Source organism: Triticum aestivum, chromosome 5B, assembly GCF_018294505.1.
Source record: "Triticum aestivum cultivar Chinese Spring chromosome 5B, IWGSC CS RefSeq v2.1, whole genome shotgun sequence".
Classification (NCBI taxonomy): domain Eukaryota; kingdom Viridiplantae; phylum Streptophyta; class Magnoliopsida; order Poales; family Poaceae; genus Triticum; species Triticum aestivum.
This window is the reverse complement of record NC_057807.1, coordinates 543,939,974-544,012,062: the sequence shown is the minus strand read 5'-3', so window position 1 is coordinate 544,012,062 and position 72,089 is coordinate 543,939,974. Positions and strand designations below refer to the sequence as shown.

The window sequence follows — 72,089 nt, the reverse complement described above, 5'->3', positions numbered from 1 at the left end:
CTTCTCCCGCCGAGTGATTTAAAAACATTATGCCATCACTTTTATTTGCCTCGAAATGCCGAGTGGATTTGTAACCATTAAAACTCCTTCGGGCTTGGTGCCCGAGCACTTTATTCTGCGGTTAAGAAACTTTGGATTTATCACCTCATATATTGTGTCTGTCTTCGAATGAAATTCGCTTTTCTCTCGAATTGTTGTCCGTTTGCTTGATGCAGCTTCTGGAGAAGAATGGCCAGTCGCCTGATCGAGCGATCTTCGAGTAGCATTGATCAGCTCATTAGCAAGGTACTCAGCAATGGTCTTGACGTTCCAGTCGACCGTTCGGGTGATCCTTGAGTAGCATAGATCAGCTCATCAGCAAGGCACTCAATAATGGTCTTGACATTCCAGTTGACCGATCCGGTGATCCTTGCGTAGCATTGATCAGCTCATCAGCAAAGCACTCAGCAATGGCCTTGACGTTCCAGTCGACCGATCGGGTGATCCTTGAGTAGCATTGATCAGCTCATCAGCAAGGCACTCATCAATGGTCTTGACATTCCAGTCGACCAATCCGGTGATCCTTGCGTAGCATTGATCAGCTCAGCAGCAAGGTACTTAGCAATGGCCTTGACATTCCAGTCGACTGATCGGGTGATCCTTGAGTAGCATTGATCAGCTCATCAGCAAGGCACTCAACAATGGTCTTGACGTTTCAGTCGACCGATCAGGTAAGGTTTTTCAAAACTTAGGCGAGTACGAGACTGCGGCTAAGCCCCCAAGCGGGAGGTTCGCTCACCACTCGGTAGGAATTTTTCAAACTTAGATGAGCACTGGGCTGCAGCTAAGCCCCCCGAGTGAGAGGTCTACTCACCACTCGGTAGGGTTTTTCAAAACTTAGGCGAGCACTGGGCTGCAGCTAAGCCTCCGAATGGGAGGATTGCTCTTCGCTCGGTAGGATTTTTTCAAACTTAGGCGAGTACGGGACTGCAGCTAAGCCTCCGAGTGGGAGGATTGCTCTCCACTCGGTAGGATTTTTTCAAACTTAGGCGAGTACGAGACTGCAGCTAAGCCCCCGAGTGGGAGGATCGCTCTCCACTCGGTAGGATTTTTTCAAACTTAGGCGAGTACAAGACTGCGGCTAAGCCCCCGAGTGGGAGGATCGCTCTCCACTCTGTAGGATTTTTTATCACTTAGGCGAGCACTGGGCTGCAGCTAAGCCCCCGAGTGAGAGGATTGCTCTTCACTCAGTAGAATTTTTTCAAACTTAGGCGAGTACGGGACTGCAGCTAAGCCTCCGAGTGGGAGGATTGCTCTCCACTCGGTAGGATTTTTTATCACATAGGCGAGCACTGGGCTGCAGCTAAGCCCTCGAGTGAGAGGCAAACTCGTCACTCGGTAGGATTTCTATCACTTAGGCGAGCACTGGGCTGCAGCTAAGCCCCCGAGTGGGAGGATCGCTCTCCACTTGGTAGGATTTTTTATCACTTAGGCGAGCGCTGGGCTGCAGCTAAGCCTCCGAGTGAGAGGCAGACTCGTCACTCGGTAGGATTTTTATCATTTAGGTGAGCACTGGGCTGCAGCTAAGCCCCCGAGTGAGAGGCAGACTCATCACTCGGTAGGATTTTTATCACTTAGGCGAGCACTGGGCTACAGCTAAGCCCCCGAGTGAGAGGCAGACTCGTCACTCGGTAGGATTTTTATCACTTAGGCGAGCACTGGGCTGCAACTAAGCCCCCGAGTGAGAGGCAGACTTGTCACTCAGTAGGAATTTTATCACTTAGGCGAGCACTGGGCTGCAACTAAGCCCCCGAGTGAGAGGCAGACTCATCACTCGGTAGGATTTTTATCACTTAGGCGAGCACTAGGCTGCAGCTAAGCCCCCGAGTGAGAGACAGACTCGTCACTCGGTAGGATTTCTATCACTTAGGCGAGCACTGGGCTGCAGCTAAGCCCTCGAGTGAGAGGCAGACTCATCACTCGGTAGGATTTTTATCACTTAGGCGAGCACTGGGCTGCAGCTAAGCCCCCGAGTGAGATCCAGACTCATCACTCGGTAGGATTTTTATCACTTAGGCGAGCACTGGGCTGCAGCTAAGCCCCCGAGTGAGAGGCAGACTCGTCACTTGGTAGGATTTTTATCACTTCGTCTTAGGCGAAGTAGATTCGTGGCTAAGGTAATGTACACAAAAGAAATAAACAACAATCATCCGGAAGAAGTAAATTATGTCTTTTGATAGCCAAACTAAAAGGTATTTCTTATTACATCTGATCAGTCTAAATATTTAAGAATAGAAAAGGTGGAGCAGATCCGCATTCCAGGCACGCGGCTCATCTTTGTTGTGTTCGACGTTGAAGAGACGGTATGCTCCGTTGTGGAGCACCTTGGTGATGACGAAAGGGCCTTCCCAAGCGGGGGCGAGCTTGTGTGGCTTCTGTTGATCCACTCGGAGGACCAAGTCCCCTTCCTAGAATGCACGACCCTTTACGTTCTTGGCATGGAATCGACGTAAGTCTTGCTGATAAATGGTCGAACGGATCAAGGCCATCTCTCTTTCCTCCTCCAAGAGGTCGACTGCATCTTGTCAAGCTCGCTCTACTTCTTCTTCTGAGAAGAGTTTGACTTGGGGAGCGTTGTGGAGCAAATCGCTCGGCAAAATGGCTTCGGCTCCGTAGACTAAAAAGAATGGAGTTCATCCAGTCGACCGATTGGGGGTTGTCCTCAGCCCCCAAAGCACCGACAGGAGCTCGTCGACCCAAGCCCCTGTCACGTGCTTGAGGTCGTGCATTAACCGAGGCTTCAGCCCTTTGAGAATCAATCCATTCGCTCGCTCAGCCTGTCCATTCGACTGGGGATGGGCGACCGAAGCGTAATCGACCCTCGTGCCTTGGGAGGAACAAAAGGCTTTGAATTCGTCAGAATCGAAGTTCGAACCGTTATCCATGATGATGCTGTGTGGAACGCCATATCTGAATATAAGTTCTCTAATGAAACTCACGGTTGTGCTTGCTTCAAGGCTTTTGATGGTCTTGGCTTCGATCCATTTGGTGAACTTGTCGACTACTACCAGCACATGAGTAAATCCACTCCTGCCTGTCCTCAGAGGTCCAAGCATGTCCAGTCCCCAAACAGTAAAATACCAGAAGAGTGGAATAGTCTTCAGAGCTGACGCAGGTTTGTGGGACATGTTGGAATAAAACTGACAACCTTCACACTTGTCCACTATTTCCTTTGCCATCTCGTTAGCGTGCGGCCAGTAAAATCCGGCTCGGTATGCTTTGGCTACGATGGTCCGAGAGGACGCATGGTGACCACAGGTCCCCGAGTGAATATCGTTGAGGATCATTCGGCCTTCTTCTGGCGTGATGCACTTCTGGTAGGCCCCAGTTACACTTTCTCTGAACAACTGTCCTTTTATCACCGTAAAGGCTTTAGACCGTCGGACGATCTGCCGAGCCTCTTCTTCATCCTCCGGGAGTTCCTTCCTAAGAATGTAAGCAACGTATGGCACCGTCCAGTCGGGAGTGATGACCAAAACCTCCATGACTAAGTCAACCACGACTGGGATTTCAACTTCAGTCGGATTTGTGGCACTCTTAGGCTGCGGTGCCTCTTCGGTGAAAGGATCTTCCTGAACTGAAGGTGAATGAATATGTTCCAGAAACACATTTCGCGGAATGGCCTCTCTCTTTGAACCTATCTTGGCCAACTCATCTGCAGCTTGATATTTCAGTCGGGGTATATGGTGGAGCTCTAAACCTTCAAACCTCTTCTCCAGCTTTCTCACTGCATTGCAATAACCAGTCATGGCTGGGCTCCTGACATCCCATTCCTTCATCACTTGGTTAACCACCAAATCTGAGTCATCGTAGACCATAAGGCAACGGACGCCAAGTGAAATGGCCATACGCAACCCGTATAGAAGTGCTTCATATTCGGCTTTGTTATTAGAGGAATCAAAATGAATCTGGAGAACATAACTAAGCTTGTCTCCGCGGGGGGATACCAAAACTACTCCAGCGCCTGAACCATTCAGCATCTTGGAGCCATCAAAGAACATAGTCCTATGCTCCGAGTGAACTTGAGTCGGCAACTGCTGCTCAATCCACTCGGCAAGGAAATCTTTAATTGCTTGGGACTTGATGGCATTCTTTGCCTCGAACTTGATATCTAGTGGAAGGAGTTCAATCGCCCATTTTGCCACTCGACCAGTTGCGTCTCTGTTATTCAGAATTTTGGATAGTGGCGCATCGCTGACAACTGTAATGGAGTGGTCAGAGAAGTAATGCGCAACCTTCTTCATGGTCATGTATATTCCATAGACAAGCTTCTGATAATGTGGGTATCGTTGCTTGGATGGAGTCAAAACTTCAGAGAGATAATAGACTTGGCGTTGAACCTTGTAAGCTTTTCCTTCTTCTTCTCGCTCGATCGTGAGTACTATGCTGACAACTTGTCGAGTGGCTGCAATGTAAAGCAGTAAAGGCTCTTTGTTGATTGGTACAGCGAGCACTGGCTGGGTGGAAAGCAGGGTTTTGAGCTCTGCAAACACTGCATCAGCTTCATCAGTCCACTCGAACTTATCAGACTTCTTCATCAGTCGGTAAAGAGGCAAGGCCTTTTCACAGAGACGAGAAATGAATTGACTCAGGGCGGCCAGACAACCAGTCAGCTTCTGAACGTCATGCACTCGCACGGGGCATTTCATTCGGAGGATGGTATCAACTTTTTCTGCATTGGCATCAATCCCTCGTTCAGAAACGAGAAAACTGAGTAACTTTCCTCCTGGAACTCCGAACGTGCATTTTGACGGATTAAGCTTGATATCGTACCTCCTCAGGTTGGCAAAGGTTTCTGCAAGGTCGGTCAATAGGTCGGAACCTTTGCAAGACTTGACCACAATGTCATCCATGTACGCTTCCACATTCCGACTGATTTGAGTGAGCAGGCACTTCTGAATCATTCTCATGAATGTGGCTCCGGCATTTTTCAAACCAAAAGGCATGGTGACATAGCAAAAGCACCCGAACAGGGTGATGAAGGCTGTTTTTATTTCATCGGGACCATACAGTCGGATCTGATGGTATCCGGAATACGCATCTAAGAAAGACAAGCGCTCACACCCCACAGTCGAGTCAACAATCTGATCGATGCGAGGGAGAGGGAAGTGATCTTTCGGGCAGGCCCGATTGATATGCTTGAAATCAATGCACATACAAAGTGAATCATCCTTCTTAGGAACCATGACTACATTGGCTAACCACTCGGAGTGGTAGATTTCACGGATGAACTCTGCTGCCAACAGTCAAGCCACTTCTTCGCCAATTGCTTTCCTCTTCTGCACGGCGGACCGCCGAAGGTGCTCTTTGACAGGTTTTACTTTGGGGTCGACATGCAAACGGTGCTCGGCCAGTCCCCTGGGCACACCTGGCATGTCAGAAGGTTTCCATGCAAAGATGTCCTAGTTCTCACGGAGGAACTGAATGAGCGCTTCTTCCTATTTGCTGTCGAGCGTCGTTGATATATGAGTCGGTGCAGCATTGGGATCCATCGCGTGAATATGAACTGGATTCGTCTCACCAGTCGACTAGAATGCAGAATCTGTGGCAGGCTTCTTGGCTCTAAGCAAATCACTCGGATCTGCATTCTTCTGATATTCTTGGAATTCAACTGCTGCCATCTGTTCGTTGGCGATCTTGGAACCTTTCTGGAAACATTCCTCAGCCTTCTGCCGATTGCCTGTAACTGTGACCACACCTTTGGGGCCAGACATCTTCAGTTTAAGATACACATAACATGGTCGAGCCATAAAGCGTGCATAGGCTGGCCTGCCCAAAATGGCATGATAGGCACTCTGAAAATCCACGACTTCAAATGTCAACTTCTCCTTACGGTAATGCTTCGAGTCACCGAAAACCACGTCGAGGGCGATCTGGCCGAGTGATTCGGCTTTCTTTCTAGGAATAACACCATGAAAACTCATATTGCTCTCGCTAAGCTTGGATATCGGAATGCCCATACCTTTCAAGGTCTTAGCGTAGAGGATGTTCAGACTACTGCCACCGTCCATCAGTACTTTGGTCAGTCGAGTGCTGTCGGTGTCAAAACCGGCGGATCTCGGGTAGGGGGTCCCGAACTGTGCGTCTAGGCGGATGGTAACAGGAGACAAGGGACACGATGTTTTTACCCAGGTTCGGGCCCTCTCGATGGAGGTAAAACCCTACTCCTGCTTGATTAATATTGATGATATGGGTAGTACAAGAGTGGATCTACCACGAGATCAGAGAGGCTAAACCCTAGAAGCTAGCCTATGGTATGATTGTTGTTCGTCCTACGGACTAAAACTCTCCGGTTTATATAGACACCGGAGAGGGCTAGGGTTACACAGAGTCGGTTACAATGGGAGGAGATCTTCATATCGTATCGCCAAGCTTGCCTTCCACGCCAAGGAAAGTCCCATCCGGACACGGGATGGAGTCTTCAATCTTGCATCTTCATAGTCCGGGAGTCCGGCCAAAGGTCATAGTCCGGCCATCCGGACACCCCCTAATCCAGGACTACCTCAGTAGCCCCCGAACCAGGCTTCAATGACGATAAGTCCGGCGCGCAAGTTGTCTTCGGCATTGCAAGGCGGGTTCTCCTTCAAATTCCCTGTACCCGTCGAATAGTATCCGGCTTCTAGTGCGTGCTGCCCTCCTTGGCTTCTGTGCCCCATAATGACCATCTTCCACGTGTCAAACTAATGCGAAAAGCCATGGGATTTTTTCATTTACCCCCCGGTTGCGTTAATGAACCGCCCATAAAAGAGACGGGGATTTAGATCCAATTCACACCATCTTCCCTCCGCGAGCTTTCATCAGAGTGCCTTCGACAGAGATCCATTCCACCATGGCCGGTCGGTGCAGCTCCTCCTCTCGCCTCTCCAGCCCTCGGCCCGGAGATTGGGGGCGGTGTTCCGTCCCGCATAGCGAGCTAGTAGTGCTTCAGTCCAAGGGCCTTCTCCCCCCAGCATATATGGTCCCAGTTCGAGCCGGGATTGCTACCTATAGTGGCGGAGAGCAGGCGGAGAGTGTCCCCAATCCCTCTCAAGGAGAGAGGGTATGCCTAGTCCCTTATTTGACGAGAGGACTCGGATTTCCAATTCATCCGTTTCTCCGAGGGTTGCTGGAGTTCTACGGCCTCCAGCTACACAACCTCACGCCCGCCTCCATTCTGCACATTGCGGGCTTCGTGGCCCTCTGCGAACTGTTCTTGGGCGTTGAGGCCCATTTCATGCTGTGGAAGAGGTTGTTTTGCCTCGTGCCCTATTCTCAGGAGGGGTCTATTTATCAAGTGGGCGGAGCCAAACTATGGCGCATCGCCGGTACCGGATATCTATCCGGTACCCCAAAGAGGACGTCCAAGGACTGGCCCTCGGAGTGGTTCTATATAGATGATGTCCCCCTGCCGGACCCTGTACGGATCGGCCTTCCTAAGTTCAATAATGCTCCGTTGATGAAGCGCCTGAGCTGGCGCCCGCGGAACCCTCAGAGGGAAACTGACAGGGACGTCCTTTACCTGATGAGCCGGATAAGGTTGTTGGCTCATTCCGGACTGACCATGATCAAGGTCATGGCCATATGCATTATGCGAGGGGTGCAGCCGCTTCAATACAGAGGCCACCCCATGTGGGATTTCAACGGGGAGGATGATGCCACCCGGTGCAGTCGTAAGGGGCCAGATTTGGCCGCCACTTTAACGAGAATCTTATCCGCTTTGTACAAGGGAGAAGAAGAGGAATTCCTCCGTGCCAACCCGGAGGGCGGATTCTCCATGTACAATCCTCCCAGTTGGGTGAGCGAACATTTACACCTGCCAACCCGCTTTCGAAATTCCCGTAATTGAGTACTTAGTCTAACAATGTTAACGCAGGAGCTGCGCCAGACTGTGAAGGAGATAAATAGCCCTCCTCCACAACCCGAGGACCCGGAACGGTCCCTCGATCCGGACTCCCAAGAGGATCCGGACTTATGTGTGGAGTTAATTGACGGGGTGTTTCATCAATTGAGTAGGGATAACACCCTAGTGGCCATTACAGCCGACTATCCCAGACTACTTCCAGCCTCAAAGGTAACCGAGACCGAAGTCCCAGTATTTTTAAGGAGATCCACCCATGCTTTATCTTGAATGCCGTGAACTAATAGCATTTTGTTTCGTAGGGTAAATCCTTGAGGCGGAAGGCCGAGCCCACGGTGGGCAGCCAACAAGGGCCGCTGAAGCCAGGCGGGTCAAAAAGAAGTGTGGACCAGATCGATATTCTGGCGCAACGGTACGGCATGCAAATTTAACGCCTAGGGTTTACGCCCTTGAGTCTTACTAACGCTCATGATTTTCTTAGAAAGAAGAGAGCCCGCCGGACTATATCCGCCGGCCAAGGTTCAAGGCCGGGTCCGGAAGCGGAGATGGGCACGGGGCGCACCTCGAGCGTTCCTCCGACAGAGGACGCAGACGGGCTATCTGCCACCAATTCAGAGGTGGAGAGTGCCCTGAACCACAGGCGTCGCCAGAATGTTCTTCGTGACACATGTTTTTCCCCAGAGGCGTTGGACGCCTTTAATACAGGAGATGTGTATCTCCGTGCCGCTCAAAATGGTCTAGCCAGAGCCACAGAGCAGTATGTAAAAGACATACAGGTGAGTAAAATTGAAGGTTATATATGCCAGTAGCCCCCGAGACTTGAAACAGTGAAGATAACTATTTTAAGGATCATGTGCTATGCAGTGTCTTACAAACAAGAATACGCAACTGTCCCAGGAGCTTGAAGAGTGCAAGGCCCAACTCAAGGCCGCACTGGCCACTTCAGAAAATGCCAAGAAGACGCCCTCAGGTAATATATGCTTCGAAAGATAATTCCGTTATGAAGTGCATCAGGTGTGCAACTCTGACTATAATAGTGCAGATGGGGCCGGAGTAAATCTAGACAAGCAACAACTCCTACGCTAACTAAAGCCTGGCGAGAGCGTGCTGACGAGGGTGAGGCAAGAGAAGAACAAACTTCAAGACGCCAATACCCAGCTGGGCGAGGAACTAAAGGATGTTCGTATTCAGCTGTCTGCTTCCGTAAAGGAGAATCGGCGACTTCGACGCGGCATTTTTAGTAAGTGCTTGAATGAATCTTCGAAAAAAGAATTCGGTGAGGAAGTTGATTAACAGAGCTATGTTTGTAGGTCTGCTGATAGGTCGTCCTGCGGAGGAAATGCCCGGTTCAATGGGAGACCTTCTTCCCGAGCTGTTGCAACTGCACGAACGAGTTCAGCAGGCAATGCAGAGCGTCATTCAGGCTATGTGGCCATCCCCTCTCCATGCCCGAAGGCCTTGGGGAGCTTACAAAGAAGCTGGAGGGAGTGCAGCAGCGCTTCCGGTTGTGGAAGATATCGGCCTGCCATCAAGGTGCCAGGGAGGCCTGGGCCATGGTGAAGACTCGGTACACGAAGGCTGACCCAAACCACATGGCCGAGGTCGGCCCTATGGGTCCTGACGGAAAGGAGATCCCTGTCAGCTTAGTATATGGCCAGGTAGAGTTGGCTGCAAAGTATTCCCAACAGGACTGTAAATTAGACCGCCTATTGGATGGTATTGAAGAAGAATATACCGAGTCAGATTCACTCTGTAAGTTAAAGTGACATGAAAAATGCCTTCTAGCCGGATTGTAGATCGTTTGTCATTGCGGACCTTTTCGCTTCGACCTCTGGACCCTATAGTCCGGAGTGTGTCTGAATACCCTCTCGATTATGTAAGAACCGGGGCATGCAGGGAGACAAGGCGTAGGGGTCATAATTGCTTTAGCAGACAAGTGCCCAACTAGTTATGTTATATTACATGGTTAGTAAGAAACATCTTCCAGGGAGAATAGTTCCGTTAGGGGTTCCTTTCCCTGGGAGGCATGCCCTAAAGTGCATGTCCGAACTGCTAAAAAGAGCAGAAAAGCATCTGGGGGCAGATAAATAAACACGAAAGATCATCTTTTAGTTCACCGACCGAATATTCCCTTAAGAACGCTAGCTTTCGGCTTCACCCAGTCTGAGGTACACATCCGGCTGACCCAGCAGTAACAATCGTAGAGGTGCTCCCTTTACCACCTAGCCGAACGAACGGGAACATAGGGGTAAGCACAGGAGCCAGGCAACCCAGCTTGGCCAAAACTTAAGTCATATCAATGCATATAATGGTGTATAAAAGGTTCATGCGGAAGTGTCACACATGTTTTGGGCATGAGGCCCGTTCTATATAAACTTCTGATAAAGAAGCCCCCACGCATGATGAGCGCGGGTGGCGCGTGAAGTATGTGCGAACAACACACATGCAAGCCCCTAAGGGCTTGGGAGAAAAAAGGTAGGGAGAGGGAGCGAAATCCCGGACAGCTAATGTGAAAAAATAAAAATAAAAATAAACAGGGGACAGAGGAAGGAGACGAACACGGAGTCCGGCGCTAGGCGTAGAATCTTCGTAGGCGTGCTGCATTCCATGGGTTCGGCTCGAGTTGGTTGTTCGATGCGTTTCGCAGACGGTACGCTCCACCAGTCAGTACTTGGTAGATTATGAAGGGACCCTCCCATTTGGGCTTTAGTTTGTCCTTCTTCTTGTCCGGCAGGCGTAGAACTAGTTCGCCAACGTTATAAGTTTTGGCCCGTACTTTTCTGCTATGATATCTTCGAGCCTGCTGTTGATAGAATGTGGAACGAGCTTTTGCCACGTCGCGCTCCTCCTCCGATGCGTCCAAGCTGTCCTGCCAATCGAGCTCGGCTTCTCTTTCTTCGTACATGCGCACTCGAGGTGAGTCATGAATTATGTCGCATGGCAGTACTGCCTCTGCGCCGTATACCATAAAAAATGGTGTGAATCCGGTAGTGCGATTCGGCATGGTCCGCAGCCCCCAGAGTACGGAGTCAAGCTCCTCTACCCAGTGCGTGTTGGATTCCTTGAGGGATCGCACTAGTCTGGGTTTGATGCCGCTCATAATGAGACCGTTGGCTCGCTCGACTTGACCATTGGTTTGAGGGTGATAGACTGAAGCGTAGTCGAGCTTAATGCCCATGTTTTTGCACCAGGCTTTGACTTTATCGGCCGTGAAGTTTGTGCCATTGTCAGTTATGATGCTGTGGGGGACGCCGTAACGGTGTACGACCCCGGATATGAAGTCTATCACCGGTCCAGATTCGGCCGTCTTTACAGGCTTGGTCTCTATCCATTTGGTGAATTTGTCCACCATGACCAGTAGATATTTTTGCTTGTGGGTTCCTCCTTTAAGGGGTCCGACCATGTCAAGCCCCCAGACCGCAAAAGGCCAGGTAATGGGTATAGTTTGTAGGGCAGTAGGCGGCATATGGCTTTGGTTGGCGAATAACTGGCAACCGACGCATTGCTGCACTAAGTCCCGAGCGTCTGCCCGGGCCGTTGGCCAATAAAATCCGGTACGGAAGGCCTTTCTTACAAGGGCCCGGGCTGCGGCATGGTGCCCGCCAAGTCCGGCATGAATTTCAGCCAGAAGGTCTCGCCCTTCCTCTTCGGAGATACACCTTTGAAGGACTCCGGTTGTGCTTTTCTTATAAAGCTCTCCCTCATGGACTTTGTAGGCTTTAGATCGCCGCACTATGCAGCGGGCCTCGTTTTGGTCCTCGGGGAGTTCCTGCTTAGTTAAGTAGGCTAGGAATGGTTCTGTCCACGGGGCAATGACTGCCATTATTGTGTGGGCTGACGGTGTTGTTTCGTTGACGGAGCCATCAACTCTGTCAGAGTGTTCGGTGAGGGGCACTGTGGTTGTGTCCGGGCTATTGTTTCCGAACTCTCCCTCCCATGATACGGATGGCTTGAACAGCCTCTCTAGGAAGATGTTGGGAGGGACGGCATCGCGCTTGGCGCTGATGCGTGCCAACACGTCTGCTGCCTGGTTATTCTCCCGGGCTATGTGATGAAATTTGAGCCCCTCAAACCGAGCTGACATCTTTAAGACGGCGTTGCGGTAAGCTGCCATTTTCTGATCCTTGGCGTCAAAGTCTCCATTTATTTGGGATATTGCGAGGTTTGAATCCCCGCGGACCTCGAGGCGCCGAATGCCCATGGAGACTGCCATCCGGAGACCATGTAGAAGGGCCTCATATTCGGCTGCGTTGTTGGAATCTGTGTACATTATCTGAAGTACGTATTGGACTATATCTCCGGTTGGGGACGTCAGAACGACGCCAGCCCCCAGGCCAACCAACATTTTGGAGCCGTCGAAGTGCATGATCCAGTTGGAGTATGCGCCGTACTCTTTAGGGAGCTCGGCTTCGGTCCATTTGGCGATAAGTCGGCCAAAACCTGCGACTTAATAGCTCGCCTTGGCTTGTAAGTTATGTCGAACGGGAGGAGCTCGATGGCCCATTTGGCAATCTGGCCCGTTGCGTCGCGGTTGTTTATAATATCATTAAGAGGTACTTCGGATGCCACTGTTATTGAACACTCTTGAAAATAGTGTCGCAGCTTCCGGGATGCCATGAACACCGTGTACGCTATCTTTTGATAATGCGGGTACCGTGACTTGCACGGAGTTAGGACAGTGGACACGTAGTAAACTGGTTTTTGGAGAGGGAACTTGTGTCCATCCGTTTCTCGTTCGACGACGAGCACCGCGCTTATAACTTGATGGGTTGCCGCGATGTATAATAGCATTGGTTCGCCCGTGTTGGGCGCGGCCAGGACCAGATTTGGTGCCAGTATGGCTTTTATTTCTTCGAGTCCGGCCGTGGCGGCATCTGTCCACTCGAAGTGTTCGGTGCGCCGCAGGAGGCGATAGAGGGGTAATGCCTTTTCTCCTAAGCGGGAGATAAAGCGCCTTAGAGCTGCCACGCATCCTGTCAATTTTTGTATTTGTTTGAGGTCTTTTGGGGTATCCAATTGTGACAGAGCTCGGATCTTGGCTGGGTTTGCTTCAATTCCTCTACCGGATACGATGAAGCCCAAGAGCTTTCCGGCTGGTATGCCAAAAACGCATTTTTCCGGGTTGAGCTTAATGTCGTATGTTCGGAGATTGTCGAACATGAGCCTCAAGTCGTCTACTAGAGTATCGACGTGTTTGGTTTTGACGACCACGTCATCTACGTATGCTTCAACTGTTTTGCCGATCTGGTTGGCCAGACATGTCTGAATCATGCGCTGATATGTTGCACCGGTGTTTTTGAGCCCGAAGGGCATCGTGTTGAAGCAGAATGGGCCGTATGGGGTGATGAATGCCGTTGCGGCTTGGTCTGACTCTGCCATCTTGATTTGGTGGTAGCCAGAGTATGCATCGAGGAAACACAATGAGTCGTGTCCTACGGTGGCGTCGATGATTTGATCAATTCGGGGGAGTGGGAAAGGATCCTTTGGGCAGGCCTTATTTAGGTCTTTGAAATCGACACATAGGCGCTAGGATTTGTCCTTCTTTGGTACCATTACCAGGTTTGCTAGCCAGTCCGGATGTTTTATATCTCTGATTAATCCGGCTTCCAGTAGTTTTGCTAGCTCTTCTCCCATGGCTTGTCTCTTGGGTTCGGAGAAACGTCGTAGAGTCTGCTTAACAGGTTTAAACCCTTTTAGGATGTTCAGGCTGTGCTCAGCCAGCCTGCGTGGGATTCCTGGCATGTCTGAAGGGTGCTAGGCAAAAATATCCCAATTTTCTCGCAGGAATTCTCTGAGTGCGGTGTCTACATCGGGGTTTAGTTATGCCCCGATGGAGGTCATTTTTGTGGGGTTCGTTGGATGGACTTGGAATTTGACTATTTCGTCCGCTGGTTTGAAAGAGGTGGACTTGGATCTCTTATCTAGTATCACATCGTCCCTGTCCACCATGGAGTGCAACGCAGTTAGTTCCTCGGCCGCTAGGGCTTCGGATAATGCCTCTAGGGCCAGTGCGGTTGTCTTGTTTTCGGCATGGAGCGCTGTGTCCGGATCACTTGCAAGAGTGATGATTCCGTTGGGTCCGGGCATTTTGAGCTTCATGTACCCATAATGGGGTATGGCTTGAAAAATTGTAAATGCTTCTCACCCTAGCAGAGCTTGGTATCCGCTGCTGAACGGGGCCACTTGAAATGTGACTTCCTCGGATCTGTAATTATCCGGCGTGCCGAACACCACATCTAGTGTGATTTTCCCTGAACAGCACGCTTCCCGGCTTGGTATTATTCCTCTGAAGGTTGTGTTGCTGCGCTCAATGCGGCTCCAGTCTATTTCCATTTTTCGCAGGGTTTCCTCGTAGATGAGGTTAAGTCCGCTGCCGCCGTCCATGAGTACCTTTGTAAGTCGGAAGCCGTCCACTATCGGACTGAGGACCAATGCGGCTGGTGCTCGGGCTGTCCAGAATTTAGGTTCGTCACTGGCATTAAAAGTAGGGCCAATTCCAGTTCTGCCCCTAACTCGAACCCACTACTCAGTTTTGCCCCTAATTTTTAGGTATGCTCAGTTTTGCCCCTCCGCCGTAAGTATCACTTATAGAAATGCCCTTTTGCGCCCTTATCGTCTGGTCAAAGGACTTTGACCACCCAGAAAAAAATAGCAAAAAAAATCAAAAAAATCTGACATTTTGTGGGATCGAAGATAGTCATGTCCGCAAGGCGCGTGCAAATTTGTGTGCCGTTCAGACACCCTGAGAGCTCGTGGCAAAGGAAATTATAAATTTTGTACGCATGTGAACAGTAAATTCGAAAAAATAGAAAAAAAAATCAAAAAAATATGAAATTTTGGGGAACTGAAGATACTTAGGTGCACAAGATGTGTGCACATTTTTGTTGTGTTTGGACATCGTATGAGCCCGTATGAGTTCGTAGGAGCTAAACTTTATTTTTTTTCTCCGCGAGCTCCTACGATGTCCAAACACAACAAAAATGTGCACACATCTTGTGCACCTAAGTATCTTCAGTTCCCCAAAATTTCATATTTTTTTGATTTTTTTTCTATTTTTTCGAATTTACTGTTCACATGCGTACAAAATTTATGATTTCCTTTGCCACGAGCTCTCAGGCTGTCCGAATGGCACACAAATTTGCACGCGCCTTGCGGACATGACTATCTTCGATCCCACAAAATTTCAGATTTTTTTGATTTTTTTTGCTATTTTTTCTGGGTGGTCAAAGTCCTTTGACCAGACGATAACGGCGCAAAAGGGCATTTCTATAAGTGACACTAACGATGGAGGGGCAAAACTGAGCATACCTAAAAATTAGGGGCAAAATTGAGTAGTGGGTTCGAGTTAAGGGCATAGATGTAAATGTCCCTTAAAAGTAATAGCCGTGTCACTCCATGGGTTTATTGTTGCTACTTGGTAGACTTCGGTAAGGTTGTGGAGGGTTCGTTTCCTTGCATTGTTTGATGTGAAGGTCTCGAAGACTATCGACACCGTACTGGCATTTCTGGGGTGGTGTTCTTCGGATTCTGGAGTTAGAAGCTCCTCGCCACTTCTGGCCACCTGCCGGAGTATCCAACATGCTCTAAGGCTATGAGTTGGTGTGACATCCCCTGAACTGTGAATTTTATAGGGTCCATTGAGCCATCCCTCCAGTACGGTCCCATACCCTATAGAGGGTTTTTGTTTTTTGATGTTTGGCTCAGGTGCCTGGCGATGATGCACCCTTTTGTTTCGGACTCGTGTTGTATTCAGGGTCGGATTGTCCCATAATTTATCTTCGGTTTTCCGAACGCTTTCTGTCGCACAGTACTTTTATACTATGGATGTCAAGTCGGCGAAGCATGTAATTTCGCGGCAACTTATGGCATTCTGGATTTCGATGTCCGTGCAGTTGTTACGGAAGAATAAAATTGCTTCTTCCTCATGGCAGTTCTTTATCATGTTCATCACCAGGAGGAACCTGGCCCAATAGAGGTGTACTGTTTCCCCGAGCACTTGCCGTATTTGGGATAAATCCCTTATAGTTGGGTGGGTGGGTGGATTTAAATCCGGAACCTTGCCCGATAAAACATTCAGGGGCCAAGAAGTTTCCGAATTCGGAAGCTTGCTTTCTTGGACATTATTCAATGAATCAGGCCTGCTGCCTGACTTTGGGTTCAGGACTTGGGCAACATCCTCCCCTCCGCGGGTATCTGGCTTGGAGGGGTCGGGAATCCGGACACATTTGGACCTTAGAGCGGGCAAAGATGCGCCACATTATTCTTCCACCACTTCAACGTGGTGGGTGACCTAAGGAGAGTCGATCTCTCTCTGATCGGGTTTAAGCCCAATTTGGCCATAATTTGTCGCGACTCCCAGGGCGGCAATGCGATCCAGGAGCTCATTCAGGGAAGAGAGCTCCGTCAGATCTAACTGCTCGGCGAGTTCCGAGCTGATGTGAAGATTGCTTTCGATGGCCCGAGAGGTCATCGTCGGCGCGGCGGCTGAACAGGCGGTCATCAAAAACCTACCTAGCCGGAGGGTTTGGCCGACAGCCAAAGCTCCTTTAGCAACAACGCCATCTTTAAAGACGGGGTGTGGCATCCTTCCTAACGGTGACGACACAGAGAAACTCTCAATGAAAGCACCAATGTCGGTGTCAAAACCGGCGGATCTCGGGTAGGGAGTCCCGAACTGTGCGTCTAGGCGGATGGTAACAGGAGACAAGGGACACGATGTTTTTACCCAGGTTCGGGCCCTCTCGATGGAGGTAAAATCCTACTCCTGCTTGATTAATATTGATGATATGGGTAGTACAAGAGTGGATCTACCACGAGATCAGAGAGGCTAAACCCTAGAAGCTAGCCTATGGTATGATTGTTGTTCGTCCTACGGACTAAAACTCTCCGGTTTATATAGACACCGGAGAGGGCTAGGGTTACACAGAGTCGGTTACAATGGGAGGAGATCTTCATATCGTATCGCCAAGCTTGCCTTCCACGACAAGGAAAGTCCCATCCGGACACGAGACGGAGTCTCCAATCTTGCATCTTCATAGTCCGGGAGTCCGGCCAAAGGTCATAGTTCGGCCATCCAGACACCCCCTAATCCAGGACTCCCTCAAGTGCCTCCAACCACGGGGTCGACTACCAGAGCTTGCCTCCCAGGGGTGGCCACGCGAGCAGGGGTCAGACTGGTCGAACGTAATGGCTGTCTGAGACCATCTCAGGTAAGTGGTCGTCACCGCGGGAGCGACCATGTTCACCTCCCTGTTGATGACCTTCAATTGACTCTTGCTTTCAACGTCAGCAAATATCATCAGAGTGGAATTGACTTTGGGATAACCATCATCTTCCTCTTCATCTTCACCTTGGTCCGACTCCTTCTCCTTCTCATTGGGTTGTTTCCCTCGGAACTGCTGGATCAGGAGTCGACACTGCCGGGTGGTATGCTTCGGGTAAATCAGATTACCTTCCTCATCTTTCTTCGTGTGGATGTGGCACGGCAAATCCAGCACATCATTCCCTTCTTTTTCCGACTGGAGTTACCTCCACCGGCCTCTTGGCCGACTACAGCCTCTTCTTAGGGGGCCAGGGCCCCTTAGGTTTTCCCTTAAACTTTCTTTGATTCACTGCCGCAATCTCTCCAGGTGCCACTGACTCGGCCTTATGCTTCTATTTCCAACTGGAGTTACCTCCACTGGCCTCTTGGCCGACTGGTTTGCTCTTCCCGCTACGGAGTCGATCCTCTTCTTCCCCGTTAGCGTACCGGGTGGCTATCTCCATCATTCGAGCCAGAGTCATATCCCCAATTCGACCAAATTTCAAGAACAACTCCCTGTATTTGACGCCTTCCTTGAAGGCACATACATCTTGATGCTCTGAAACATTCTCGACGGTGTGATGCAAAGTGGACCATCTCTGGATGAACTCCCTCAAAGTCTCATTCGGTTTCTGCACACAGCGCTGCAACTCGGGCAATCCTCCTGGTCGCTTGCACGTGCCCTCGAAAGTTCTCACGAACACTCGGGGTAGCTCTTCCCAACTGTGAATACTGCCCAGAGTCAGCTGAGTCAGCCACGCTCGGGCCGACCCTTCCAACATAAGAGGGAGATGCTTCATCGCTATCTCGTCGTTACCGACCCCAATCTGCACAGCACCCGGTAATCTTCAAGCCAAGTTTCAGGCGTGGATTCACCGATGAACTTACTGACCCCGGACGCCAGCTGAAGTTGGGAGGTATCACTGCTACCCTGATGGCTCTGCTAAAACACTCGAGACTAGAAACATGCACTCGGCTGCCACTTGGACGATCTCTGTCAGGGTCTTCTCTGTGCGCTCTGTTCTGGTCGACCAGGCCTTGAACGAGGATAGACCTCGCGTCGAAGCCCGGTTCCCTTGGGTCGACTGAATTCCTGCGCTCACCACTATGACGACGCCTATCATCGTTCCGCCGAGGCACATATGACGCACTCCTCGGAGGAGGCATGGGTCCCCGACGACGATTGTCACGGTCGAGTGGATGATCATACTGCCCACGACCTTCACGCCGCGGAGGCGATCTTGGGCTGTGAGCCGACTGAACCGTGTCCGCTGCAACGGATCTGCTGTGAGTCCTATTCCGCGACTGAGATACTGCTGTATTCTGCTCTCCTGCTGCCCTGAGCAGGGCCCGGATCTGCATCAGCCCTCTGCCAGCTTCTGACTTGGAAGGCTGGATCGACTCTGCTATTTGGGCCGCGGCTGTGAGATTCTGAATCGGAGTGCGGTATACCTTAGGTGGAGGCGGAAAAAGCTATCGTCGACTGGATTCATGGACCCGCTCTTGGGCACGCTCGTCAAGAGCGCGCTAAAGGTTATCCAGTCGAGTGCGCTCAGCCAAGTTGGCTAGGCGCACCTCCTCCAAGGCCCGAGCCTTGTGGGTTTCTCCAACGATGGGCGTATGGAGTGCATCCATGTTGCGGCGATGAAGTTCTTCCCTCTACTGCGAAGAGAGGGGCTCGAGTCGGTATTCCTCATGGACATGCGACGGATTGCCGCCTCCGTCTCCGTCGCCCTCGCGGCGGAACCCGGGTGGGCTGTGAGGACCATTGACCATCAGGACTTCGGCCGCAGGATCGCTGCTATCGCACTCGGATGCAGTCTCCATGGAGCCAGTCGACAGATCGAACAGGCCGTGGAGGGTTTCGTCGGGCTCGATTGCCATGACTTTATGGGTGGTCGAGCGCCGAGCCACCATGTGTTTCACCCAGCGCTGAAGCCGCGATCGACCGGAACGCTTGCGACGGCGAACAGCGGGGAGAGAAAACACCATCAGAGCCGACTGTACTGAGTCGACGGCTGTCGGAGAAGGACGCCGCGAACGCACGCGCGAAAGTGCGTCGCCCCTCGAACGGGGAGCGCGTCAACGTCGAGGGGAGCTTCCTGAAGCCAAGCCGAGTCGTCGGCGACGAAAACGAGCGCGCCGAGACAGATGTCGCGGCCCTCAACCATCTCGCCGCCGGAAACCATGATGATGACCGGGAAAACTTGCAACTTCACCAATAAGTCGCTAAGACACCTGCCCCATGGTGGGCGCCAACTGTCGTGGTTCTAAGTCTGACAGTAGAAAGGGGGGTAGGTATGGAGAGGCAAGATCTTAGCTATGGCGAAGATGTACACATGAGGTTTACGAGTTCAAGCCCTTCTCGGAGGAAGTAATAGCCCTACGTCTCGGTGCCCGGAGGCGGTCGATTGGATTATGTGTGTGATGTTTACAGAGGGTGTGAACCCTTGTGCTAGAGGAGGGGGGTGGCTTACATAGAGTGCGCTAGGACCTCAGCCCGTCTCCATTACAAGGGAACTAATGTACATAAAGTAAGGGGCGTTACTGGTAACGCTAGCATTAAGTACTCTTAATGCTCATGAAGGCTAAGGTGTAATTATTTGGCCGTTGTGTGCTCCTCCGACTCCCGGTCTTCGATGTGGTCGAGTGACCTTCCTTATGGTCGAGTGACGGTAGGTAGTAACCTTGAGTGATGTGACCGTCGAGTGGATTGCACTCGACGTACTTGGTTGGCGCTCTTCTGTTGACTCTTGGTCTTTTCGTTTTCCAAGGTAGTGACCTTGGGTAGGACGTATAGGTCATGCCTATGACCCTACCCCGGGTCTGTATCCTCATCAACAACCAGCCATACTATACACCACACCATGGGAGCAGCCTTGTCCATCTCCGCCGTTGACGCACTAGCCCGAGCGATCAAGAACCACGCGCCTCAGAGGTGTTTAACTGTTCCCCATCATGGCACCGCCGATTGGTCTGGCCTGCCGGAGGACCTCCTCCTGACCATCATGGCAGAGCTGGATGTCCCCAACATTATCCGATCCGGTGCCGTGTGCACGTCCTGGCATTACGCCTACAAGGCCTTTCGCCGCCTCCGCCTCCCCTCGCCGAAGCAGGCCCCTTGCCTGCTATACGCCTGCGACGAGTACGGGCCTAACATCGCCACCATGTACTACCCCTCCAGCAACGCCACGTTCCGCGTCCCCTTCCCACGGCCCCCGGACGAGAGTCAGGGATTTGTCTCCTCTTGTCACGGTTGGGTGTTCGCCACCGACGAGTCCGGGGACCCGTACCTTCTCAACCCTATTACTGGCTCTCAGGCGGCGCTCCCATCATCCATGACAATCTACCATGGGGAGAGTCGCTATGACCACGACCATAAGCGTGCCCTGAAGGATCGACTGGAGAATAGATCCCTCGCCCCGATAATCACCTGGGCCTGGCATTCGGGGTATATCTGTGTTGCCATCTCCGCTGCCACCGAGATAGCCGCATGCACCGTTGTAATCGTGCATACCCCAAACGAGTGGAGGCTCTCCTTTGCTAGGCCCGGTGACAAGCAGTGGACATTGCTCCCTAGCGACCAAGGCTCTATAGATGTTCTTTACAATGATAAGGACGGCTTGTTCTACGCTCTAGGTTGTGGTAGTTCTGTTTACACGTTAGATCTCAATGGGCCTTTACCGATGGTGACGATGATCATGCGTGGTGTATCTGCCTGGGGCAACCCTACCAAGTATCTCGCATTCTCCCCATCAGGTGAACTTCAGCAAGTCTGGAGGATCTGGAATTGCGCAGATGTTCCAATCAAAGATATGGTCGATGAAGGTGGTGTAGATTTCGCCAACGAATATGACGACGACAAGTTCAGTGAGCTATTTGAAGAATATTATAAGTTCACTACGGTGAAGCTCTTCATTTTCAAGGTTGACACTGGCAGGCAGAAGTTGGTGGAGCTACGGGATATTGGAGACCATGCGCTATTCCTCGGGTACAACAATGTCGTGTATGTTCCCACTAAGGACTTTCCGGCGTTCAAACCAAACCGCGCTTACCTCACGGATGACCGTTTTAAATGTAAGCCAACATTGAAAGAGGACCTGGGTATTTGGAATGTCAAGGAGAGGAATATGCAGAAACTTCAGGATGCATGGCCATGCATGTATTCTTGGCTAGATTTACCAGCTCCGATTTGGATCACGCCAAGGTTTTAGCAACTATTTTATACTCCTATTAAGCATAATACCGGAGAGGTAATGAAACCTGGTTACCATGGTGAGACGTCTAGTAGAAAAAGGGGCTCAACTTGTTCGACGTTTGTAAAAGTTGACATGTTATTCCTAAATTGTTAAAAGTTCATCATACAATTTCTGAATAGTTCGTCTCGATATTCCAGATGTTCAAAATTTTGTATGAGAAAAAAAACATGGATTTGGGGCATCGTCAAGCTCTCGCCAGCCTCTGTTATGCTGTTGCTGCTTGTCACCACCGAGCTCCACGAGACACGAGCTAGCTAGCCAGACGGACGATATACATGCATGCCTTGCTGTTGCTGCTTCTTCCTCGCTCATCCGCTGACGTCGATGCGTCTCAATGGGCATGCGTGTCTCAGATATGCATGCATTCCGTCGAACACGTGGAAGGCGTCGCGGTTGACAGAGTCCAGCAGCTGCTGCGCGCCTTTGCCCGAGTTCGTGCCCGAGACGACACACGAGCACGAGAGAGAGTCGGTGTTACACAAGACTTGGAGATACAACTGCACAAACTAGGGAGGATTCAGACTTGTACTCTAGCTACTACTTTTACCTGCCTGCCTCCCTCCTCTCGCCGTGCAGCAACCGGTCCAGCGGGAGGAAGCACCTGTGCGGGCCCGACTACGCCTGGGTCACGCGCGTCCCGACCAAGGTGGAGTACAAGTTGTTCGTCGGCTCGCACGATGGTGGCTGGGTCGCCGCCTTCGACAACCGCGAGCTCACGCTCGTGAACCTCTTCTCCGGCGCCGAGATGCCCGTGCGCCCACCGAGGCCGAGCCATCTAAGGCAAAATCCCGTCGCGAAAATCATCTTCTCCGATGATAGGCTCCTCGAGGCCTACCTCCTCTAACGGCTGCATCCTCGCCGCCATCACCGATGATAGGCTCAAAATTGCATTGTGCAAAGTTGGCAAAGGCAGTGTCAGTGGATGGACCATAACAACTTGGCACAAAGAAGATGTTCGCCTTCTGCGACGGTGATCTCTCCGGCCTCACATACCCCGATGAGAACTTGGTCAAGTTTAAATTCAGAAGAAGGTTGGCATGGATTTAGATTTAGAAGAACCCTGCATGGAGAGACTGTGAAACTTTGGAACAGTCTCAAAAAAAGATGTGAGGAAATTCAAATGCAAGGAGGGGAGGACAAAATCCTCTGGACCCTCACTGCTGATCATAAATTCTCTATGGGATCCTTGTATAGGAAATTGATAGCTGTTGGGATAAAATTCCCACAAAAATATTTATGGAAGATTAAAGTGCCTGCGAAACTGAAAGCGTTTTTATGGTTGATCAATAAAAAGAGCATCCTGACTAGAGATGTACTGCTTAAAAAAGGTTGGAAGGGTGAGAACAGATGTGTTTTATGTGGGAAAGATGAATCAATTGATCATTTGTTCTTTTCTTGCTCGGTTGCTTCATTGCTGTGGAGTTTGGTCAGATGTGTGTGTGGTTTTAAAACTGTGCCATTTAGTGTGAAAGATTGTTTTGGAGACTGGATTAGAAAATTTAACAAAGATAATAAGAAACTGGTGCTGGTGGGGATTTCAGCCCTGCTTTGGTCAATTTGGAAAAGTAGAAATGCAATTATCTTTGAGAAAAAAAGGATAAATGATCCTTTATATGTTGTCAAGCTAATGTGCAGGTGGTTAATTGACTGGGCTATCTTGCAGATAGAGGAGTCGCCAAGAAAAACGTTGGAGCTGGGAGCAAGGATGCTAGAACAGGCAGCAAATGAAGTGTTCACAGCCAAGCAAGGATGGAGGATCAATGTTGCTAGATTGAAATGAAGAAAATCTCTCATGCGGGGGGTGAACCTGATGTTTGGTGTTCCTGTAGATGATCCCTGGCTCCTTGCTACTGCTACTTTTGCTTCTGCGTTGATGTATTGGCTCTCAGGGTAGTTTGCATTCGGTCTGGCGGTTAGCTATTTGATCCTGTGGAGTCCGGTTGGTTTCTTTCGTTTACTTTCGAACTCTTTGTAGAACTGTGTGGTTTTCAGTAATGAAAATCGGAAGAGGCAAGCCCTTCTTTAATAAAAAAAAATTCAACACCAAGGAAGAAGGGAAGCTCGTGATCACATTTACCCACTAGTTAGCCGTCCGAAGGCGGCATGGCCCCACCATGAAGCATGACCCCAGTTCATATGGTTGTTGCATGATTGAGCTACATGGGGAGCCATCGATGGCAATAAGGACCCGATGGTTGCCCGACCGCGAGCCATTCTTCAAGGTCTTCATGCTTGTCGATGCAAACCCTAGCACAAGTGGGCTGAGGTGAAGAGCTTTGGTGAGTATGCCTTGTTCTTAGGGCCAACCAGGACTAAGGCGGTGCACGTGCCTGTGGGCACCGAACGCCGCGATCTAGAGAGAAACCACATCTAATACTCGAAATCTACCCGCTCTAGAGAACATGAGTTGCGTGGCAATGAAGTGTACACGGTGGCACTGGAATATGGTAACCGCATGTTCTGTCGGGAAGACCAGAGTATCGGTGATGGTCTAGAGAGGACAGGATACTACACGACGGGTTGGGACTATGTTTCAATGTGGCTACACCCTTCAGAGTTGTAACTTATATACTTGCTAGCTTAGTGCAAATAATATTTATCCTAACACTAGAACCATGGCTTGGATATTATCATGCATGGTACAACTCTACTTAATTAACATTACCGTGTTGTTTAATCTTTAATACTCCTTCGATCCATCCATATTACTAGTATATAAACCACGCCGAGCAAAATTACCCAAAGTCCTCGCCGATTGACCATCGTTGCCCTCGAAACAAGAACCGCTGCCACGTCGTGGTATCGATTTGCTCTTTGGATGCCGAGTGCTTAGATTCTTCTAGTTCAAGATTTGTGGAGCTTACTGATCAGAGTTGACTGCCACGCCACGCGTACTTGATTTATTGTGGGGTGTTTGCAGTGGAGTACGAGCAGTAATAGCTGTGGTGAACTAGCTAGCCCAAACGGATTTTAGCAAGCAGCTCAGAGTTCAGTTTGACTACCTTAGTTGCAGGCAGCATCTCTGAATTTCTCAAGCTCCATTTACTTCACACGTCAAGTTCTGAACTTGTTATCTTCTCAGGTTGATGTGTGCTGCTCAGTAGGAGTTGTAGCAATGGAGGGCCCTGACCTCAAGCCAAGCGTCTGGCTGGCATCCGAGGCCATGGGCCTCCTAGCTGCGGCGTATCTCGCACTCAGCGGTCAGGAGCGGCGCGATTCTGACGGCATTCCGGGCGTCGAGCCAGCTGCTCTGGCGGCTCCTGCTCGGCTTCCTCAGGTAATCTTCAATAACTTCCGACCGCTCTATTATCCTGTGAGAAGGACAATGGCAAGCAGTGGTCGTGCCGGAGTGGTTATCGGGCATGACTAGAAATCATGTGGGCTTTGCCCGCGCAGGTTCGAATCCTGCCGACTATTTTTTTCTTAACATTTCCCTTCGAAATACTGCAGGGAAATCGATGCCGAATGCCACATGCTTCGACCATTACGACCTCAGATCTGTACTTGCTCATTTTTTTCCGAAGGAACAAAAGAACTAACCCAAACAAAATTTACATGTTTTTCCTCCTTTTTTTTACAACACAGTGGCTGGCCAGCTGCTACAACAATTTGATAAGAATGCGACTAAGGGCATCTTCCGAGCGTGCTTTGTCATCCAAAGCGAGTGTGCATCAATCCGTTCGATGGTCTGGACATACTTTTTTCCCACAATCCGAAGACAGATTGGAGGGCTTTGCAGCTGTTCGGACAGTTGTCGACCGCGTCTAACTAACCTGGCCCACCAAAACCCCCTCTCCCGCGCCCACATGCTTTCCGGCCCAGAAAGGTCAGCGCCGCTCCAGTGCACCAGTGCCGCATTCATGTCGGCTCAGAGCGACGCGACCTCTCACAACGCTTCACTACTGAAATGTCACGCCAGCTGAGAGCGCCGAATGCCGAATGCCACATGCTTCGACCATTACGACCTCAGATCTGTACTTGCTCATTTTTTTCCGAAGGAACAAAAGAACTAACCCAAACAAAATTTACATGTGTTTTTCCTCCTTTTTTTTACAACACAGTGGCTGGCCAGCTGCTACAACAATTTGATAAGAATGCGACTAAGGGCATCTTCCGAGCGTGCTTTGTCATCCAAAGCGAGTGTGCATCAATCCGTTCGATGGTCTGGACATACTTTTTTCCCACAATCCGAAGACAGATTGGAGGGCTTTGCAGCTGTTCGGACAGTTGTCGACCGCGTCTAACTAACCTGGCCCACCAAAACCCCCTCTCCCGCGCCCACATGCTTTCTAGCCCAGAAAGGTCAGCGCCGCTCCAGTGCACCAGTGCCGCATTCATGTCGGCTCAGAGCGACGCGACCTCTCACAACGCTTCACTACTGAAATGGCACGCCAGCTGAGAGCGCCACCCTCGCTGCTTCCCTGTGCATGCGGCTGCCCCGAGTTCAAACGACAGATCATTCGTCTGCGTGCCTACATTAAACATGTGTGCGATTGCCAAGGAACAATGAGCCGGCATCACTCGTCCGTCCGTCTGCCGTCCACCATTAATCACCTCGCCGATTGCCCTGTCATCCACTCACTATATAAACTGCATGCCCGGCCATAACCCCGGCCCATCCATCATCCTCCATTCCCTTTCTCCTCTCTACACCACGTCTGCCATGGCCTTCTCGAGCTCCAAAGCCGTCTGGGATAGCCTCTCGTCTAAGAAGAAAGAAGAGATCACCGCCATTGCAACCGTCTGGCAGGACGGTGGGCAGACGGAGGCCGGCGTTGCGGACGTCTCAATGGAGGACGTGACTGACGACGAGCCGGCGTCACCATTGTCATTGGTCCATGCCAGCATCACCATGGGTGAGGACCGTGCTCACACACCGAATTGGTGTTGGCAGCGCATGAGGCTTGTTCCAGCACGCATAGGGTGATACGTCTCCAACGTCTAGAATTTATGAAGTATTCATGCATGTTTACAAAAAAATTATATGGTTTTGATGCATTTTTATATGAGTTTTGGGGACTAACTTACTAACCCAGTGCCCAGTGTCAATTGTTGTTTTCTGCATGTTATTGATTTTCCAGAAAATCCATACCGAACGAAGTCCAAGTGTCACGAAAATTTACGGTGATTTTTATGTTGGAACATAAGAGACCGCCGAACCTTCGAGTAAGGACCAGAAGACCCATGAGGTGGTAACAAGCTCACCCCCGCACACCCTAGGGGCTAGGGAGTGCCACCCGAGCTCGTGGGCCTCTCGTAACTCTTATTGGCGTGATTCCAACGCTGAAAATCCCTATAAATCCAGAAATCCCTACAAAGAAACCTAGCACTTTGAGACCGCTGCCAGAAGGCTCTGTTCCGAAGATATCTCATCCGAAGCCCTTTTTCAACGCCCTACTGGAGGGGAAAATCATCACCAGAGGCTATCTTCCTCATCCCGCAGTCTCGATGACGAGGAGGGAGTAGTTCACCCCCGGGGCTGAGGGTATGTACTAGTAGCCATGTGTTTGATCTCTCTCTCTCTCTCTCATGATATTTATAGGACACGATCTTGATGTACCATGAGCTTTGTTAATATAATGGAATCATATGATGTTCTTCCCTTTCTATTTTTGTTGTGATGAATTGAGTCTTGCCTTTTGAGGTTTCATTATTATCACATTTAATATTTTGGATTAGAGATCACTTGATGTATGTCTTACATGTGGATATCCGTGGTGACAACGGGGTATTCTATTGAGTCACTTGATATATGTTACGGTATTCAACTTGCGGATTCTCGTAGTGATATTGAGGTAATCTAGGCACATAGGTTGATATACGTCTTCATCCTACTTTCTCGAGTAAATAGCATAAAACTACTACTTTACAGGTTAGGGTTCCCAAAAACTATCAAATTTATTTTTTTCGCTGATAACTACCAAGTCAGAGGTCGGCTGTTTCAAAAAAACACAAAACGCTCGTTGTTAGCTATTTAAGCCGTTTTCTGATAGGTCAGACCCACTCCTAAACATTCTATTTGTTTGACTGTTTTGTTTGACCGTTAGCTTACATGTGGGACCCACATGTAAGTTCTCTCTTCTTCCTCTTATTTTTTCTTCTCTCCCTTCTCCACCACCTCCACCACCTGCCGCACGCCAAGCCAGGTCCAACCGCGGGATGGGCCGCCGCACGAACTGCCACGCCGCCACCAGAACTCCCGTCTTCTCCGTGTCGTAGCACGTCGCCGGCAACCGCTTTGCATCGTCACATTGACCCCTGCCCCGCATCGACATCGACCACCTAAAGCTTGGGGCACCAGGAGGTGGAGGCTGAGCTCCCTCGCCAGCCCCTCCTGCGGCTCACAAGGAGGGCTCCTCCCGATGCCGGAGCGCCTCCACCCGACGTCGGAGCGCCTCCACCCTCCACTTAGCCGGCTCCTCCCATTCTAGAATGATGGAGGATGGAGGGGAGAGGCCAGCGGTCAGCGACCTCCTTCCGGCAAGCATCAATGAAGGGTCGCAGTAGTTGACGCCGCTCGATTTCGTAGGGTCGAGGCCGACACATGGAATTAGGGATTTTGTTTTTTTTTTGTATTGGGGATTTTTGTGAGGCTGACACATGGGTCCCATTTGTCATAACGTGCAACTTAATAGTCCACTCTATCAGTTTTCTTACATGCGGGCCCCAATTGTCATAATGATGATCAATTGTAAAGCACCGAGCGTTTTGTGTTTTTTGAAACAGCCGACCCCTAACTTCGTAGTTATTAGCGAAAAAAATAAATTTGATAGTTTTTTGGAACCCTAACCTGTAAAGTAGTAGCTTTATGCTATTTACTCTACTTTCTCCGATAGAAATTTGCGGTAATTTTTGAAGTTATTTGTGTTGGATTCAATATGATAAATTTAAAATTGTTTGATGCATATCGAATAATTAACTCACGGATACTTGTGGTGAAATTAGAGTTGATTGATGTGTATCATATAGTGTTATTGTAGTACGATCTCTAGGTTGCAAGAGGTTTGCGGATCGACGCCCTAATAGTTGGAGGTGAGCAATGTGGTCTAGAAACAAGAAAAGAAGATCAGTGTATTTTCGCTGATGAATTGACTTTTTGATCATGGGATGACAATTTGAAGCAATGCCATGGTGCATTTTTTTGCGATGAATGCCACGGTGCATTTTGGGAAACTATAAACCGTTTGATCTAATTACTAAACTCCCATGAATTTTAGCCTGGCCCAAGCGGATTTCAGCAAGCAGCTCATGGTTCAGACTACCGAACTTAATTTTGTCGTTCAAATTAGACATGTTCTCATGATGTTGCCGCCTCGGTACAGTACAAGTGGCTCTGCTATACTCGGTTCTACTGGCCTACAAATTCAATGTTAGTTTTAACTTCTAGTTGCAGGTAGAATATTTGAATTTCACAAGTTCCATTTGCTTCATTTCTGAAGTTCTCAACCTTTTATTTTCTCGGCATCCACAGCCGAGGCGTACAACAGCAAGCCCCTCTTCTAGGGCGCTCCTCGCACTCAGGGGCGGCGCAATGCTGACGGCATTCCCGGCGTTGAGCCAACTGCTCTGGCGGCTCCCGCTCGGCTTCCTCGGACAGCCTCATGTGGTTGCTTGATCGCGGTGAACATGGCTGGACTGTTACTTGTTTGACACCGAATACACTGCCTATTTTTTTTCTTTTCATTGGTAAAATTTTCCAGGGTTTGACTGATCGGTTAGATGCGGTTAGCTGCCTATTTCCCTTCTCTAAAGGTTTATTGGGGATCGAAGATGCCCTACGATGCAGCAAAACTAAAACAATGAATTAAGAAAAGCATATCTATCTTTAGTCCCTTGCTCTGATCGCAAGAAAAGCATCCTGTCCAAATTCAATGCTTCTCTACTTTTCTGCTACTTTGGTACTGTGCAAGAAAGGAAGAAAGAGAGAGACCTGAAGGGCCTAGCGAGCTTCATGTATTAGAGCATTTCTCGCAGATCCGCTAAAACCTTGTCCTCTAAAAATAGTACACGTTTCCCTTAAGATGAATTTGTGAGAATTTACAATACGGATTTTTTTAGACGGTACGATTTGTGTGTTGGCAGAACAGACCCTGTATAAACGAATTGAACTTGTAAAAAGAACTCTGTTAAATAGGACGAAACACCCTCACACATAAAAGAGAAAGCAATCGGGTCCTCCACTTGCTCGAGTTGCAGCAGCAGCTCGCGGCAGCGTCGGAGAGGCGTGACGCCGGAAGGAAGCTTGGAGGCGGATGGCGCTGGAGTACCGCTGCTGTGGGGGGCGTTCTTCGAGCACATCGCCATCATCGTGGTGCTGGTGCTATTTGCGGGGCTCATGTATGGGCTCACCCTCGGCCTCATGCCCCTTTGGCGACGACCGCACGTGCAACGATTGCACCAGCTCGCGGTGGTGATGGCCGGCGTGGCGGGCGCTGAATTTCCCTTCATGTTTATCTCGAGTTTGCACGAAAAAATGCACCTCAACCATTTGGCAGACCGATACAGACTCGCATTGAATGGCTAAACACATCTGAACCGCAGAGTATGGATGGTTGCGGGTGGTTTGAGGGCCCGCTTTCGAGATGCCCTTAGCGCATTTCTAATCGGACCCCTAAACATAGTGGAGTATCTGGTGAAGTAAACTCTTAGTGGAGTAATTTACTTCACTAAGTTTTGGACGGACCTTGCCGGTCTCCTATATGTAACAAAGTAAAATTTTGTTTTCTAAACTTTGCAATTCTAGTATACATTACAACTACATATTAGCACAAATATAGAAACTAAACATAAATTTGAACGTTTAAGCAGATCAAGAATATAGTTTACAAACTGAATTATCCAAATTTATACATATCGAATGGTTCAAATATAGCAAATAGCATGTGATAGAATAACTAGGACTCAGAGCATCTCCAACAGTCACGCAACGGGCGGCGCGCTAAAAGCTGGTTTGCGGCGCGCCCATCGTCAGGTTTGGCACGGCGCACAACGCTGACTCCAGCAGCCGCGCTAAAATACAGCACGCGCAGCTCGAGCAACACGCTAAAATGCAGCACACGCGAGCAGCCCGTGCATGCCACATTTGTTGCATTTTGGACACAAAATAAATTTCACACATCACCAAACAAAGACATGGCATATAATTTAAATCACAAACAAGTTGACGACCAAAAGTTCATGCCCACAAGTTCAAATTTATGCCAACAACATCATTCAACCAAGTTCAAAATGCAAACCAAGTTGATGAGACAAACGAAAGGCACAACAATCAAGCCTCATCCTTGTCTTCATCCTCATTTTCCTCCGATTCATCCAACTCCTCCGAAGATGATTCTTTCTCCTTCTCTTCATTGTTGAGTGCCGCATCCTCATCACGTGAAGCTCGGAAGGTGTTGGCAAGATCTTCAACGGCATCCTCATGCGAAGGTGGCACAGCGGCGCCCGGAGGTGCACCCATGCCTCCAATGAGAGACGCAAAACTCATGCCACACATGCCGACCATGCTGCTCGGAGGTGCTCCGAAGCCACCCATGCCTCCCATGGTAGCTCCAAAGCCACCCATGGAACCCATGCCGCCCATGCTAGCTCCAAAGCCACTCATGGCACCCATGCCACCCATGCCTCCCATGCCTCCCATGCCGCCAAGGCCACCGCCACCCATGCCGCCTAGGCCACCGCCACCCATTGCGCGAATCACGACTCTTTTTGGATCAAAATGTCTTCACGAGCAAGATTGACATACTCCTTTTGCGCATCATTGAACATAGATGTGTCCAAGAAGAACAAGTGCTTCTCCCATTCCAACAATTTAGATTGCTCCTCCATGCCCAACTTCCTCTCCTCCAATACCACTTTCCTCTCCTCGGCTGCCACCCTCCTCTCCTCGACCGCCACCCTCCTCTCCTCGGCTGCGACATCTTGGTTCCTTGCCATCTTACTCACCTCGTTGGCTTCTTTTCTTGCGTTGAAAATTGCTTCCATAGCATTTTTGAGCTCATCACCTCCTTTCCTCTTCTTCTTTTCTTTTGCATCTTTCTTGGTGCCATCCGGTCATTTTGGCTTCGAGTATGAAACCGAGTTTGGTGTGGGGCTTCTCTTGCCATCATCACTTGATGCATCCTCCTCATCAACATCTTCCAAATCAATTATTCGCTTGCGTTTTTTGCTCAAATCCAAATCATCAATATCTTCACGCTTCTTCCATGTCTCATCATCCTTCAATACTTCATAGCAATGATGCAAGGTAAATGACCTTCTCTCTTGATATTCCCCTTCTTGGTCCTCTTCTGCTCTCCTTTGAACAAATTTTGTGCAATATTTAACTACATGAAAACAAAACAAGTTATCACAAGGAACACCAAAAACAAGCATGATGAACATGAATGATGAAGCACTTACCCTATCTTCATCATTGGTGCCACGTGGGTTCAACTTGTCAACCGCCTTTTGTGCGGTCACCCATTGTTGACAATCCTTGTTGATTGTCGATCACCGGGAGCGAAGAGAATGATCAGAGCGGTCAATTCCACTCATGTTGCATAGATCAAAGTACTCTTTCATCCGAAGCCAATAAGCATCTCTACTTTGACCACCTCCAACGGATGGATCCCTCGACACGTCCAACCAAGTTTTGCATAGCACAACGTCTTCGCCATTGGTGTAGTTGCCTGCTCTTCCCTTCGGTGCGTTGACAATGCCCTCACCATCCTCGTCCACCTCGAACTCATGGTCTTCAAAATGCATGTCATTGGTTTGAGACCAATGCGAATTGTTGGAGCCAACACCCATAGTTGACATGTATGCATCATCATTGACACTACAAAGTATGTAGAACAATGCAATAAGCTATCTATATGTATGTATTCAAAAAATAACAAGAACAAAAAAGTTGGCGAAATTTTATACCTTTCGGGCATTTCCACAAACACATTGTGCGCGTCGGCCGCCGGCTCAATGAGTGAGCTCGTCGGTGCTTCGGTAGCCATCGCGCCCGTCGCACGCCCTGCAAGCTTCTTCCTCGACTGCTTGGAGGAGCCGGAGCCGTCCGCCGCCTTCTTCTTCTTCGCGAAAACCTTGCCCTTCTTCGGCCACACCACATTTGGGAGTGTCGAGAGGGGGGCACGTGGTACGGCGGGCGCTGGCGCGATGCCACCTGCCACCGAGGTCATCCGCGACGGCATGAAGAGGTCGCGGCGACGCCGGTGCTTGGAGGACCTGAAAGTGCTAGTATTCAACTAGAGTGGGGTGAATAGGCGATTTTTACGAAAGTCTTCAAAACATGGATGTTTTGAAGACAAACGATAGAAATGAACCTATTGATATGCAGCGGAAGGTAGACTACACTAGACAAGCCATAGTCAAGTAAGCAATGAAGTGAAAGCACGAAGACTATAAGCGGCTAGGTAGATTGGATCGGGATGGAAGATAGCATGAAGCCAAACAGACAATTGTCTTCACTCAATGAAGTCAAACAGATAACGCAAGTAGGCAAATACTTCACGAAGACAAATTGTAAGTAAAGCAAGAGAGGTAGGGTAGAACCAGTTGCTCGCAGAGGACAAGGGATTTGTTCGACCAGTTCCAGTTGTTGTGACAACTGTACGTCTGGTTAGGGAGGCTGAGATTTAACTCAGAAGAACGCGTCTTCACCTTATTCCCCTTGAGCTAAGAACACTTAGTCCTTGCCCAATCACTCTGGTAAGTCTTCAAGGGAGACTTCCAAACCTTCATAGACTTTGTTCACCGGCAATCCACAATGACTCTTGGATGCTCAGAACGCGACGCCTAACCGGCTGGAGGATTCACAGTCCTCAAGTGTAATAAGTCTTCAGATCATGCGGACATAAAGACTTCAGTGATGTCTAACACTCTTTGGCTCTGGGTGTTTTGGGCTTTGTCCTCGCAAGGATTCTCTCTCTCAAAGGGTTCGGAGGTGGGTTGCTCTCAAACGACAAAAGTCGTGCAATAACTCTGAGCAGCCACCAATTTATGGTGTAGGGGTGGGCTATTTATAGCCAAAAGGCAACCCGACCTGATTTGTCCAAAATGACCCTGGGTCACTAAGGAACTGACACGTGTCCAACGGTCAGATTTCGAACACACGCGACAGCTTGACTTGGGCTACAAGTAAAGCTGACTCATCCAGCTCTGGATAAGATTTGCTCTCATTATCTTTGCTCGAAGACATAGGATTTGGTTGAGCATCACATCAGTCACTCTGACTTTGTTCGCTTGGACCCCACTTAATAGTACGGTGGTTCCTATGACTCAACAAAGAAGAAAAGGAAACTATGAAACAACTATGTCTTCGCACTCCATAGTCTTCATGCGATGTCTTCTCATGTCATAGTCTTCAATGTGAATGTGTTCACATACCACCATTGTCTTCAATGTCTTCACACATTTTTAGGGGTCATCTCTGGTAGGTAAACCGAATCAATATGGGACTACTACATGTGTTATCCTGCAATTCTCACAAACACATTAGTCCCTCAACCAAGTTTGTCATCAAAACTCCAATACCAACTAGGGGTGGCACTAGATGCACTTACAATCTCCCCCTTTTTGGTGATTGATGACAAACTGGTTGAAGTTTTCGACGGGGATAAAAGTATGTGAAAGTTTAGTGTTGTGAGTATTGTCTTCAAACATAAAACGAGGCTCCCCCTGAATATGTGCATATAAATGATTTGCGTTCGAATGCAAATGCACATGATATGTTTTGCTTTGTGGAGGCCATCATCAAAGTGTGAAGACAATGCATTATGCGTATATAAGAAGTAACAAAGATAATGATATGCATAATGACAAATGGACGTCTGCAGAATGACTTCATGCGGAATTTATCATCGCATCACAGGATAGCAAATAAAGTAGCAGACGACCATCAAGTTTAAGTGTTACAACTCAGAGAACCAAATGTATCAAAAGACGAGAGTTGTAAGACTTGGCAAAAATAATGTAGCAAAATAATGCAACCACCCATAAGGACCCTCTTGAAGACTATCAACTCATATGCTTCTCCCCCTTTTGTTAGTAATGACCAAAAAGGTTTGAAGACATAGAGCGTCTACTCGTTCCCAGAAGGAGCAGGGTCGATGTTGGAGTTTGGTGGTGCAGACGGGCCTGGTGCAGTGTCGATATGCGCTAAAGTGGTTGTTGGTGATGTAGCATCGTCTTCATCATCGATGATGCTGGCATTGATAGTTGTTACCGAAGAGGAGTACTCGGAATCTTTGAGTGAAGGAGTCCAACGTAAGACAACATTCCTGGGAGGAGTGGAATCAAACTTGAATTTCTCTGTGAAGCCATCTTGCTTAAGATCATCTTCACAACTGAGGAGTGTCAGACTCTTCCATGAACGCCGACAGGTTTCATGAGTGACAAATGCATTCTTGGTGGCGAGATTGCGAATGCGATTAACATCCATCAAGAGACTCTGCATCTGATGCTTCAGCCAGTAATGATGCTTATCGTGTTTCTGATGCGAGGCCACAAGAAGCTCTCGGTCATTGAGCACACGAGATCTCTTCCGAGGCCTTGGAGCAATAGTGCTTTCAATGGCTTCAATACGGGCACGACAAGGTGCACGTGTATTTCCAGCGAAAGGATAAACACGAGTGGCAGCATGAACTCCTTCAACATGTTGAGAGAAACTTTGACGATCGACATTGTGAAGATAAATTGCCTCCTTGGCAGGCTCTGGGTATATGGCCTCGACAGACATATCAACCTATGGCAAGAATATGAGATGGTTGTGCGCAGAGGGCTGATAGTTAACAGCAGAGTGAAGCTTGATAAGACGCATTACCCATGGAGCATAGAATTTTAGACCAAATATATCTGAGCCAGATGCAGCGAATTGGAGAATGAAGAAATGCTGAGCATTGAAGCTGATGCCATTGAGAATATAGAAGACCAATGTCTTCATTGAGCCTTCAAGCTTTGCCGAAGAAGAATGTCCTTTGATGGACCATAAAGTTCGCCTGATAATGTGATAGATGGTGCGGGGCAGATACTCTAGGTCTTTAACAAAGAATTCCTTAGGATATTCAGCATCTTGTGGTAGAGGCTTCATCATATTCAACATTTGGCTCATGTTGGGCTCAGGCTTCTGGAATATGCTTTCCAAGGCATTGCAGTGAAGCTGACAACCAGGTTCATATAGTTCACCTGGAGTGTGCAGGTCAGTAAGCTCAATGCGATCAAGAGCTTTGGCTTCATGGTGCACATTGCCTGTCATCCACTCAAGGACCCAAGTTTTGATGTCCATGTTGTAGCCGCGGATGTGAAGTATAGCATAGAATTGTAACAGAAGCTCTTCATTCCAATTTTCCTTTTCGGTCACCAGCTGTAGAAGGCCAGCATCTCTGAAGCAGTCTAGGGCTTCTTCCAAATAGGGCAGTCCAGCAATGGCTTCGCAGTCAAGACGCATATGAAGAAAAATGCGCCCTTGATCGTATAAGACACAGGAATAATAATTGCCCTGCTGATAGCTCCAGAACCGATCAGATGAAATTCTAGGCTTTGAATATGGGTTCTTGGCTCTAGCAAAGAAAGTGTTGTGTTCAATGAAGCCATTTGCGTTGAACGATCCTGGCGCAGATGCAGTACCTGGAAACCTTGGCAGCCTTGGTTTTGGCTTATGGACCTAAGGCCTGTGCTCCACATGATAATAAAATTGAGGTCCAGGAGCAGGCGGAGGAACCAGAATGGGCCATCTGACAGTGACAAGCTCGCCTTGATAAAATGCTTGCTCAATGGTGTGTGGCCTTGGAGGCGGTACAGGAGCAGTGGCATTGACAAGGGCTTCAGGCTGCACATTGGTGGCAGGTGTGTCATTGGCTTTAGACACCGTGTTCACTGTAGGCGCCACATTAGCTTCAGCCATGACAACATCATTGGCTTCAGTAGTGTTGTTGGTGGTCGCCTTAGTATTTTCAACCTCCACTTGAGTAGCTGGAGGGTCAGGCACAGACACGTTCTCCTCGAGAACATTTCCTTGATTGGTGGGGGGTGACAACACGCTCTTCTTCTTCACGGGGTTCTTGATTTTCATTGGCTGATGCAGCCGGTATGTCTTCAGCAGCTTTGGCTTCAGACTCAGAGACATTCACAGTAGGAGTGGCTTCAGGGAACACTTGTCGTGCTACTGAGTTGGATTGCACTTCTCCTGCTGATCGCTCAACATAGCAACTTGTGGCCTTGGTCCTTTGCGAAGCCTACGGAATGCAGGCATCGCTCTTGGAGTGGGAGTTGGATGGACCACATAGTCGTCATTATCAAGTATCGGATTGGTGACTTGAGGTGGGGGAGTACTTGGTGCGCTTCGACTTGGAGTTTCTGGTTGGGGGCGATCAACCCATGATGCATCCTGAGCAATTGGCATCAAGGGACGACCAATGCTGATGATTTTGTTGTTCGTGAGAACAGGCGATGATACCATATGGTGCTCGATCTGAGGAAGAACTTCATCATCTACTACATTGTCTTGGGGACCAATGTCTTCAGCTGCGGTGGGGTCAACAGCTGGAACTTCTTCAGCTTCAGGAGCCTCTATGGAAGCAGGCTCGTGAACAACTAACTGACGCTCTTGGTGGGAGGATGTAGGACGAGCAACTGATAGGGGCTCGACAAGAAGGGGCTCTGAAGGAGCAGCCCGATTCTTCTTCGAAGACTCTGTCTTCCGCTTCTTGGTCAGTGGAGCATCATTAGAAGCATTCTTGTTCTTGCATTTTCTGGCTTCGGCCTCGGCTGCCCTTGTATTCTTTAGTTCTGAATCCACTGTGGGGACCTTAGGCTTCGAGCCTATCATGCTGGCAGGGAAGACAATGCGAGGTGCTTTTTGCCTTGATGCCTCAGCTTGAGTCATAGTAGGCTTCTTCCTTTTGGCAGCCATCTTGGGATCGATGCCCGGACGCCCAAGGGCCTTGCGCTTTTCAGCTTCATTGTGACCTGAACACACTTGGCAGCAAGGTGTTTCATCCGCTCTATTGAACCTTTTGCTTCTTCATGTTTCTTGTGAAACACTTCCTTGAGATCATGCAACAGCTTCTTGAAGTTCTGAACATCAGTGACATTGAGCTTGGCCACGTGCTTCTTGAACTGAGCCTTTTCATAGTCAATTTTGTTCTTGAGCTCAACTATCTTCTGAGCTAGAGCTAGCTCATTTCCAATGGCACTGTGGAAAGAAACACTGATGCCAATGGGAAGTTTAAGATCATCAATGCTGAGATCCGGATTGGCAAACCATTCATTAATGAAGTTGTTGAGGATGTCCACATCAAAGAGGGGCAAATCGTTGAAGATTTCCGCCTCTTGTTTGCTCTTTATCAGCAGCTCAAGAGCATCTTCACCAAGATCATTGTCACTTGATAGATCAATGGCTTCATTCTCGTTCCTTAGAACGGCAGCTGGGGCCAGTGCTTGACTAGAACTTGGGATGAGCTTCTTCTTTTGCATAGACTTCTTGGCCTTCTTGGAGACGCGAGAGAGGTCTTCAGATTGCATACTTGATGCAGGAGGGGCAGTTGCCAATGGCTTCACACGTGAAGCTTTTGGTGCAGCAGAGGGTTTTGAAATCTTAGTTTTCTTCTGCTTCTGTGGCTTAGGAGGAGCTCGCGCTTCATCAGAATATGCGTCATCAGCTGAGTGATCCACATTAGCACCTTGGACTTCAATGTGAGTGATGAGGCTTTCGAGGTTGTAGAAGGGGCCGATTCCGTTTTCATTGGCTTCACGGGTGCCATCATCCCGAGGAGCAGATGGACCAAGGTTGAAGTCAAGTCCAAATGCCTTCTTGTTCTTCACAGTAGAATCTTTGGCAAACTTGAAGTTGCGCTTGAACAGATTGTCTTCTCGACACCATAGCAAAGAAGATGGGCCAGCATTCTCTGGTTGTGGCCCGCGAACCATGCATGGATAGAAACCTTGATCAACAGCTTCAAACAGGGACTGGGGTTGAAGATTTTTGTATAATATATCTCCCCAGGGCTGCTTGATGGCATTCTTCTCAACATACACTACTAGGGAAAAGCCTAGCGGCAGCGCGGGTTTTAGGCCTATCAGTAGCGCGGGCCAATGCGCTACTGATAACGCGCTACAGCTAACATATAGCAGTAGCGTCTGTCGTCCCACGCTACTATTATACATGAATATCTATAGCGCTCTTTAGAGAAGAGCGCTGCTGATATTATCTGCAGCGCTGTTTACATGGAAGCGCTACTGGTAAGGCGGCGCTACTGCTAAATTTCCCCCCCTCGCTACTACTAGTTTTATTAGTTTTTTTCCTCCATATTTGTTTTGTATTTGAATAGGCTTTATACAATAATGTTTAGCATATCATACACATACAAATGTAATCATAGCATATACATACAATTAGTCTCATCAAATCATGTCATCATCATAATCATCATCTAACACAAAGTGGTCTCTCGTCATCATCTCGAAAATAGCGATACAAGTCTCGATTACTTGCAAATACATCGTCATCCATCTAAACAATGATATACGCGAGAAGAGTTATCACTTTGAGTACATGAGTTTGTATCCCTCTCTCGCATTAGCGTGAACCTAAACTAACTACTGCCTGTCGCTTGGAAACCGGAAACCGGTACACCTAGGCCTGACACTCCGGCCACTCGTCGTATATATACTCCTGGCGTAGCACTTCTTCGCCATCTACGATCTATGCACTTGCATCATCACATGAGTCAATGATATGCAAAATATATAGTTGAGCAACAGAAAGAGACAGACTTGGCAAAAATTGAAACAACATATCATAAGCATAAATAACAAAGTTCATCGTACCCAAAATGCCCTAACTAGAGTGATCTTTGCTAGTCGAGGAGGAGGACGGTTTAATTACATAACAAATAAAGTTTCACCGTGCATAACTCAAAGTTTAACGGACACATTGTCATATATCGACAATCACTCCACCATGTCGTGCCATCCATCCATGTTAGGGAGATAGTCCCCAAGCTTAGTGAAAGGCTTCATGTCGAGACACTGAGAGGCTATCCATGTTCGGACGTCTTCCCGTGACATTTGTCCTTCTCTGTAGAACATCCCTGTTTTTCCGACGACCTCCTTCATGATGATTTGGGCAAGTTCGCGCTGGATGTTATAGAACTCAGCTCGAAGTCGATGATCCTCGATATCTCCTATGTCCTTTGCCCATTGCAAAATATGGGCATCGCCGGATCTAGGTGACATGCGAAGGTTCTGGTGATCCCGTCTGTACTCCAGCATGTGGTGTAGGACATAGAATACATCATTAAGAGAATCGTTCGGTTGCTGGATGCAGCAGAAGTCGGTCTTATGGCTGAAGGTGACCCTGCCGCCCCTTTTGTTCTTGTCCTTGACCTCTCCACCCCGTGCTTGGTAGTAAAACATAGCACTATCGAGAACATCCTTGATGTGGGTGTAATCCTTTTTGTGAATGTTCTTCGACGAGTCCAAGTAAAGAGCGTGGGAGAATCGGGGGTAGAGGATGATGAGGACGGCGCACCCGCCACTGCGCAAAATAAGTACACCTCAAATTAATTAGCCTCCACTGTGCAAATGAATGATTGAAATCGAAGGAAGGATAACAGCGCAGATGGCTTACACGGAATGATAAGGCACGAGAATTGCCTCCTTGTCCTTATTGGCGAGCATGAAACTGACGATGTAATCCCTCGCGTATTCACCGTGCTTTGCCCAGACTCCCAAGAAGCCCTCATGCATGTAGTACGGGTCAGCGACACAGATATGAGGTATCTGCTCAACCCCGATGATGTAGTTCATGTGCAAGGCATAAAGGCGAACAAACGTAAAATCCAGCTTCTTCACGTGAAACATGTCGAATATGTAATCGAATCGAAGGAAGAACTTATCCGCGGGGAAGGAGTCGACGTACGACATTTGCCACGGAACGTTAACCACGTAGAGTGGGTATCCACGAGGCGATGAGGCCTTTCTCTATCCGCAGCACATCGTCATGAAGTCTCCTTAGATCGCGAAATCTGCCTGTAGCGCTGTTGCAGGTAGGATTGGTTGACCGAGGATATGCCATTTATCCGCATCGGGGATATCTATACGGTCCTGAAGCCGAGGCTGCTGAGGCAGCTGGATCATAGAATCAGCTTTTTTGCCTTTCCTCGCTTTCTTCCTAGACTTCTTTACTACCGGAAGGTCTTCCATAATACATTGAGACGGAAATTCAGGCACCGACTCATGACTCTCAAACCCTGAGGAGGTGCCTGATACGTCTCCGTCGTATCTATAATTTTTGATTGTTCCTTGCCAATATTCTTCAACTTTCATATACTTTTGGCAATTTTTTATACTATTTTTGGCACTAACATATTGATCCAGTGCCCAGTGCTAGTTCATGTCTGTTGCATGTTTTATGTTTCGCAGGAAACCCATATCAAACGGAATCCAAACAGGATAAAAACGGATGGAGAATTATTTTGGAATATTTGGGATTTTTCGGAGGAAGAATCAACGCGAAACAGTGTCCGAGGTGGCCACAAGACAGGGGGCGCGCCTGGCACTCTCGTGGGCCACCCATAAGGCGGTTGATGCCCTTATTTTGCCGCAAGAAAGCTAATTTTACAAGAAAATTCTGAGCGAAAGATTCACCCCAATCGGAGTTACGGATCTCCAGATATAAAGGAAACGGTGAAGGGGCAGAAATAGAGAACGCAGAAATAGAGATATAGATCCAATCTCGGAGGGGATCTCGCCCCTCCCAAGCCATGGGAGCCAAGGACCAGTGGGGAAACCCTTCTCCCATCTAGGGAGGAGGTCAAGGAAGAAGAAGAAGAAGGGGGGCTCTCTCCCCCTTGCTTCCGGTGGCGCCGGAGCGCTGCCGGGGGCCATCATCATCACGGCGATCTTCACCAACACCGACGTCATCTTCACCAACATCTCCATCACCTTCCCCCTTCTATATTCAGCGGTCCACTCTCCCGCATCCCGCTGTACCCTCTACTTGAACATGGTGCTTTACACTTCATATTATTTTCCAATGATGTGTTGCCATCCTATGATGTCTGAGTAGATTTCTATTGTCCTATCGGTGATTGATGAATTGCTATGATTGGTTTGAGTTGCATGTTTTATTATTGGTGCTGTCCTATGGTGCCCTCCGTGTCGTGCAAGCGTGAGGGATTCCCGCTGTAGGGTGTTGCAATACGTTCATGATTCTTTTATGGTGGGTTGCTTGAGTGACAGAAGCATAAACCCGAGTAAGGGGATTGTTGCGTATGGGATAAAGGGGACTTGATACTTTAATGCTATGGTTGGGTTTTTCCTTAATGAATCTTTAGTAGTTGCGAATGCTTGCTAGAGTTCCAATCATAAGTTCATATGATCTAAGTAGAGAAAGTATGTTAGCTTATGCTTCTCCCTCAAATAGAATTGCAATAGTGATTACCGGTCTAGTAACGTAGTCAATTTCTTAGGGACAATTTCACAACTCCTACCACCACTTTTCCACACTTGCTATATTTACTTTATTACATCTTTATCGAAACAGCCCCTAGCTTTTATTTACGTGTTGTTTATTATCTTGCAAACCTATCCAATCACACCTACAAAGTACTTCTGGTTTCATACTTGTTCTAGGTAAAGCGAACGTCAAGCGTGCGTAGAGTTGTATCGGTGGTCGATAGAACTTGAGGGAATATTTATTCTACCTTTAGCTCCTCGTTGGGTTCGACACTCTTACTTATCAAAAATTGATGCGATCCCCTACACTTGTGGGTTATCAAGACCTTTTTCTGGTGCCGTTGCCGGGGAGTCATAGCGTGGGGTGAATATTCTCGTGTGTGCTTGTTTGCTTTGTCACTAAGTAATTTTTATTTTCTGCTCTAAGTTGTTCTTTATCTTTAGCTATGGATATGGAACACGAAATGCCAAAAAAATTAGGTGTACTTGCTACTCATAGAGATGGGGTAACTCCTAAAACCCCCGATGCTCATTATGTTCAAGATATTATGTACTACTTTGATAATCCTGAGAAAACCCCATCCAACTTTATAATGGGAGACACGTTGGATCAACGTGAATACTTTAGGGATTATCGCTCGACACAAAAAGGGAAACTATTATGGGATCAATTTATTATGTTGTGTTGGTATGCCCGGGATCTATGCTTGAGATGTGATATTACTTGTTGCTCTAGGATGAAGGCTCCACACCTTCCCTTTTCATGCAAATTTAATGATAATGAAACCTTAGCTTCTTATGCTAATGGTATATATGATTACTATGATGTGGAACAAATAGAAGAATTTGTTGCTTTTAAGGCTGCTTATGAAATTGAATCTTTATTTGAAAAGTATGAAGCTTTTGATGATGATGTTTATAGGCCTGAAAATCTTGCTATACTTAGATATTGCTATGAAAATTATGAATACAATTACTATATTAATGCATTTATTGAGAAAGTCTTCGCTGTCCAAGAAGAGACTAATATTTTGTAGGAAGCTATGGAAGAAGAAAGTGATGAAACTGTGAGCTCATTGGATGAAAAAGATGATGAGGAGAGCGAAGAACAAAAGGAGGAAGAGCGGATTGATCACCCGTGCCCACCTTCTAATGAGAGTAACTCTTCAACTCGTACATTGTTTAATTCCCCTTCGTGCTTACCGAAGGATGGTTGCTATGATGATTGCTATGATCTCGTTGATTATCTTGAAATATCACTTTTTGATGATGCTTGCTATGCTTGTGCCCTAGAGGCCAATATGAATGATGCTTATGGAGATGAACTTGCTATAGTTCCTTATGTTAAACATGAAATTGTTGCTATTGCACCCACGCATGATAGTCCTATTATCTTCTTGAATTCTCCCTACTACACTATATTGGAGAAGTTTGTGCTTACTAAGGATTATATTAATGGGTTGCCTTTTACTATTGCACATGGTGATTTTGATGAATTTAATATGCATGTGCTTGCTGCTCCTACTTGCAATTATTATGAGAGAGGAACTATATCTCCACCTCTCTATGTTTCCAACACGATAGAATTGCAAGAAACTGCTTATACTATGCATTGGCCTTTACTATGTGTGCATGAATTGTTCTTTTATGAGATGTCGATGCATAGGAAGAGAGTTAGACTTCGTTATTGCATGATATATGTTACTTTGTGCTCACTACTAAATTACAAATCATTGTTAATTAAAATTGGCTTTGATATACCTTGGGATCCAGGTGGATCCATTACTTGAGCACTAAATGCCTAGCTTAATGCCTTTAAAGAAAGCGCTGCCAGGGAGACAACCCGGAAGTTTTAGAGAGTCATTTATTTCTGTTGAGTGATTTTATATAGTTTAAAAACAAAAAATAAAGAGGGGAACCTAAAAACTTTTCAAAAAGGAAAATGAAAGTAAGAAAGACAAGCATTGCTGAAGTGGGAGAGCTCCTTGAACTTTGTTCATGCTCACGGAAACTTTGTGAATCTCGATTACAGAAACTTTTCATCAAAAATAATTATCCCCTTGTACAATTCCATTGTATTATAAAAATAATGTGCCAAGGTTTGCCTTTAGGATGTTTACAATGCTTGTTGGTTTGTGCGGTGCAGGACAGAAACTTTGGATGTAGTGCACGATTTTACATTTTTAACTGGAAAGTCAAACGATTCTGATTCCTTTTGCACTGTCTTTCTGTACAACTTTTTTATTTTTCCTAATTTTGGTAGAATTTTTGGGGTACCAGAAGTATGGTGGATGTTCAGATTGCTACAGACTGTTCTGTTTTTGATAGATTCTGTTTTTGATGCATAGTTTGCTTGTTTTGATGAATCTATCAATTTATATTAGTGGATTAAGCCATGGAAAAGTTATATTACAGTATACACAATGCAAAAAAATATGAATTGGTTTGAAAAAGTACTTAGAGTGGTGATTTGCTTTATTATACTAACGGATCTTACCGAGTTTTCTGTTGAAGTTTTGTGTGGATGAAGTGTCTAATCGAGGATGTCTTGATATGAGGAAAAGGAAGAGAGGCAAGAGATCAATCTTAGGGATGCCCAAGGAACCCCAAGTAAATATTGAAGGAGACTCAAGCGTCTAAGCTTGGGGATGCCCCGGAAGGCATCCCCTCTTTCTTCAACAAGTATCGGTATGTTTTCGAATTCGTTTTGTTCATGCATTATGTGCAAGTCTTGGAGCGTCTTTTGCATTTAGTTTTCACTTTCCTTTTATGCACCATGCTGGTATGAGATAGTCCTTGGTTGATTTATAGAATGCTCATTGCACCTCACTTAAATCTTTTGAGTATGGCTTTATAGAATGCTTCATGTGCTTCACTTATATCTTTTGAAGTTTGGATTGCCTGCTTCTCTTCACATAGAAAATCTCCATTTGTAGAATGCTCTTTTGCTTCAATTATAATTGTTAGAGCGTGGGCATATCTTTTGTAGAAGGAATTAAACTCTCTTGCTTCACTTATATCTACTTAGAGAGATGACATGAATTGGTCATTCACCTGGTTAGTCATAAAATCCTACATAAACTTGTAGATCGTTGAATATGATATGTTTGATTCCTTGCAATAGTTTTGCGATATAAAGATGGTGATATTAGAGTTATACTAGTGAGTGGATGTGGATTGTAGAGACACTTGTGTTGAGGTTTGCAAGTCCCGTAGCATGCACGTATGGTAACCGTTGTGTGACAAGTTTGAAGCATGGGTGTTTCTTTGATTGTCTTCCTTATGAGTGGCAGTCAGGGACGAGCGATGGTCTTTTCCTACCAATCTATCCCCCTAGGGGCATGCGTAGTAGTACTTTGCTTTGAGGGCTAATAAATTTTTGCAATAAGTATATGAGTTTTTTATGACTAATGTGATTCCATGGATTATACGCACTTTTACCTTTCCATCATTGCTAGCCTCTTCGGTACCGTGCATTGCCCTTTCTCACTTTGAGAGTTGGTGCAAACTTCGCCGGTGCATCCAAACCCCGTGATATGATACGCTCTATCACACATAAGCCTCATTATATCTTCCTCAAAACAGGCACCATACCTACCTCTCATGGCATTTCCATAGCCATTCCGAGATATATTGCCATGCAACTTCCGTCATCATCATATACATGACTTGAGCATTTATTGTCATATCGCTTTGCATGATCGTAAGATAGCTAACATGATGTTTTCATGGCTTGTCCGTTTTTTGATGTCATTGCTATGCTAGATCATTGCACATCCCGATACACCGCCGGAAGCATTCATATAGGGTCATATGTTTGTTCTAGTATCGAGTTGTAATATTCAGTTGTAAGTAAATAAAGTTGTGATGATCATCATTATAGAGCATTGCCCCATAAGAAAAAGAAAAAAAAGGAAAGGCCAAAGAAGCCTAAATAAAAAAGAGGGCCAAAGAAGCCCACCCAAAAAGAAAAAAAAGAAAAAAAAGAAAAAAAAGGGCAATGTTACTATCCTTTTTCCACACTTGTGCTTGAAAGTAGCACCATGTTCTTCATATAGATTGTCTCCTATGTTGTCGCTTTCATATACTAGTGGGAATTTTCATTATAGAACTTGGCTTGTATATTCCAACGATGGGCTTCCTCAAATGTCCTAGCTAGGTCTTCATGAGCAAGCAAGTTGGATGCACACCCACTTAGTTTCTTTTGTTGAGCTTTCATACATTTATAGCTCTTAGTGCATCCATTGCATGGCAATCCCTACTCCTCGCATTGACTTCAATTAATGGGCATCTCCATAGCCCGTTGATTAGCCGCGTCGATGTGAGACTTTCTCTATTTTTGTCTTTTCCACATAACCTCCATCATTATATTCTATTCCACCTATAGAGCTATATCCATGGCTTGCGCTCATGTATTGCGTGAGGGTTAAAAAAGTTGAAGCGCGTTAAAAAGTATGAACCAATTGCTCGGCTCGTCATCAGGGTTGTGCATGATGGGAGCATTTTGTGTGACGAAAATGAAGCATGGCCAAACTATATGATTTTGTAGGGATAAGCTTGCTTTTGCCTTGTTGTTTTGAAAAGACATGATTGCTTTATTGGTACGCTCGAAGTATTATTGTTTTTTATGTCAAATGATAGACTATTGTTTTGAATCATTCATGTCTTAATATTCATGCCATGATTAGACATATGATCAAGATTATGCTAGGTAGCATTCCACATCAAAAATTATCTTTTTTTTATCATTTACCTACTCGAGGACGAGCAGGAATTAAGCTTGGGGATGCTGATACGTCTCCGTTGTATCTATAATTTTTGATTGTTCCATGCCAATATTCTTCAACTTTCATATACTTTTGGCAACTTTTTATAATACTTTTGGGACTAACATATTGATCCAGTGCCCAGTGCCAGTTCTTGTCTGTTGCATGTTTTATGTTTCGCACGAAACCCATATCAAACGGAATCCAAACGGGATAAAAATGGACGGAGAATTATTTTGGAATATTTGGGATTTTCCGGAGGAAGAATCAACGCGAAACAGTGTCCGAGGTGGCCACGAGACAGTGGGGCGCCCCCCCCCCCCCCGGGGCACGCCTGGCACTCTTGTGGTCCACCCGTAAGGCGGTTGATGCCCTTCTTTTGCCGCAAGAAAGATAATTTTACGGAAAAATTTGGGCGAAAGATTCACCACAATCGGAGTTACGGATCTCCAGATATAAAGGAAACGGTGAAGGGGCAGAAATAGAGAACGCAGAAACAGAGAGATAGATCCAATCTCGGAGGGGCTCTCGCCCCTCCCAAGCCATGGGAGCCAAGGACCAGAGGGGAAACCCTTCTCCCATCTAGGGAGGAGGTCAAGGAAGAATAAGAAGAAGGGGGCCTCTCTCCCCCTTGCTTCCGGTGGCACCGGAGCGCTGCCGGGGGCCATCATCATCACCGCGATCTTCACCAACACCGCCGTCATCTTCACCAACATCTCCGTCACCTTCCCCCTTCTATATTCAGCGGTCCACTCTCCTGCATCCCGCTGTACCCTCTACTTGAACATGGTGCTTTACACTTCATATTATTTTCCAATGATGTGTTGCCATCCTATGATGTCTGAGTAGATTTCTGTTGTCCTATCGGTGATTGATGAATTGTTATGATTGGTTTGAGTTGCATGTTTTATTATTGGTGCTGTCCTATGGTTCCCTCCGTTTCGCGCAAGTGTGAGGGATTTCCGTTGTAGGGTGTTGCAATACGTTCATGATTCTTTTATGGTGGGTTGCTTGAGTGATAGAAGCATAAACCCGAGCAAGGGGATTGTTGCGTATGGGATAAAGGGGACTTGATAGTTTAATGCTATGGTTGGGTTTTTCCTTAATGAATCTTTAGTAGTTGCGGATGCTTGCTAGAGTTCCAATCATAAGTTCATATGATCTAAGTAGAGAAAGTATGTTAGCTTATGCCTCTCCCTCACATAGAATTGCAATAGTGATTACTGGTCTAGTAACGTAGTCAATTGCTTAGGGACAATTTCACAACTCCTACCACCACTTTTCCACACTTGCTATATTTACTTTATTGCATCTGTATCTAAACAGCCCCTAGATTTTATTTATGTGTTCTTTATTATCTTGCAAACCTATCCAATCACACCTGCAAAGTACTTCTAGTTTCATACTTGTTCTAGGTAAAGCGAACGTCAAGCGTGCGTAGAGTTTTATCGGTGGTCGATAGAACTTGAGGGAATATTTATTCTACCTTTCACTACTAGGGAAAAGGCTTGCAGCAGCGTGGGTTTTTAGGCTATCAGCAGCGCGGACAGCCGCGCTACCAATAAGGCGCTACAGCTAACTGTTACTAGTAGCGTGGGCTAAAGCAGCGCTACTACTAATCATTTAGTAGTAGCGCGGCCCGCGCTACTACTAAGCTAACACCCACGCTACTACTAACCTAACTACTAGTAGCGCTCACTTTTAACCCACGCTACTACTAACAATTTAGGAATTAAAAAAATAAAAGTTAGATGTGGTATTCATGAATGGTAATACGTCCATTGCAAAGCAAACCAACGTCACATAACCATCTCAGGATTCCATTTAACATCAGACACACAACCATCATCGAAGTACCTCCCCTAGTGGTCCACCACCAACCTAAACAAATCACTTCTCTAGATGTATCTACCAAGGCTTGGAGTTCAGACGCCAATGTACCCGAATCCTCCTTCCCCCGGACGATGGCGTCGAGGACCTCCACCACGAAGACCTCCGGTGTCAAAATCACCTGGACGTTCATCTGTTCGACGTGGCCACCGTGCTTCACAGCAACGCCCACCGGGCCACGCTAGTCAGCGTCGATCACCCCTGCGCCCACGTCGGGAAAGTGAAAACTTGTTAGTACGCAAATTGCATCAGTTAAACTAAATAGTATATTACAATTCACAAGACCCATTAAGTTAAGATTCCTTATCATCTAGCAATTTAAAGGGGCTCATGCCGAATATATATGCTTAATTCCTCAGTTCTTATTCAAACTAAATATATAGATTTGGCAAATGCATAGAAAAACATAAAGTCCAAAAGAAACACAAAAATGCATATGTGAACTAAATTACTTTGTGTCTTAGCAGATTTCTTGTTAGGTTATTCACTATATATAGTACCACATCAGGCAGGGTGATGTGTTTACTTCGCGCCGCAATGTTTGGCACCAAGTTCAGTCTTGGAAGACAAATACAATACATTGCTGGGCAGGACAAGGCAAAGAAAAATACAGAAATTTGTAGTTACTAAATCATTAGCATTAATCAGTGCCTTCTGTCGCGGGGGTCATGTGTCAACTGATTTCAAGTATGTTCTTGCAAGCTACAAAGATGTTAAGAATTACTTGCAATCTGGTTTTTGCAAGCCACAAAGTTGTTCAGAATTACTACTTATCTAGTAGTACAAATGTTGAAAATAGATTATGAACTAGTCCAGACTCTACATACACGTATGTGATGAGCATTGAAGCATTCACTCTCCCAGGCTGTTTAGGATCATCAACCTAGTGGATGTCGTCCGGTAATAGAGGAAGTGCATCGTATATAAGGCACCCAACAAAAAGCTAAGTGACGGCTACTGTTTTCTCAGGCAGGGAGTACAAATTTAACAAAAATGAAAGTGCACTAGCACTATAGAGTCCGGTATATCCAGTTGCTAGGGCAAGTACTAAGGTCTAAGACGATATGCTACTAAATGATTGTTTTTGCTGTTGCTCATGGACATAGACATGAACAAGCACATGGCAGGGCCATGAACCTATGCAAAGCATCAATTGTTTTCAGCTCCATGGCAACAAGTCCCGTGGAAATCAGATACTACCCACTTGCACAACTTAATCTACCAAGCACATGCGGGAGGCTACAGCTTCCTCAAAAAACAAGTAAAGAAGAGCATCATGGTTTCCTCACCCAAATACATTGACCCACTCGCCATCTGCCTTCCCTTCGCTGGCCGGAGCCATCGGCTCCGTCCTGGCAGCCTCCGTCGTCGGGGTCATAGAGAATAGAATGGTGCATGGCTCTGCATGAACATCGAACATATCTCTGATAGAATTACATATGAAGAAAGCATCACTCCTGACAATTTCATCAAGAAAAGGGAAGTTAGCTAACTTATAGGGGAAACAAAACATCAAGATTCTAACTGAACAAAAGGAAACCTAGTCCAACTGCGCATTTTTTTAGAACAGGAGGATGACCCCCGTCCAACGGCGCATAGGCCTAGTGGAATTTTATTCAAGGACCAGACAAGAGCATCTTTCAGTTACTACAATATGTAATTTAAATAGCACAAAGCAAACAACTATAAAATGAAAAGTGAACTATGATCCAATATTGTGCAGAACATTAAAATGAAGGTGGATTTTTTCATATTCGAGTTTTTCTTAATAGTAACTTAAAAAATAAATGAATATATGCATAAGGTGGATTTTCACATGCAACCTGTGGTAGTTTCAGTTTGTGCCGGCTTCAATTGTCACTCCAAACCTCTATTTCTCTTGTGGGCAACTCAAAATTGTTTACAATCCGTTATCTGCAAAAAATAAAATGGACTGAACTGAGTTAAAATAAACACATTACATGAAAGAGGCCGACAAGCCATGCCGCGCAATGATCTGTTCATCGCAGAGCGTAGAACCATTCACGGGGCAACCATTCAATAGCAGATATATAGAGATTGATCCATCATCCAACACATTGATCCGCTACGAAATTACCACACGACAGTATGATGATATTCACATGAACACAACAACAGGCCTGTCATACACACACATACTACTTAATGATACATTCAATAATAGTTCATGAACTAGTAATAATTCCCAATAATAGTCAGCAGCTAGAGGAAGGACACCACAAATAGGTGGAATCCCAGCGAACCTAATAATTCATTTAACTCAACTCTGCTTTGAAAAAAGTTGGCCTCATTTAAATAAGAAGAATTGGAGAAGCGGACTTTCAGATCTACAGTACATACATTGGGCCTGTTCGTGGGGTGACTCTGGCTGTAAATCCAAGTTCAGTACATGAAACACTCACTAGTCACTAGTTTGAGCTCACGTAACAAGCCAAGGGTTGAGTTTAGCTTTGTCACTTGAATGAGTTATGCATGAGCAACAACTTCTCATCCTCACTTGAGTGACCAATGCACAATATTAACAGTTAGCTACAAACAGCAATGCAGATATAAAAGAAAAAGGCACCGATCGATTCGTATAGGCTCTTTGTCACTAAGTTAAATGCACACAAGTTATCTTAATGGTCAAAAGTTCGTTGGTATAGTCTAAACACTAAAGAAAATATATGGTCCTCATGCATCAAGGCTTACACAGTTACGCTCAAATATTTTGAATTAAATAACCTATCTGGACAGTAGCACCATCTCAAATTAACCAACTTGGAAAGACATGAGCACGTGTAGCAGCAGTTTTGTTTGGTTCGAGAGAGGCCATCCACTTTCCAGTATGTAGAGGGTTAGCAGCATTTTGGTTCCTTGACAACTTGACATGCAGCAGAACCAATAGTGGTCATGAACTGGAGCTTGGGAAGTAGCATCAGATGCATGCAGGCGCTGACGATTGAAGGTTGGACAAGACACATGCTAGCACCGGCGACTGGTGTCTAACAAAGTTTATGTAGCCAGAGCGCTATTCCCGCAACACAAAAACACTATAGCGCCCGCAATATCGCTCTGACAAACGCAATAGCGGATGAATCATGCCAAAGCTGCTATATCATAATGCAACACAAAAGAGATAGCGCTAGGGGAGTGCTACCGCAATAGCGGCTGCAATAGCGGGGGTAGCAGCCGCTATTTGAAACCTTGAATCACACTAAACTGGATCCTAATGAGCCCTTGTAAGCGTGAGTGTTGTAAATGCCAGATTTGCTGCCAATCTGCCTGGTTGCTAGTCGTAAATGTGTACCCCTAATCTACAAAGTTCCGATCCTAACTAGCTGAAAAAGATTCAGTTGAGAAGAAGCAGAGGAGGAGGAGTTGACTGTCAGTCAGACTCAGAGCGCAGCGGTACCTTGGCCGAGGGTGAACCTGAATGGGGCGTCGCGATCCCGGCTGGAGTCGAACTTGGTGCCGTCCGCCAGCGTCCCCGTGTAGTGCACTGCGAGACAAACGAAGAACCAAGTCAACGCCCAAGTCAACCCAATCGAACCCATCCACGCCGGAGAAGCAGCAAGCGAGGAGGGAGCGTTACCTACGACCTCGTCGCTGGCGCCGGGGAGCTGCGGCCCCTACCCCTCCCTGACCAGCCTCTTCCGCAGCCCCTCTTCTGCAGCCCCGCCTCCATCGCTGCGACGGCATACCGCTCGTCGACCTCCTCCTACTCCTCCGCGGGGGCGGGGGCCGCGCCGGCGTAGAGGCTCTTCATGGCCTCCTCGTCCTCGTCATCACCGGATCCGACCATGGCGTCATAGCCACCGGCCCCCGTGAAGCCGGCCATGCCGTTTGGAGAGGAGAGGAGGTGGAAGGAGGCCGCGGTGGAGGGGATCTAGATCGGGGCCGCGGTGGAGGAGGAGCTGGCGCCGCGGCGAGCGGGCACGTGCGCAGCGGAGGGGGGCGTGGGCGGGCAGCGGCGCGAGACGGGGAGTGGCGGGTGCGCGGCCGCCGGCGTGGCGCACGCGGCGGGGGCCATGGGGGCTGACGGATGGAGGAGAGGAGGTGGAAGGGAGGCCGGCGGCAAGTGAGTTGGGAGAGGAGAGGAGGTTGGGGATTCGGGTTGCGTGTTTTTTTTCTGAGACAGACGGGGGGTTGGTGGTGTGGGACGGTTGGTGGGGTGGGAGTGTGGACCGGGGCGGGGTGGACACGCTTAGTAGTAGCGTGGGGGTCTTACCTGCGCTACTACTACTTACTTACTAGTAGCGCCGGTTTATACCCCTTGTTACTACTATGACCTATCTCGGGGGTATTGTTGGAGACTATTTAGTAGCAGCGCGGGTTTATAACCCTCGCTACTACTATCAACTTAGTAGTAGCGTGGTTTTTATACCCCCGCTACTACTAATTAGCAGTAGCGCCCATTTTTAAACCGCGCTACTGATAAACTTCTGTGTATAAGGTTTTTCCTAGTATTGTTTAGCTCCTAGTTGGGTTCGACACTCTTACTTATCGAAAACTGTTGCGATCCCCTACACTTGTGGGTTATCAGCGCCAGTATAGACATACTGTTCAGCGCCATCGTCATCCTCATCCTCATCCATGGTGATGTCATCACTGACTAATGGAGCCTCCTCCTTACCCCGTCCGCTATCACCCAACCCGACACCCGACGCTAATTCGGTAGGTGGGGTGTTGATGTTCATACCTTGCTGAGGCTACGTGCTCGTGGGTGTGCTCCCGGCCGCCTCCAGACGAAGCAGACTCTTTGGCCACAACAGGACCCACCCATTGCAACAATCACCAAGCTGCCGCGGGGTCTCGTCGTCATCCCCCACTACTATCAAAGCAGGCAAATTCTCGTGGCCCGGTTTGACACTGGCCACGGAAACCTTGAATACGTTCGGGGGGATCGGCCGGCTGTGGAACAATGGTTCCTTTGGCTCCATTATCATCGTCTTCCCCACGTCCACCTTCTGGTTGCCGATGGTGTACAATATGGTGCATGGGGTTTCGTTGGACTGCAAAGAAAAGTCTGCGACATGAGACATCCGAAAGGCAACGAAAACGGGAGATTATACATTTATTAAAGGGGGCCGGTGTGACAGATACTGTGAGGGAGTCGAGCTCAGCCAAAGATGAAGCACCACTGAGCACGTCCGGTGCGGGAGCCGGTGCGGGAGCAGGTGCTGGTGCAATGCTAGTTGAGCTGCTGCCCAAGAAGTCAGCAAGGGGAAATTCTGCTGCATTTTTTTCTGGATTTTGCTTGGTCCAAGTGAAAACGGCTGGAACCAAGGAAGTAGATATATCTGCAACCACCTGTTTTGCGGCAGCTACCGCTGTTGCGACTGTGTGAGATGATTTCTTCTCAACCGCAATCTCAACCTTCTTGTCGATGTTTTCTTCAGTTAACCTCCGTCTTTCCTTTCTCTCCTCCGTGGTCTCACGGTAGTACTTCTTCCACGTGGCGCCGTCTCCGACACCGTGCACGCGTCCATACGATGGTTGAGTATCCACCAGGAGTCGTTTCAATATGTTCAACGCCCGGTTGAATGGAGTGTCCCACTTGGGCCTCGCCAATGCCTCAGACAGCAAGTCGCTTTCGGCCGCAATCCTGTGCTGCTCTCTGTGCAAAAGGCACAATGATCTTTTACAAATATGACTAACGTGTGCAGTCGAATTGATCAGAACCAAAAATTACCAGCAGTCTCATGAACTCTGTCGTGACCGGGTTTGTCTCGTAAACCTTCTTCACTGGGTCCCAACGGTGCCGGGCCCTGAGGACGTCATGCTCCTGCAGGACGGTGAACTCCGCCAAGGGGGCTGGGATGCCCAGACTCACGGCTTCCGCGTCCTCCTTGGCCCATTTGGACCTCTTTCCACCGTAACCACGGCTTTCGAGGTGGTGGCTCCCAATGTTCCTCTCTTGAAGCCCCTTCATGTACTTAGAATTTTTTTGGGCAGCTTCGGCCTCGCAAGCCTCCTTGAATATTTGAAACTACTCTATCGTGATTGTCGGATTATCCTTTACAATCTCGGAGTAGGGTTCCTTGTCGATGATCCTTGCTTTCACCCTTGTTTTCCAGGCGGCCAACGTGTCGCTAAACTTGGTCATGGCGTGTTTGTTTATCTTCTTCATTGTCGGGTCCTTATCTGGATCTTCATAATCCTTTTCATTCCATCCCGGGAACAAGAATATCTGGTGAAACTTCTTTAGGAGGGAGGGCCTCATATTATCTATCTTCTGTAGTTTCTCATCGTTGATGGTGGCGGTTGTCCGTACGATGCAGCCTATTTGATTGTCGTAGCACTTGCGCACTTCCTCGGGTGCCTTTGGCTCAAAATTCCTGTCGTCCACCTCCGTTACCACCAATCTAGTAGTCCCGAGTTTGTTAGGAAGTCGTTGCCTCTTTGCTTTCGGTTCTACACCGGCTCCGCTCCCCGAGGCAGCGTCGGTCTCAGTCTCAGCGCCGGTCTCGATGCCCGTCTGAGTCTCAGCGCCGGTCTCAGTCTTAGCACCGATCTGTGTGTCGGTCTCAGTCCCCGATGCCACTGGTGGGACCAGCAACAACATTGGTTGATCGTCGGCAAGGCTCAAAAATTCGTCTGCCGCCCGGTAGACGTCGTCGCAATCACCAGAACCCTGTCCTTCATTGTTGCTAGCCATGTTTCCTACGATTAAATCTAGTCAATTAATTCTAGACCTAATAAAATGAATAATGACATAAAAAGGCCTATTGTTTTGCAGGAACATTGACTCCTTCCCAGAGCGGCAAATCCCGGGCAGTCGACATGTCCTAGTTTGTAGCACAACTCATGTCGAAATTCACGAAAAACTTCGGCATGACCTTTGCTAAAAAGTGGACAAATCGAGAACCTAAAATTTGCCGGAATGGAAATGAATCAACATTCCGGCAAAACATAGGCCACTCGGCTTCATTCCCTGGAAACAACAAAAGGCCACTTGGCCACAATCGAAACATGCATGTGCAAACACAATTGAGGAATTTGCATATATCCTGACCACTTCAAATTTGCATGTTCTAGCGTTCCCTACTGCCCTAATTAAACTAAATATAGATTACATTTAGTTAACTACTGAACTAAATTACTTTAATCTAAACTGAATTCCCTACTGCCCTAATTAACATCTAGTTAAACAAACTCAATTGAAAAACTCAACCCTACTGAACTAATTAACATCAACATTATCTACTACTTAACATCTATTATTACCCTAACTAAAAAACATCTACTATTAACCATACTACTACTACTAAAAATCATTATGTATGAACCCTAGTACTAATTAACATCTACTACTACTGCTAATTAACATGGCAGAGGAAGAAGAGAGGGGGTGGGGGGCTTACAGAGAGGGGAGAGACGGTGGCGGGGAGGTGCTCGGTGACAGAGGTAGTGGCGGTGAGGGCGGGCTCAGGATCGAGAGGTGGCACTCCTGGGCGGGCTCGGGGGCGGTAAGGTCGAGTGCGGCGGCGGAGAGGTCGAGGGCAGCGACGGTGAGGTCGAGGGCGGCCCGAGAGGCGGCGCCAGTGAGGCTGGGCGGCCTCGGGCAGAGGCGGTGAGGCTGGGCGGCCTCGGGGCGGAGGCGGTGAGGATGAACGTGGCGTCGATGCCGACAGGAGAAGGCGGCAAAGTGGGGGCGACGGCGAAGTGGGGGAGACGGCGGCGAAGAGTGGGGCGAGGGATTTGGGGGAGAAGTGGTGGCTGGGGGAAATCGTTTCTTGGGTTAAGTCAAAAATAACGGTAGCGCGTTAGAGAAAACACGCTATAGCTAAGTTAGCTATAGCGCCCTTCCGCAAACGCGCTACTGCTATTCCTTCATCCTTTTTCCCTTTTTCGTTTATTTTTCTTTACATTTTATATTTTTCCTTTCTCCTTTTTCTATTTCTTTCATTTTCATTTACTTTTTTATTTTATTTTATTTTCGTTAGCAGTAGCGCTCTACGCGTAAACGCGCTGCTATAAGAATATTAGCAGCAGCGCGGTTTCTGGAAGATCGCCACTACTATGTGTAGCCCATCGGCTTAGTGGTCGAAATTTTAGTAGTAGCGAGTGAGGGAGTCCCGGATTAGGGGGTGTCTGGATAGCCGGACTACCATCATCGGCCGAACTATCATCGGCCGGACTATCATCATCGACCGGACTCCAAGACTATGAAGATACAAGATTGAAGACTTTGTCCCGTGTCCGGATGGGACTTTCCTTGGCGTGGAAGGCAAGCTTGGCGATACGGATATGTAGATCTCCTACCATTGTAACCGACTCTACGTAACCCTAGCCCTCTCCGGTGTCTATATAAATGGATGGCTCTAGTCCGTAGGACAACAACAACCATTACAATCATACCATAGGCTAGCTTCTAGGGTTTAGCCTCCTTGATCTCGTGGTAGATCCACTCTTGTAAACATCCACAATATCAATATCAATCAAGCAGGATGTAGGGTTTTACCTCCATCAAGAGGGCCCGAACCTGGGTAAAACATCGTGTCCCTTGTCTCCTGTTACCATCCACCTAGACGCATAGTTCGGGACCCCCTACCCGAGATCCGCCGATTTTGACACCGACATTGGTGCTTTCATTGAGAGTTCCTCTGTGCCGTCACCGATAGGAAGGATGCCTCCTCCCGTCTTCAAGGACGGTATTTTCGCCAAAGGAGCCTTGGCCGCCGGCCAAACTATCCGGCTAGGTGGTTTTCTTATGACCGCCTGTCCGGCCACCGCTTCGACAATGACCTCTCAAGTCGTCAAAAGCAATCTTCACGTCAGCTCGGAACTCGCCGAGCGGCTGGATCCAATAGAGCTCTCGTACGTAAACAAGCTCTTGGATCGCATCGCCGCCCTGGGAGTCGCTACAGACTACAATCAGATTGGGCTTAAAACCGATCTGAGAGAGATTAACTCTCCCCAGGTCACCCACCACGTTGCAGTGGTAGAGGAACAATGCGGCGACTCTTCGCCTGTATTGAAAACTAGTCATGTCCGGGCTCCCGAACCCCCCATGCCGGATTCCCGCGTAGGACGGACTTCGATCAAGCACTGAACTTAAAGTCAGGCATCGGGCCAGACTCGTTGGACAACGTCCAGCAATCCAAGCTTCCAAATTTGGAAACTTCTCGGCCTTCGAGCCTTGAGATGGGTAGGGTTCCGGACTTAATTCCACCCACCCGCCCAGACATATGCGATCTATCTCTAATCCGGCAAGAGCCCGCTGAGACAGTACATCACTACTGGGCCAGATTCCTCCTGGTTATGGACAGGATAAAGGACTGCCGAGAGGAAAACACAATCTCAATTTTTTGCAATAATTGCACGGACGAGGGAATCTTGAACGCCGTCAGCCGTCGTGAAATTACACGCTTCACCGACCTGGCGTCCATAGTACGAAAGTACTGTGTGATGGGGAGTTTCCGGACAACCAAAAATAAGTTTTGGGACAATCCGGCCCCGAATACAACCCTAGTCCGCAACAAAAGGGTGCATTACACTCAGGCACCAGATACATAAACCAAAAAGCAAAAACCCCATAAAGGGCACGGAACCTTACTGGAGGGATGGCTTAGCGGACCCTGTAAAATTCACAGTACAGAAGGCGCCGTCCCAACACATAGCCTTCGAGCATGTTGGATATTACGGCAGGTGGCCAAAAGTGGAGAGGAGCTTCTAGCCCCGGAAAACCACTCCAACAACATCGGTACGGTATCAATAGTCTTCGATACTTTCACATCAAATAATATGCGGAAACAAACAATCCGCAGCCTCGCCGAAGTCTACCAAGTAGCAACAACCAATCCACAGAGTGACACAGCCATCACCTTCAACGCCAGCGACGAACCTAAATTCCGAACAGCCTGAGCTCCAGCCGCACTGGTACTAGTCCAATAGTGGATGGCTTTCGACTTATAAAAGTCCTCATGGATGGCGGCAGCGGATTAAACCTCATCTATGAGGAAACCCTTCAAAAAATGGAAATAGACTGGAGCCGCATTGAGCGAAGCAGCACAACCTTTAGAGGAATAATCCCTAGCTGGGAGGCGCGCTGCATAGGAAAAATCACACTCGATGTGGTATTCGGCTCGCCGGACAATTACAGATCCGAAGAAGTCACGTTCCAAGTGGCCCCGTTCAACAGCGGATATCACGCTATATTAGGACGAGAGGCATTCACAATTTTTCAAGCCGTACCCCACTACGGGTACATGAAGTTCAAAATGCCTGGGCCCGGCGGAATAATCACCCTCGTTAGTGATCCAGACATAGCACTCCACGCCGAAAACAAGATAGCCGCATTAGCCTTAGAGGCACTATCTGAAGCCCTAGCGGCAGAGGAACTCACCGCGCTGCGCTCTACGGTGAATAGGGACGATGTGATACTCGATAAGAGATCCAAGTCCACCTCCTTTAAACCAGCAGATGAAATAGTAAAATTCTAGGTCCACCCAACGGACCCGACAAAGACGGCCTCCATCGGGGCACAATTGAACCCTGATGTAGATGCCGCACTGCGAGAATTCCTTCGGGAAAATTGGGACATTTTTGCCTGGCACCCCTCGGATATGCCCGGGATCCCACGTAGATTGGCAGAACACAGCCTAAACATCCTAAAAGGATTCAAGCCAGTCAAACAGGCTCTTCAACGATTTTCCGAACCCAAAAGACAGGCAATGGGAGAAGAGCTAGCCAAACTATTGGAAGCCGGATTCATCAGAGACATCAAACATCCGGATTGGCTAGCAAACCTGGTAATGGTACCAAAGAAGGACAAATCCTGGCGCCTATGTGTCGATTTAAAAGACCTAAATAAAGCCTACCCAAAGGATCCATTCCCCCTCCCCCGCATCGACCAAATCATCGATGCCACTGCAGGGCACGATTCATTGTGCTTCCTGGACGCATACTCCGTGTCGGTGTCAAAACCGGCAGATCTCGGGTAGGGGGTCCCGAACTATGCGTCTAGGCGGATGGTAACAGGAGACAAGGGACACGATGTTTTACCCAGGTTCGGGCCCTCTTGATGGAGGTAAAACCCTACGTCCTGCTTGATTGATATTGATATTGTGGATGTTTACAAGAGTGGATCTACCACGAGATCAAGGAGGCTAAACCCTAGAAGCTAGCCTATGGTATGATTGTAATGGTTGTTGTTGTCCTACGGACTAGAGCCATCCGGTTTATATAGACACCGGAGAGGGCTAGGGTTACATAGAGTCGGTCACAATGGTAGGAGATCTACATATCCGTATCGCCAAGCTTGCCTTCCACGCCAAGGAAAGTCCCATCCGGACACGGGACGAAGTCTTCAATCTTGTATCTTCATAGTCTTGGAGTCCGGTCGATGATGATAGTCCGGCCGATGGTAGTTCGGTCGATGATGGTAGTCCGGCTATCCGGACGCCCCCTAATCAGGGACTCCCTCAGTAGCCCCCGAACCAGGCTTCAATGACGATAAGTCCAGCATGTGTGTAGTCTTCGGCGTTGCAAGGCGGGTTCTCCTTCAAGTTCTACGTACCTGCCGAACAATGTCCGGCTTCCTCATCAATGTTGCGCGTCTTGGCTTCCACGCCCAATAACGGCCTTCTTCCACGCGTCGTGCGAATGTGAAAATCCAGGGTGTCTTTTATGTTTTACCCCCTAGTTGTGCGAATAATCTGCCTATAAGGGAGGCGAGAATCCAGATCCAAATCACCATCTTCCTCCCGCAAATACTCATCGGAGCGCTTTCAACCAAGAATCCATTCCATCATGGACCGTCAACGCGGCTCCTCTTCTCGCGCTCCCAGCCCATTGCCAGGAGATTGGAGGAGATGCTCTGTTCCGCACAACAAGCTGGTGAAGCTCCAAGCGGGGGGATACCTCCCTCCGGCCTTCATGGTTCCGGTTCGAGCCGGGCTGGCCACCTACAAAGGTGGGAAGCAGGCGGAGGTTACCCCAAGTCCCAACAAAGGGGAGCGGGTATGCTTCGTCCCTTATCTGATAAGGGGGCTTGGATTTCCTGTACATCCATTCCTCCGCGGGCTCCTGGAGTTCTACGGACTCCAGCTTCATCACCTCACGCCCGCCTCAATCCTGCATATTGCGGGTTACGTAGCTCTTTGCAAGCTATTCCTGGGCGTCGAGCCCCATTTCGCGCTCTGGAAGAGGTTGTTCTGCCTTGTACCCCACTCTCACGAGGGGTCCATATATCAAGTGGGCGGCGCCGAAATATGGCGCATTGCCGGGACCGGATATCCATCCGGAACCCCTAAGAAGGCGTCCGAAGACTGGCCTTTGGAATGGTTTTATATAGAAGACGCTCCGCTGCCGGACCCTGTTCGGATCGGCCTCCCGGAGTTCAGCAATGCTCCTCTGAAGAAACGCCTTAGTTGGCGTCCGCGGAGCCCCCAACTGGAGGAAGACAAGAGCGTCCATTATTTGATGGGCCGAATAAGGTTACTGGCCCATGCCGGGTTGACCATGATTGGAGTCATGGCAACATGCATTATGCGGGGGGTGCAGCCACTACAATACAGGGGCCACCCCATGTGGGATTTCAACGGGGAGGACAATGCCACCCGTCATGGCCGCAAAGGGCCGGATTCGGTCGAAGATCTGGTGATGATCCTGTCCGGCCTGTATAAGGGGGAGAAGGAGGATTTCCTTCGGACGAACCCGTTAAATGGGTTCTCCATGAATAATCCCCGGCCGTGGGTAAGCAAACACTCTGCATGTCCGACCCATGCTTTTTGAAACTTAAGTTTCTTATATTGTGTTCTTCTTTCAACGCAGGAGCTGTGCCGGATCATGGAGGACATGCTAAGTCCAGCTCCGCAACCCGAGGATCCAGAGAGATCCCGGGATCCGACCTTCGAAGAGGATCCGGACATAATGGTGGAGCTAATCGACGGGGTGTTCCACCAGCTCAGCATGGACAATGCTTTAGTCGCCATCATGGCCGACTATCCCGGACTATATCCGGCTTCCCAGGTGATTGCGACCGAAGTCCTGACACCATCATTCCTTCCTTGCTTATTTCTGACCACCGTTATACGATGGCGCTGTGCAGGAGGCGCCCCTAGGGCGAGAAGCCGAGCCCGCGGTGGCTGGCCAACAAAGGCCAGTCCGGACAAGTAGGCGGAAGAGGAGCGCGGCGCGGACTGAAACGTCGCCGCAAAGGTGCAGCTCACAATTAATTATTTAGAGCAACATTCCTAGGAAGCGTTTGAGTGCTCATGACTTTTGTAGGAAAAAAACGTCCGCCGGACTGCAAGCGTGGAGGTTGCCAAGCCAACCTCTACCAGCCAGACTCCAGCACCTGGTCTGGAGGGGGAGGCGAGTGCAGGGCGCGAGCTGGATGTTCCTCCGACGGAGGATGCCGACAGACTGTCCGCCACCAAGTCTGAGGTGGAGAGTGCCCTGAATCACAGGCGCCGCCGGATAGTATTTCGTGACGCGTGCTTCTCCCCCGAGGCGTTGAATGCCTTTAACGCGGGGGACGCGCACCTTCGGGCTGCTCAAGATGGTTTTACCAGAGCCACGGAGCAGTATGTAAAAGACATACGGGTAAGAGAATTTAATAGTTGCATATGCCAGTAGCCCCCGAGACTTAAAGTAGTTATATTAACTGATTTAACGATCATATGAAACGTAGGATCTTACCGAGAAGAATACCCAACTGTCTCAGGACTTGCAAGAGTACAAGGCCCAACTTGAGGCCGCACTCTCTGGCGCAGGAGGAAACACAGGGACCTCTCCTGGTAACGCATTATTTTAGAAAGATAAGTAGCGTTTGGCCTTTGCGCGAGTCTAAAAAATGACGTTGCAGGTGCTGCCGGACAAGATCCGGACAGGCAAGAACTTCTGCGCCAACTAAAGGCCGGCAAGAGGGTGCTGCATAAGGTGCATCATGAAAGGAACAAGCTCCAGGATGCCCATGCCCAGCTTCGAGAATAGCTGAAAGGCGTTCGGGCCGAGCTGTCGGGCTCCGTTAAGGAGAATCAGCGGCTTCGTCGCGGCATCTATAGTAAGTGCTTGAGCGAACTCCTTCGAAAAGAAGAGTTCAGAGAGGAAGTCAATTTGACAAAATATGTCTGCAGGTGTGCTCACAGGTCGCCCTGTGGAGGAGATGCTCGTATCAACGTGTGATCAACTTCCCAAATTGTTGCAACTGATCGAAAGAGTTCGACAGGCAATGAGTGGCGTCATCCAGGCTTTATGGCCAGCCTTCTCCTTACCTGAGGGTCTTGGGGAGCTTGCAGAGAAGCTTCAGGGAGTGCAGAAGCGCTTTCATTTATGGAAGGTTTCGGCCTGCCGCCAAGGTGCCAGGGAGGCCTGGGCCATGGTAAAGACGCGGTACAAGAAGGCGGATCCCAACCACATGGCCGAAGTCGGACCTGTGGGGCCCGATGGGAAGGAGATCCCTGTGAGTTTAGTATACGGCCAAGTAGAGTTGGCCGCTAAATTTTCCCAATAGGACTGTAAATTAGACAACCTGTTAGACGGGATTGAGGAAGAATACAGTCAGTCGATTTGACAATGTATTATAAAATGACATGTAAAATGCCTTCTAGCCGAATTGTAGATCGTTTGTCTTTGCCGGCCTTTTCGCTTCGACCTCGGGACCCTATAGTCCGGAGTGTGTCAGAATACCTTCTTAGTTATGAAACAACCGGGGTATGCGTGGAGACCAGGCGTAGGGGTCATTAGTGCTTTATCAGACAAGTGCCCAACTAGTTATGTTATATTACATGGGTAGTAAGAAACATCTTCCAGGGAGAATAGTTCTGTTAAGGGTTCCTTTCCTCTGGGGGTGGCATGCCCTAAAGTGCATCTCCGGACTGCGAAAAAAGCAGAAAAACATCTGGGGGCAGATAAATAAGTGGATAAAAAATCATCTTTTAAGTCACCGACCGAATATTCCCTTAAGAACGCTAGCTTTCGGCTTAACCCAGTCCGAGGTACACATCCGGCTGACCCGGCAGTAACAATCGCAGAGGTGCTCCCTTTACCTCCTAGCCGAACAATCGGGAATTTAGGGGTAAGCACAGGAGCCAGGCAACCCAGCTTGGCCAAAACTTAAGTCATATCGATGCATATAATGGTGAATAAAAGGTACATGTGGAGGCTTGACACATGTGCTGGGCATGAAGCCCTTATAATTAAGCTTCTGGTAAAGAAGCCCCCAGGTATATTGAGTGCGGATAGCACATCAATTGCGTGCGAACGATGCGCAAGTAGGCCTTTTAAGGCTTTGATGAATAGGGTTGAGAAGAAAAAGATAAACAAAAGGCAGCTAACATAAAATAAAAAAAAATTGGACGGGGGGAAAGGGACGAACTCTTAGTCCGACGCTAGGCATAGAATCTTCGGAGGCGGGCTGCGTTCCATGGGTTCGGCTCGAGTCGGTTATCCGACGCATTTCGTAGACGGTACGCTCCGCCGGTCAAGACTTTATCGATGATGAAGGGGCCTTCCCATTTGGGCTTGAGCTTGTCCTTTTTCTTGTCCGGCAGGCGTAGAACCAGTTCGCCAACGTTGTAAGTCTTGGCCCATACTTCTCTGCTTTGATATCTTCGAGCCTGCTGCTGATAGAATGCGGAACGAGCCTTGGCGACATCGCGTTCTTCCTCCAATGCGTCCAAGCTGTCCTGCCGATCCAACTCGGCTTCTCTTTCTTCGTACATGCGCACTCGAGGTGAGTCATGAATGATGTCGCAGGGCAAAATTGCTTCTGCGCCGTATACCATAAAAAATGGTGTGAATCCGGTAGTACGGTTAGGCGTTGTCCGCAGCCCCCAGAGTACGGAGTCGAGCTCCTCTACCCAGTGCGTGTCAGATTTCGTAAGGGACCGCACTAGTCTGGGTTTGATGCCGCTCATTATTAGACCATTTGCTCGTTCCACTTGATCGTTGGTTTGAGGATGATAGACTGAAGCGTAATCGAGCTTGATGCCCATATCTTTAAACCATGATTTAACCTCATCGGCCATGAAGTTCGTGCCGTTATCGGTGATGATGCTGTGGGGGACACCATAACGGTGTACTACCCCGGATATAAAGTCTATCACTGGTCCGGACTCTGCCATTTTAACTGGCTTGGCCTCTATCCATTTGGTGAATTTATCCACCATGACCAATAGGTACCTTTGCTTGTGGGTTCCCCCTTTAAGTGGTCCAACCATGTCAAGCCCCCAGACCGCGAACGGCCAGGTAATGGGTATAGTTTTGAGGGCGGTGGGTGGCATGTGGCTCTGATTAGCAAAGAGCTAACAACCGACGCATCTTTGGACTAAGTCCTGAGCATCTGCCCAGGCCGTCGGCCAATAAAATCCTGTACGGAATGCCTTTCCTACAAGGGCCCGGGCTGCGGCGTGGTGTCCGCCTAGTCCGGCGTGAATTTCAGCCAGAAGGTCTCGCCCTTCCTCTTCGGAGATACACCTTTGAAGGACTCTGGTTGTGCTTTTCTTATAAAGTTCTCCCTCATGGACCTTGTAGGCTTTAGATCGCCGGACAACGCAGCGGGACTCATTTTGGTCTTCGGGAAGCTCCTGCCTAAGCAAGTAGGCGAGGAATGGTTCTGTCCATGGGGCAATTACTGCCATTATGTCGTGGGCTGAAGGTGTTATGTCATCGGCTGAATCGCCGGTTGGTGCGGCTTGTTCCGGTTTGTTATTTCCGGACTCCTCTTCCCATAGTACGGATGGCTTGAAGAGCCGTTCCAGGAAGATGTTAGGAGGGACAGCGTCGCGTTTTACGCCGATGCGTGCCAGTACGTCTGCTGCTTGGTTATTATCCCGGGCTACGTGATGGAATTCAAGTCCTTCAAACCGGGCTGACATTTTTAGGACAGTGTTGCGATATGCTGCCATTTTCGGATCTTTGGCGTCAAAGTCTCCGTTTATTTGGGATATTGCGAGGTTTGAATCCCCGCGCACCTCTAGGCATTGAATGCCCATGGAGATTGCCATCCGGAGACCATGTAAAAGGGCCTCGTATTCGGCTGCGTTGTTGGAGTCCGTGTACATTATCTGAAGTACGTATTGGACTGTGTCCCCGGTCGGGGACGTCAATATGATGCCAGCCCCCAATCCGGCTAACATTTTAGAGCCGTCGAAGTGCATAATCCAATTGGAGTATGCGTCGTACTCTTTAGGGAGTTCGGCTTCGGTCCATTCAGCGACAAAGTCAGCCAAAACTTGTGACTTTATAGCTCACCGAGGTTTGTAAGTTATATCAAATGGTAAGAGCTCAATGGCCCATTTTGCAATCCTGCCCGTCGCGTCGCGGTTGTTTATAATGTCGTTAAGTGGTACTTCAGAGGCCACTGTTATCGAACACTCTTGAAAGTAGTGTCGGAGATTCCGGGATGCCATGAACACCGCGTATGCTATCTTCTGATAGTGCGGGTAACGGGACTTGTAGGGGGTTAACACAGTGGATACGTAGTATACTGGTTTTTGAAGAGGGAATTTATGCCCTTCTGTCTCTCGTTCGACGACGAGTACCGCGCTTACAACTTGATGCGTTGCTGCGATGTATAACAACATTGGTTCGCGCAGGTTGGGCGCAGCCAGGACCGGATTTGTTGCCAATACGGCCTTTATTTCTTCGAGTCCGGTGGTGGCAGCATCCGTCCACTTGAAGTGTTCGGTGTGCCTAAGGAGGCGATAGAGGGGCAATGCCTTTTCTCCTAGACGGGAGATAAAGCGGCTTAGAGCCGCCATGCATCCAGTCAATTTTTGTATTTTCTTGAGGTCTTTTGGGATATCTAGCTGTGACAGAGCTCGGATCTTGGCTGGGTTTGCTTCAATTCCTCTACCGGATATGATGAAGCCTAGAAACTTTCCAGCTGGTACGCCGAAAACGCATTTTTCCGGATTCAGCTTGATGTCATAAGCTCTGAGGTTGTCGAATGTGAGCCTCAAGTCGTCTACTAGAGTTTCGATGTGTTTAGTTTTGACGACTACGTCGTCTACGTATGCCTCTACTGTTTTGCCGATCTGGGTAGCCAGACATGTCTGAATCATGCGCTGATATGTTGCGCCGGCGTTTTTAAGTCCTAAGGGCATCGTGTTGAAGCAGAATGGTCCATATGGAGTAATGAATGCCGTTGCGGCTTGATCCGCTTCTGCCATCTTGATTTGATGATAGCCGGAGTATGCGTCCAGGAAGCACAATGAATCGTGCCCTGCAGTGGCATCGATGATTTGGTCGATGCGGGGGAGGGGGAAGGGATCCTTTGGGCAGGCTTTATTTAGGTCTTTGAAATCGACACATAGGCGCCAGGATTTGTCCTTCTTTGGTACCATTACCAGGTTTGCTAGCCAATCCGGATTTTTGATGTCTCTGATGAATCCGGCTTCCAATAGTTTGGCTAGCTCTTCTCCCATTACCTGTCTTTTGGGTTCGGAAAATCGTCGAAGAGCCTGTTTGACTGGCTTGAATCCTTTTTGGATGTTTAGGCTATGTTCTGCCAATCTGCATGGGATTCTGGGCATATCCGAGGGGTGCCAGGCAAAAATGTCCCAATTTTCCCGAAGGAATTCTCGCAGTGCGGCGTCTACATCAGGGTTCAATTGTGCCCCGATGGAGGCTATCTTTGTCCGGTCCGTTGGGTGGACCTGGAATTTTACTGTTTCATCTGCTGGTTTAAGGGAGGTGGACTTGGATCTCTTATCGAGTATCACATCGTCCCTATTCACCGTAGAGCGCAGCGCGGTGAGTTCCTCTGCCGCTAGGGCTTCGGATAGTGCCTCTAAGGCTAATGCGGCTGTCTTGTTTTCGGCGCGGAGTGCTATGTCTGGATCACTAACGAGAGTGATTATTCCGCCGGGCCCAGGCATTTTGAGCTTTATGTACCCGTAGTGGGGTACGGCTTGAAAATTTGTGAATGCCTCTCGTCCTAATATAGCGTGATATCCGCTGTTGAACGAGGCCACTTGGAACGTGACTTCTTCGGATCTGTAATTGTCCGGCGAGCCGAATACCACATCAAGTGTGATTTTTCCTGTGCAGCGCGCCTCCCGGCTAGGGATTATTCCTCTAAAGGTTGTGCTGCTTCGCTCAATGCGGCTCCAGTCTATTTCCATTTTTTGAAGGGTTTCCTCGTAGATGAGGTTTAATCCGCTGCCGCCATCCATGAGGACTTTTGTAAGTCAAAAGCCGTCCACTATTGGACTAAGTACCAGTGCGGCTGGAGCTCGGGCTGTTCGGAATTTAGGTTCGTCGCTGGCGTTGAAGGTGATGGCTGTGTCGCTCCGTGGATTGGTTGTTGCTACTTGGTAGACTTCGGCGAGGCTGCGGATTGTTTGTTTCCGCATATTATTTGATGCGAAAGTCTCGAAGACTGTTGATACCGTACCGATGTTGTTGGAGTGGTTTTCCGGGGCTAGAAGCTCCTCTCCACTTTTGGCCACCTGCCGTAATATCCAACATGCTCGAAGGCTATGTGTTGGGATGGCTCCTTCTGTACTGTGAATTTTACAGGGTCCGCTAAGCCATCCCTCCAGTACGGTTCCGTGCCCTTTATGGGGTTTTTCCTTTTTGGTTTTTGTATCTGGTGCCTGAGTGTAATGCACCCTTTTGTTGCGGACTAGGGTTGTATTCGGGGCCGGATTGTCCCAAAACTTATTTTCGGTTGTCCGGAAACTCTCCATCGCACAGTACTTCCGTACTATGGACGCCAGGTCGGCGAAGCGTGTAATTTCACAACGGCTGACAGCGTTCAAGATTCCCTCGTCCGTGCAATTATTGCAAAAAATTGAGATTGTGTTTTCCTCTCGGCAGTCCTTTATCCTGTCCATAACCAGGAGGAATCTGGCCCAGTAGTGATGTACTGTCTCAGCGGGCTCTTGCCGGATTAGAGATAGATCGCATATGTCTGGGCGGGTGGGTGGAATTAAGTCCGGAACCCTACCCATCTCAAGGCTCGAAGGCCGAGAAGTTTCAAAATTTGGAAGCTTGGATTGCTGGACGTTGTCCAACGAGTCTGGTCCGATGCCTGACTTTAAGTTCAGTGCTTGATCGAAGTCCGTCCCTCCGCGGGAATCCGGCATGGGGGGTTCGGGAGCCCGGACATGACTAGTTTTCAATACAAGCGAAGAGTCGCCGCATTGTTCCTCTACCACTGCAACGTGGTGGGTGACCTGGGGAGAGTTAATCTCTCTCAGATCAGTTTTAAGCCCAATCTGATTGTAGTCTGTAGCGACTCCCAGGGCGGCGATGCGATCCAAGAGCTCGTTTACGGACGAGAGCTCTATTGGATCCAGCCGCTCGGCGAATTCCGAGCTGACGTGAAGATTGCTTTTGACGACTTGAGAGGTCATTGTCGAAGCGGTGGCCGGACAGGCGGTCATAAGAAAACCACCTAGCCGGATAGTTTGGCCGGTGGCCAAGGCTCCTTTGGCGAAAATACCATCCTTGAAGATGGGAGGAGGCATCCTTCCTATCGGTGACGGCACAGAGGAACTCTCAATGAAAGCACCAATGTCGGTGTCAAAACCGGCGGATCTCGGGTAGGGGGTCCTAAACTGTGCGTCTAGGCGGATGGTAACAGGAGACAAGGGACACGATGTTTTACCCAGGTTCGGGCCCTCTTGATGGAGGTAAAACCCTACATCCTGCTTGATTAATATTGATATTGTGGATGTTTACAAGAGTGGATCTACCACGAGATCAAGGAGGCTAAACCTTAGAAGCTAGCCTATGGTATGATTGTAATGGTTGTTGTTGTCCTACGGACTAGAGCCACCGGTTTATATAGACACCGGAGAGGGCTAGGGTTACATAGAGTCGGTTACAATGGTAGGATATCTACATATCCGTATCGCCAAGCTTGCCTTCCACGCCAAGGAAAGTCCCATCCGGACACGGGACGAAGTCTTCAATCTTGTATCTTCATAGTCTTGGAGTCCGGTCAATGATGATAGTCCGGTCGATGATAGTTCGGCCGATGATGGTAGTCCGGCTATCCGGACACCCCCTAATCCGGGACTCCCTCACTCCGGCTATCATCAAATCAAGATGGCAGAAGCGGATCAAGCCGCAACGGCATTCATTACTCCATATGGACCATTCTGCTTCAACACGATGCCCTTCGGACTTAAAAACACCGGTGCAACATATCAGCACATGATTCAGACATGTCTGGCTACCCAGATCGGCAAAACAGTAGAGGCATACATAGACGATGTAGTCGTCAAAACTAAACACATCGAAACTCTAGTAGACGACTTGAGGCTCACATTCGACAACCTCAGAGCGTATGACATCAAGCTGAATCCGGAAAAATGCGTTTTCGGCGTACCAGCTGGAAAGCTGCTGGGCTTCATCGTATCCGGTAGAGGAATTGAAGCAAACCTAGCCAAGATCCGAGCTCTGTCACAGCTAGATATCCCAAAAGACCTCAAGCAAATACAAAAATTGACTGGATGCGTGGCGGTTCTAAGCCGCTTTATCTCCCGTCTAGGAGAAAGGCATTGCCCCTCTATCGCCTCCTTAGGCACACCGAACACTTCAAGTGGACGGATGCTGCCACCACCGGAATCGAAGAAATAAAGGCCATATTGGCAACAAATCCGGTCCTGGCTGCGCCCAACCTGGGCGAACCAATGTTGTTATACATCGCAGCAACGCATCAAGTTGTAAGCGCGGTACTCGTCGTCGAACGAGAGACAGAAGGGCATAAATTCCCTCTTCAAAAACCAGTATACTACGTATCCACTGTGTTAACCCCCTGCAAGTCCCATTACCCGCACTATCAGAAGATAGCATACGCGGTGTTCATGGCATCCTGGAAGCTCCGACACTACTTTCAAGAGTGTTCAATAACAGTGGCCTCTGAAGTACCACTTAACGACATTATAAACAACCGCGATGCGACGGGCAGGATTGCAAAATGGGCCATTGAGCTCTTACCATTTGATATAACTTACAAACCTCGGCGAGCTATAAAGTCACAAGTTTTGGCTGACTTTGTCGCTGAATGGACCGAAGCCGAACTCCCTAAAGAGTACGGCGCATACTCCAATTGGATTATGCACTTCGACGGCTCTAAAATGTTAGCCAGATTGGGGGCTGGCATCGTATTGACGTCCCCGACCGGGGACACAGTCCAATACGTACTTCAGATAATGTACACGGACTCCAACAACGCAGCCGAATACGAGGCCCTTTTACATGGTCTCCGGATGGCAATCTCCATGGGCATTCAACGCCTAGAGGTGCGCGGGGATTCAAACCTCGCAATATCCCAAATAAACGGAGACTTTGACGCCAAAGATCCGAAAATGGCAGCATATCGCAACGCTGTCCTAAAAATGTCAGCCCGGTTTGAAGGACTTGAATTCCATCACGTAGCCCGGGATAATAACCAAGCAGCAGACGTACTGGCACGCATCAGCGCAAAACGCGACACTGTCCCTCCTAACATCTTCCTGGAACGGCTCTTCAAGCCATCCGTACTATGGGAAGAGGAGTCCGGAAATAACAAACCGGAACAAGCCGCACCAACCGGCGATTCAGCCGATGACATAACACCTTCAGCCCACGACATAATGGCAGTAATTACCCCGTGGACAGAACCATTCCTCGCCTACTTGCTTAGGCAGGAGCTTCCCGAAGACCAAAATGAGGCCCGCTGCGTTGTCTGGCGATCGAAAGCCTACAAGGTCCATGAGGGAGAACATTATAAGAAAAGCACAACCGGAGTCCTTCAAAGGTGTATCTCCGAAGAGGAAGGGCGAGACCTTCTGGCTGAAATTCACGCCGGACTAGGCGGACACCACGCCGCAGCCCGGGCCCTTGTAGGAAAGGCATTTCGTACAGGATTTTGTTGGCCGACGGCCCGAGCAGATGCTCAGGACTTAGTCCAAAGATGCGTCGGTTGTCAGCTCTTTGCTAATCAGAGCCACATGCCACCCACCGCCCTCAAAACTATACCCATTACCTGGCCGTTCGCGGTCTGGGGGCTTGACATGGTTGGACCACTTAAAGGGGGAACCCACAAGCAAAGGTACCTATTGGTCATGGTGGATAAATTCACCAAATGGATAGAGGCCAAGCCAGTTAAACGACAAAGTCTGGACCAGTGATAGACTTTATATCCGGGGTAGTACACCGTTATGGTGTCCCCCACAGCATCATCACCGATAACGGCACGAACTTCACGGCCGATGATGTTAAATCATGGTGCAAAAATATGGGCATCAAGCTCGATTACGCTTCAGTCTATCATCCTCAAACCAACGGTCAAGTGGAACGAGCAAATGGTCTAATAATGAGCGGCATCAAACCCAGACTAGTGCGGTCCCTTACAAAATCTGACACGCACTGGGTAGAGGAGCTCGACTCCGTACTCTGGGGGCTGTGGACAACGCCTAACCGTACTACCGGATTCACACCATTTTTATGGTATACGACGCAGAAGCAATTTAGCCCTGCGACATCATTCATGACTCACCTCGAGTGCGCATGTACGAAGAAAGAGAAACCGAGTTGGATCGGCAGGACAGCTTGGACGCATTGGAGGAAGAACGCGACATCGCCAAGGCTCGTTCCGCATT

At 48.4% G+C, this 72,089-nt stretch overlaps 1 non-coding gene across 1 annotated transcript; it reads left to right on the top strand.

The window, feature by feature from the left end:
- The first annotated feature begins 24,771 nt into the window (after positions 1-24,771).
- Positions 24,772-24,853, top strand: TRNAS-AGA (transfer RNA serine (anticodon AGA)). The gene has a single exon. It is a non-coding gene; the product is annotated as a tRNA-Ser (tRNA).
- The last annotated feature ends 47,236 nt before the right edge of the window (positions 24,854-72,089 follow it).